Source organism: Sinohyriopsis cumingii, chromosome 15 (assembly GCF_028554795.1).
Source record: "Sinohyriopsis cumingii isolate HCF-2022 chromosome 15, ASM2855479v2, whole genome shotgun sequence".
Taxonomy (NCBI): domain Eukaryota; kingdom Metazoa; phylum Mollusca; class Bivalvia; order Unionida; family Unionidae; genus Sinohyriopsis; species Sinohyriopsis cumingii.
Window position 1 is genome coordinate 119,576,851 of NC_142975.1, and position 72,089 is coordinate 119,648,939.

General features: G+C 37.5%; 1 protein-coding gene across 3 annotated transcripts; it reads right to left on the reverse strand.

Moving 5' to 3' along the window:
- Positions 1-8,593: 8,593 nt before the first annotated feature.
- On the reverse strand, positions 8,594-52,348 carry LOC149782592 (uncharacterized). Of its 3 annotated transcripts, none has more exons than XM_089934062.1 (12): positions 52,238-52,348; positions 42,945-44,357; positions 40,278-41,711; positions 39,451-39,633; positions 36,551-36,763; positions 33,598-33,816; positions 31,104-31,331; positions 27,233-27,549; positions 14,527-14,745; positions 13,225-13,384; positions 12,361-12,617; positions 8,594-9,247 (listed from the first exon to the last, which is right to left on the reverse strand). In XM_089934062.1, exons 2-12 carry the CDS (start codon positions 44,353-44,355, stop codon positions 8,882-8,884), a joined length of 5,007 nt encoding a protein of 1,668 aa, XP_089790188.1. In that variant the 5' UTR covers positions 44,356-44,357; positions 52,238-52,348; the 3' UTR covers positions 8,594-8,881. The 3 variants fall into 3 exon arrangements, with proteins under 3 accessions (XP_089790188.1, XP_089790187.1, XP_089790189.1); XM_089934061.1 differs by having other exon boundaries at positions 33,598-33,819; XM_089934063.1 differs by lacking the exon at positions 33,598-33,816.
- Between the last annotated feature and the right edge of the window lie 19,741 nt (positions 52,349-72,089).

Below are 72,089 nucleotides of genomic sequence, written 5' to 3' on the forward strand. Positions count from 1 at the left end.
TGAAAAAAGAGCAGCCCGTTTCAAGTCGGGTTCTCCGCCATTGGAAACATGGTGTAATTTTGCTGCCTTTGGTATCCGAGGGTCACAGGCGTGAGTAGTAGTTAAGTGGTTTTCAACATTTTGTCTCTCATACTTCTGTCAAGTTTATATGAGGCTACTGCGACCATATTCATCCAACTATGTAAACTTTTGTATTTTATATAGTTTTATTTTATTTGTACATTACGTTAATTCTGACTTTTTCCACCCGTAATTCACTTTTTGATCTATTTTTAAAACGTGAATTTCTTATGTTTGTAATTTTTATTACAAAGGGACTTAATTAAGGTGTAAAGGATTTAATTCATTCACCATTTTTCATTGATACTTCTATTAAACATTAGGATAGACATATCGGAACATCGCTCGACCATTACCGTTAGGTACTTTAAAAACTTTGGAAGTAGTGTAGGAATACAAATCAGTTTGATGTATTTGGTGATTCGCCTCTGGCGGAGTGCAACATATATGTTGCGAAAACAAAGACCAATAATAGTCTGATTTGTCTCCTGTTGATGCCATAACGTCCCATGTTAACTAACGGAGTTCAGAATATAGTTCGCAATGGAGACGAATTATATCCGAGGCTTCTTTTCCCACATGATGGTTGTTGTTGTAGTTGTGGGGTTTAACGCCATTTTTCAGCACACGATAGGCTATGCATGGCGGCCAGTATTAATGGTGGAGAAAGAACCCGGGAAAACCCCGGGAAGAACCACTGACCCACGAGAAGCTACTGGCAAGCTTTCTCACATACCCACATTCGCCGAATCCTAGACTCGAACCCACTCAGACAGAGGTGAGATGGCAGTGATCCGTAACGGAGAGCACTTTAGACCACTCGGCCACTCGGGGCCCCTCCCACATGATGGAAAAGACCGATACTGTTCCGATTGATGATAGACACTACGTTCAGGCATCTATGTCACAACAGTCCTCTTGGGGTATGGAACTTTGAGTACCAAAAACTTCGCCATTCAACCATACAATCACCCTCTTTTTTGGATTCTTATCTACGTATGATTGATGCTAAAAAGACAAATACAAACAATGTAAAATGACAGTAACCGTAATCGTAAGCGCTCCATTAATGTCCACTGTGCCTAATGTCTACTTTTCTGGGTGTTCATTAATAATGTCCACTGTACCATAATGTCTTCTTTTCAGGGTGTTCATTAATAATGTCCACTGTACCATAATGTCCACTTTTCTGGGTGTTCATTAATAATGTCCACTCTACCATAATGTCCACTTTTCTGGGTGTTCATTAATAATGTCCACTCTACCATAATGCCTACTTTCTAGTGTGTTCTCCAATACTGTCCACCGTACTATAATGTCCACTTTCTATTGTGTTCTCCAATACTGTCCACTGTACCATAATGCCTACTTTCTAGTGTGTTCTCCAATACTGTCCACCGTACCATATTGTCCACTTTCTACTGTGTTCTCCACTATTGTCCACTATACCATAATGCCTACTTTCCAGTGTGTTCTCCAATACTGTCCACCGTACCATAATGTCTACTTTCTACTGTGTTCTCCAATAATGTCCACTGTACCATAATGTCTACTTTCCAGTGTGTTCTCCAATACTGTCCACCGTACCATAATGTCTACTTTCTATTGTGTTCTCCAATAATGTCCACTGTACCATAATGTATACTTTCTACTATGTTCTCCAATAATGTCCACTGTACCATAATGTCTACTTTTTAGTGTGTTCTCCAATACTGTCCACTGTAACATAATGCCTACTTTCTACTGTGTTCTCCAATAATGTCCACTGTACCATAATGTATACTTTCTACTGTGTTCTCCAATAATGTCCACTGTACCATAATGCCTACTTTCTACTGTGTTCTCCAATAATGTCCACTGTACCATAATGTATACTTTCTACTGTGTTCTCCAATAATGTCCACTGTACCATAATGTCTACTTTCTAGTGTATTCTCCAATACTGTCCACCGTACCATAATGTCTACTTTCTACTGTGTTCTCCAATAATGTTCACTGTACCATAATGTACACTTTCTACTGTGTTCTCCAATAATGTCCACTGTACCATAATGCCTACTTTCTACTGTGTTCTCCAATAATGTCCACTGTACCATAATGTATACTTTCTACTGTGTTCTCCAATAATGTCCACTGTACCATAATGTCTACTTTCTAGTGTATTCTCCAATACTGTCCACCGTACCATAATGTCTACTTTCTACTGTGTTCTCCAATAATGTCCACTGTACCATAATGTCTACTTTCTACTGTGTTCTCCAATAATGTCCACTGTACCATAATGTCTACTTTCTACTGTGTTCTCCAATAATGTCCACTGTACCATAATGTCTACTTTCCAGTGTGTTCTCCAATACTGTCCACTGTACCATAATGCCTACTTTCCAGTGTTTTCTCCAATACTGTCCACCATACCATAATGTCTACTTTCTACTGTGTTCTCCAATACTGTTCACTACACCTTAAGTCTACTTTCTATTGTGTTCTCTAATACTGTCCACTGTACCATAATGTCTACTTTCTAGTGTGTTCTCTAATAATGTCCACTGTACCATAATGTATACTTTCTAGTGTGTTTTCCAATACTGTTCAGTGTACCATAATGTCCACTTTCATGGGTGTTCTCTAATAAAGTCCACTGTACCATAATGTCTACTTTCTAGTGTGTTCTCTAATACTGTCCACTGTACCATAATGTCTACTTTCTAGTGTGTTTTCTAATACTGTCCACTGTACCATAATGTCCACTTTTTCTGGGTGTTCATTAATAATGTCCACTGTACCATAATGCCTACTTTCTAGTGTGTTCTCAAATGATGTCCACTGTACCATAATGTCTACTTTCTAGTGTGTTCTCTAATACTGTCCACTGTACTATGATGTCTACTTTCCAGTGTGTTCTTCATTACTGACCACTGTACCATAAAGTCCACTTTCCTGGGTGTTCATTAATACTGTCCACCGTCCCATAATGTATACTTTCTAGTGTGTTCTCCAATAATGTCCACCGTACCATAATGTCTACTTTCTAGTATGTTCTCTAATACTGTCCACCGTACCATAATCTACTATAATGTCTACTTTCTAATGTGTTCTCCAATACTGTCCACTGCACCATAATGTCTACTTTCTAGTGTGTTCTCCAATACTGTCCACCGTAACACGTCTACTTTCTAGTGTGTTATCTAATACTGTCCACTGCACCATATGTCTACTTTCTAGTGTGTTCTCTAATACTGTCCACTGCACCATATGTCTACTTTCTAGTGTGTTCTCTAATACTGTCCACTGTACCATAATGTCTACTTTCTATAGTTGTTTCTAATGGATATATGGATATCCATATATCCAGTGTGTGTGTGTGTTTGTGCGTGCGTGCGTGCGTGAGTGTGTGTGTGTGTGTTCGATATGTTGTCTTAGGATTTTGATTTTTTTAAAGTTTCGTTCATATCGCTACGGTTTAAGCAGGGTGGCAGTTGATAGTGATGTCTAGCATTATGGCATCATGCCGCAGACATGTAGCATGATGTCCAACCTATTCACATTATCCTGATACCAGTCCAACCAGTCCTAACACTAACCTCCTAATGCTGAGTGTCCACCAAGGCAACTTAATACCAGTTTTTTTAAGTCTTGGGCATGGCTCGGCCTGGGTTTGAAGCTGCGACCTCTCGCATCTGAGGCGGACACTCTAACCACTAGACCACCGGAGTGGTGATTTAAGGGGGAAAATAAAAACTTGGTCATAAGTTAGCTTTCTTTCTCTCAATAATTGAAAATGGATGTGAGGGAGATGGCTAAACTTGATACGTTATTTTCCGTCGATTCATATTATGTAATTAGCACAGTCATTATTTGTTATCGATACTCATGTTTGGACAGAAAGCTGACACTTCTCAATTCCAAGATGTCGTTCATCTCAAGCTAGAAGGAATACGCGTTCGATTAAGGTATCCTCATCTCAAAGTAGAAGTCATGTACGTTAGAATGAGGTATGCTCATCTCCAAGTAGATACGCGTTCGAATGAGGTATATTTAGGACCGATGGGGGGAGGGCGGCCCATAAAATATCCCGGGCCGAACGACACTTTTTAATTTTATAAAAGAAACATTTTCTTTGAACAAGAACAAGGAGATGCCCGGGTATTTCTTACCCCAGGCCCCTTGATCGCTCTCTGCGGCCCTGGGTATGTTACTCAAAATGTTAATGGCTCTATTTTCAGTCTTTTTCATCTGATGAATCAGTTTTCGTAATTCTTGAAACCGTTTGCTGTGTATATAAAACAGTGAAAAATGTAATTATGAGAAATAAATAAAAAATATCACTATGATCTATGGTGACGTTGTAATTTCAGGGATCAACTTTATCTTAAGCAATGGACAAAGTCCACATCAATCCATTAACCAATTAGATGCAAAACCTATCAAATCTCTTCGAAAGAAAACAAAAATAATTATTTCTGTACTATTTCTAACATTCATTTTTGAACGAAACAAAAACGTTAAGAAACGGGACAGCATTAATCTTTATGTGCTAAGCATCATGAAAATCTGTCCTATAACACACGATATTAAATGACTGTTCAAAATAAAGCTAGCACAGGTAATGTTGAAAACTAGCATGTTTGGAAAACATCTCACCAAAATTTTGAATAATACACTTTGAAAATGGCACTTTGCATAAACCATTTACTTATTTTATATTTTATATTTCAAATTTCCCACGTATGTAATAGGCAATAGTAAAAATAGATTATCCTGTAGTTCTAGTGACTTTTCTCAACAATTTTTAGTAGTAGTTATAGACATCCAGTACAATGTGGTATAAGGTGAAAAATTGAAATGTAATTTTTTAAATGCAAAACTTAAGTAAAATCAAGATTTAAATTTTCAAATCATTTGAAAGGCTTTATTGGTGAGGATGTATATTGTTGTACTGAAGTTAGATAGAAAAGCTGCTTATCTTTATTCTGGTTTGTTATGTATAAAAAAAAACTTGAGAAAATAAATAACGCATATTAATTATACTTTAAACAAAGCTCAATAAAGTTTCGATTATTGGTCTGAGTATTGATGATGATTTAGTAAATTAATTTAGAAATGGTTGATTATCAGTTTGATAAACCTTAACAAGTGTAAAGCAGTGAAATCGAAATGATATCATGGAAAATGAAAACTTATTGACTGGTGCGAACTACCATTAGCAGATATTGGGTAAAGATTTTAAATATTATGATATAAAAGCTCTGAAAATCTATCGCATGTACAATTTATTACTGAGTGATATCATTATGTAAAATAAATTGTATTTCTTCACGTATGTCTAGGCTGCATAGAATATCCTTGACTCAATTTAGAGATGGTTTCTAACAACTGAAACCAATGACTAGACGATATCGAGGTCAATCAGTAAGTAAAAGGATTTGTCCATATTTTTTTAATATCTCGTTCACGACGAATTCAATGCATTATTTCTTTATTCACTATTTTCTAATAAATTAATAATTCTCAAAGATTTCTAAAACAGGTAACACACTGTTGAACTATTGTCAAAATGTATTATAGTAGTTTTTTCATCCCGTTTATAATCAATAATTGTGCCGAACCTTGCGTGTGTGTGTGTGTGTGTGTGTGTGAGAGAGAGAGAGAGAGAGAGAGAGAGAGAGAGAGAGATGTGCTGTGTGTATTGTTGCAGGAATTTGATATATCACAATTTAAAACACCAATAATTTAAATATAAAAGAAAAGATTACTCCAGGAGCTCAATTATATGGCTTCTATAAGCATTTAATGTAATAAATATTGGGTATGCGTCATTTGTTCGTTAGATTAGAGTGATTAGTTCTTTGATTATAGAAAGCTGGCGTGTTGGGGAAATATTTCTCAGCCCGAGTAATTAGCCAATCTCTATAAATATACGTTATAGTGTACAACAGTGGTCTTAAACTCAAATCACCCTGACAGCCTTTTATCGGCATTTTCGATGGCCCAATAGCCGCACTACCTTTCCTAACACTTTGTGACGCCAATCATTTTGAGGGCCACAGGATACGGCTTTGCGTGTCGCATGCGGCCCTTGGGTCGCGTGCTTGAGACCTCTGGTGTACAGTATCATGAAATTTGTATGATGACATTCAATAGTTTCGTAGTTTGAGACCGGCTCAGAGCTGCATAAATGGGCATGGGCCAAGTAGTCCCTATCTTCATTTATATGTGTCTATTGATTGATTGAATATGTGAAATATTCTTGACAGGGATAAATATTTCGTGCCATTAAATAATGGATGTAGTTATTGTTTTATTTAATGATGCCTTTTATTGGTGCTGTGATGACAGTTTGTTGGAGATTCACATGTGCAAAGTTATTGAAAATTCCAGCTGACAACGACTGTTGTCTCTAAGTCTTTGACAATTGGGAAAAAGGGTCCTCGAACCAAACTCATGCGAGTGTTTGATACACTTGGTAGAGAAGCTGCATTGAGTGTAATAATACTTTACTGTAAATAAGAAAAATAATATTCTTAACTTGGAGCTGATAGTGTTAACATGATGGACCCGATTATCATTATATAAAATTACTGGAACGTAAAAGCTGTTAAACAATGACTGGGTTGTTTTATTCAACATTTCTTCGTTGCCCATTGCACTGCATGTACTACAGATGCATTTAGTAAGGCATGTATCTAACGAATGTGATTCATTTCATATTGCGTATTCATGAGAGTTTTTTTATATAGGTATCACATCATATTAGGGATTTTAAATTCTTGTCTAACAGAACCATTCAAATCATCATAGCAGAGATCTAGTCGTGGCTCTCTTATTTTAGAATCCAATACACTTGGTCTGTTTAGGGTCATTGTGAAATAAGCTATACTTAAAAAGTGTAGCTGTTTTGCTGCAGGATTCCATGGATCTTTTTACTGATCATAACCAGTCATGCAGTATCAAAAGTTCATTCAGTGAATAGGGTTTTGGAATCTGTTTCCAACATACATTTAAATGTGCGTTCTTGGAAAGAGAAAATGCGATGCTGTGTGTGAATATTTTTGAACGTAAAACAATATTATACTATAGATAATAATTTTAGTTTCTTTTAAAACACTCTTCTGAAGGGAAGAAACCATTTTGTTTATTTTTAAATTATTTTAGACTTTGAATTACGACTCCATGGTCTTAAACTAAGTAACATGAAAAAACAAAACTAACAGTTTAGTAAAAATTAAGCAAATAATTTATTTCCCTAAATTACAAAGTGAAAATTTTAAAAAGATCTTACAGTACTTGAAAAAATAATCGTGAATGCTCTGTCACATTTCTCAAAGAAAAGAGTATTCCGAATGACTGTCGGTATTGAATGTGCTAAAGTGCCAATATTCTTGGATGTACTAATATGCAAACATTTGTGATGTATCACAGTGATTTAATCCAGAATGTCCTTAGATGAATTACAATCATTCAAAACTAGTGATTTAGTCTAAAAGTGAATAAGTACTTTTTAATTCCAATGCGTACTGTAAATGAAAGATTCCTCATACATTAACTATGAAAAAACTTAAACTTAAGGACAGGAATGAAAAATCTAATCTCAGACCTAATATATATCACTACTTGACCTATGTTGCAATAACTTTTCTTGAAGAGTGTGTGTGTGTGTGTGATTTGGATTTTTAACGTAGCTTTTAACAATTTTTCGGTCATATCGCTACGATGTCTGCAGTGTGGCAGTTTATAGTGATGTCTAGCACTGGGGCATCATGCCGCAGACATGTGGCATGATGTCCCATACAGTCACATTATCCTAACACCGGGCCGACCAGTCCTAACACTAACCTCTTAATACTGGGCGCCAAGTGAGGCAGCTGTTAGTACCATTTTTGTAAGTCTTTGGTATGACCCGACCGGGGATCGAACCCACGGCCTCCCGCATCCGAGGCGGACGCTCTAACCATTAGGCCACCGGAGCGGTTTTCATGAAGATATTAAGTTACCCTAATGGAAGAGTGCCGCAAACTGTGAAAAAGATCAAGCCTGTTTGCTTAAATTTTAACAACCAATCAGACAAACATCAGAGACACAAGTTTTGTTTCCCAGTGGAAATACCAATTTCCTGAAGTCAAATCCAAATAAATATGTTGCTTTCAAGTGATCATTTTCCTAAATGATAATCTACAATCATGGACAAAATTTAGCTATGTAATATGTTATTTACAAGTGATCATTACAATCTAAAATCTACAATCATTGACAAAAGATTAATACACATTATATATATATATATATATATATATATATATATATATATATATATATATATATATATATATATATATATATATATATATATATATATATATATATATTTATATATATATATATATATGTATGTATTTGAACCCGATTTAATACCACTGTGCTTTATATATATATATATATATATATATATATATATATATATATATATATATATATATATATATATATATATATATATATATATATGTCAATTGTCAACTATATATAACAATTGAATGCCCATTTCTCTGCGAAACGCAGCCATTAAAAACGCACTGGAATCACCTACTTATAACTTCACACAAAAGTGCAAACTTTAAAAACTTTGGATTTCCAACTGTTTTAACATCACTTTCCATAAGGTCAATATGACGCTAAATTTGTCATGAAAGAATTCACAAGAATATACTTGTGAAACAGATAAAGAATATGACGAATGTTTAAAAGAATGCGAGATACGACACATGCAATATCAAACATTGTCTATTTCTGACCTGTTCTGAATGAACTTCCGTTGTGACAGAATCTAAGTTTTCCAACCAAATAAAACCGCACCATACAAAACTGATAAACCAGCATCCAATGGTATAATCACCCTCAGCCCCATCTTGTCTTGGAACTTACATCGGATGACTTCTTGCACAAATACGGACTCAGAGAAACCGCCAACCATAAGTATCATGGAAACACCAGGGGTTCTTTCAAGTGCCTCCTCTATATGGTCGACGATCTTTTCTGTTACCTGCCGAAACATGTCCCGAACCAGTTCCGCATCCAGACGCATTCTGTCACTGACAAACTTAATTCTGTTCTTGTAATCAGATTTTTCTACACATTCGTTGAATGTATAACCTGTCATCTCTTTGCATAGGTCCAGTAGGTGGACTGGTAACTGGAAGACAAAAAGATTTCAAAAATACAAGAACACTTCACCTGTAAGTAGCACTACAAAGCTAGTACTTACAGCAAGCAATATGACGCTGTGGTTTTAGATTTATGTTTTCTAGCGTTTTATACATTGATGTGAGATAGCTAAATAAGACCAACTTATTCTAACACGGATAAAAATTCAAGAATGCTCTTTTATATCATTTTTACGTACATATGAAGTGAGGATTATGCTCAAGAGAATTTGGGTGCTTGAGAAATACTTTAAAATTGAACCCGATTTAATACCACTGTGCTTTGTGGATACAAGTTCCATAAAGTACACACACGGATAAAAATGCTATATATTTTAAATTCAGAGAGATCATATAGTCTGGATATACAGGCAAGTTTAGTTAATGACTTCTGTATACAAGGCACAATTTCTATATACTACGTGTGTATCTTTTATTAAAAGTAATTCGTCTCTGTACTAATCTGCATACCAATATAAAAGTATCAATACTGCAGAAACAGTATTCTCAATGGTAACATTTAAAACATTGGTGGAATTTTATTTTTTAATGTGAATTACCTATTTTAAAAGAATGATAAGAAATTTAGTTGAATATAATTTTCTTTAGTACCAGTCTTTTTTACAACACTTAGAACATGCATGGTCTACAGCAGTAGAAAATCACGTTTTGGGGATTTTCTTTAGTTTTGTGTAATTATGTATGTCTCAAATTTATTTTTACAGTTAATGTCTTATATATTAAGTAGGAAGAACAGCTAATTACATACATAATGCATGCCCATTTTCTACCAATAATCGTGACTTTAGACATAGAAACCTGCCAATGGCATGACAAGGTGTGGAGCTCAAACATCCATTATGACTGCTACTGCAGTCATCTTGAACATTTTGTTATCGCCACTGCTACTGCATTCATCTTGAACATTTTGTTATCGCCACTGCTACTGTAGTGATATTGAACATTTTGTTATCGCCACTGCTACTGAATAGAAAGTGATTTTCACAAGAATTTAGTTTGTTTTCCAAAGTAGATCTATGTTGCCTAATTGTTCCTAAAATAATGGTGCCGATCTGAAAATCTTGCTAACGCAACATCTGAACAGGGGGTAGCGGGTGACCGAATGGTTTAAGGCGGTTCTTACTTGTATGAAAGGAAGAGGGATGCACTGCCAAGGAGTTATGAATGACCTTCTCTCCCTTTAGGACGGCAGACTTGTTCAACTCGCCATGCCTCTCCAGTTTCAATGTCTCAAGTACGATTCTGGAAAATACTTATAATACGGTGGTGCATGGCTGCATAAGCTTCTTGGGCTGCCCATGGGTCTATCATGGGTTGACGCCTTTGCTATGGTATAGCAAAACATTTATAGGTGTCCAACGCGGCATCTCTGCGGAAGTGGCGTAGCTCCTCCGACAACGCCACGATCATACATAACGCGTGTCTGCATATCTTAGCCATGGCCTCCAACAATCATTAAAGGGCAAGAGCAGATAACGAATCTTCCTTGAGAAGAATATATCACCATAAGACTGGAGAAAATCGTTGAGAACGGACCTGACTGTTCTCGATGCCCTGTACCCGGTGTTTGAAGATTGGTGCCCAGTGATCTGACCAGTGTCCGGTGTTGATGAACACTATCTTACACTCTGCCTTGTGGCATGTGCTCAGTACCCGGTGCCCAGTGACGAGTATAGGTGCCACGTGACTGGTCGACAAACTGTCTGCTAATGTCAATGGCGATCTAAATCAATGGGAAGGACTAGACAGTCGCATTACCCTCTTGGCTTTGTGTTATCCATACACTGAACTCGGTTACCTGGAGTGTGTTGACTACACATGTGGAGAGGGGAGCAGTTATACTCCATACATATTATTGTAGTGGTTCTCAAATAAAACTAAGAACATTTCCAATTTTCATGTTAATAAATTTAAAATTCATTAATTTTCAATTTGTTTCCTGCTTTTTAACAGCAATGGCTATCAGGATCAATGACAGGTGACCCGGATTATCAGCAGCTTTTATTGATTAAAGCTTACACAGGCACGACAAAGGGTTATTTGAGCTGATTTGTTAAGAGTTTCATTTTAAGCAGCATTATCTTTTGGACAAATTGTTATCTGTCATTACATACCTAATCATTATCGAACTTCTTGAAATGTACATTTTCTAGTTCTAATTACATATAAGTATGAAATGTTGACTGGCAATTACAAAGCTTATATGAGTTTTCACATCCAGTAAATAAAATATGACTTTCTAATAGTAAAGGCTATTGTTTTTGTTTGACGGAGTATCTCAGTCTTAAACTCATAAGCGTCATTATTTTCTGAACTACTCTTCCATTAAAATATTTTTTTGAATCTTGAAATGGCATGATGTGATCCGGGAACGCACGCTTAAATCTTTCGTGGGACTATTCGAGTCGTGGGACTATTTGAGTCGAGAGACTATTCGAGTCATACTATTTACTGTAGATTCTCACTTTACCGATATATTTTATTTAATTAGAGTGGTTGATCTGAGTCAATATTTTAGAGTATGTCTATTATCTACGCTAGATTCTGTAGTTTGTATGATATACGCTAGATTATGTGGTTTGTATGATATACGCTAGATTCTGTAGTTTGTATGATATACGCTAGATTCTGTAGTTTGTATGATATACGCTAGATTATGTGGTTTGTATGATATGCGCTTGATTCTGTGGTTTGTGTGATATACGCTAGATTATGTGGTTTGTATGATATGCGCTTGATTCTGTGGTTTGTGTGATATACGCTAGATTATGTGGTTTGTATGATATGCGCTTGATTCTGTGGTTTGTGTGATATACGCTAGATTCTGTTGTTTGTGCGAGATATCAATGAACTTTATTTTTATGAAAATAATGTTTCACACATCTATTGTGATAAGTTACTAATTCCCATGCAGACACTTTGAACGTGTTTACTATTGATAAAATATAATTTCAATTTAGAAGTATTATCTCAGCATTATTTTTGAAACTTTTATATAACTGACCTAACATGAAACCTATATAGTAGATAAAGGGTATAATGCAGAAAACATATAATTAGAAATCCTAAGTAAAGTATTTACCTTGATGCTGAGCATGTCAGTGGTGCTTGCAGTCAGGTTTCTTTTAGCAATTTCAAAATTCTTGACGAAATCCAGGTAGTCATAATTATAGTCATTCTGAAAGGCCGTCATCACAGGTTTGCTGACCAAGTTCACTATAAGTTTTAAGAAAGCATCATCAACGTCAGTCCCTCCCCACTGACAGTAGCTTGCCTTAGCGATCTCCTTCACTTTACCATCCGCAAGCTTTTCATGCACAGAAAAATCCGTGGTGCTACCTGCGATATCAAATATTATATCAATAGTCAAGTTAGCATACCTTACATTAAATGGATTCTTCTTTGTTTAAAGTTGATGTTTCCATACCCGAAGTTCAAGAACATTTGCATTAAAGAATAAGCAGCTTCAATAGTCACTATCCGTTACATTCAGTGAATACTGCGTCTCGTGATGCACATGGTTGTCATTGCTGATCAAGACGCTTCCTTAAAAAGTCGTAGATTATCACATATTACATTCGACTACGTTGCACGTTTTGTTCCAAATTTTGCGATACTAGACTCTTTCAATAATGCTTGAACAAAAGTATCTTAGTAAACTCTATAGCATTCATTTTTCAAGAAGAATGATGGTATTTGAATACAAAAGGCTAAACAAATGTCATCTCTTTTACTTTTCTCTAAATCTCAAAATATAACTTATTATCTGAAAAATCATTTTGGAAATTATAACGGAAGATTTATTATTGAAACTGACCCTGCAAAATGTAACATTTGCGATGAATTCTCTGCGCAACGAAAGAAAATTCTTATTATTGTCTACTGGAAATTATTAAATAAACGTAGACTTGAAAACAGATATGAACATAATAAACCACTCCTCTACCTCCAAGGTCCAAAATCATGTACTTTGTGCCGGTTGGTGAAGCGCCAAAATGCACTTGTTCCGTTGGAGTGAAACATTTGTTTGGCGGGAGATTTTGAAAATAGAGAGAAACTGCCTCCGACTCCATGGCGATGTCAAGTTTGCCAGCCGTAATGCCTGCCTGATTAAGAACACAGTTTTAGTATTTCATTCTCGAATCTATAACATAACCTATCGTTGGTTAAGTTAACCTAGTGTGAGGATAAAGTGGTTGTTTTGAAATAAGGTTTGATTATGATGTAATGCCCTGAGATACAGAACGGAAAAAGTCACTTTTTTACAAGACTTATCCGAATTAGGAATTCCAGTTCAAGATCATCCATTGTAAATAATAACAAGTTATATGTTGTTTCATTCAATTTGGTTGCAGTAATTATGTCAAACGTACCAAGATATACAGTATAGTTCATGCTACCACTTCTGCGCTCACAACAAGCAGACTTTTCTCATCTTAGAAATGAAGAGTCAAACCATATTAAAAGAGTAAAGATATTTAAACATCATTCAGATCTAATAACCATCATTAACATTCTATCCATCCATCCATCCATCCATCCATCCATCCATACATACATACATACATACATACATTCATCCATTCATCCATCCATCCATCCATCCATCCATACATACATCCATACATCCATCCATATATACATACATACATACAGACAGACAGACAGACAGACAGACAGATAGATAGACAGACAGACAGACAGACATTTACGGGATTGATGTAATTAATTTTATCACTGAAGCTTCCCGTAAATTATGACGACAAAAATAGCTTCGAGTAGAAATCAACAGTGTGTGCTTTCTTTATGTATATCCTAAGGCTTCATAAATAATTTTAGATGAGATTCAAATTGTGAAATTGTTGCGAGTGTACCAATGATTTTTAATGGACAACGTGGATGATGAAAGTGATGGATTCATCTATCACCACAATTATCCATGTTGTTCCTTATAATATGATAAAGGTCACTACATAAGGAAATCGTGACAATGTCGTACTAGTTGGTGGATAGTATTTGACTTGTGCCTACCATTCTAAACAACTTTGGTAAATGTGATCTGATGCAATCAATTTTAAATTTTGCTTTAAACTATTTTTAAATGTTTTCAGTAATAGGTTCGGGATGTGACGAACCTTTCACACCAAAATATACCCAAACTGTTTTATATACACAGTCACAGACCTTTACGCTAGTGATTCCAACATATACAAATATAGTTTAAAAGTCAAAACTCGTGACTAAACACCTGTTCTGCTGCCTTTCTGATGAACTGTTTGGAGGAGTCATTCCAGATGGCGGAAACGGTAAGGATCCAGTGGATATCATCATTTCTGTGCAGCATTTCCTGTTTCTCAGTCCGTTTGGTCAGGTCTTTCATTAAACACTGTATATATAAAGAGAAAACCTGCAGGGCCAGCATCTTCTTCCCGGTCTCGTCTGCAAGCTGTGAGTCTATCTTCAAACACTGGGCAGAGAATTATAAACAATATAATACAATGGTCATGATGAACATTTTCATAATTTTTGGAGTTATGCCTTTACACTTTGTAAATGGTAAATTCGGTGTATATTCCCTTTCTGTTTACAGAAAGTTTGGCTTTTAAAAAAGGAAGCTCTTAGTTTGTGTGCGATGACCTTCTTCCTCAACGTTTTAATAATGCAATTATACAAGTTAACGCGTAACATTTCATATATATCTGCATTTCTTTGTATGGAACTTACACTTCAAGAAAAAGAAATTCTTGCCTTTCCTTGAAAATGATGTTATGAGAAACATGTAATATTACATCACGGTGGGATATATGATGTTTTGGAACTTAATTTTTGCATAACATCAGGGCTTTTGTGCTAGAACCTGGATTATTTTGAGCATAACATCAGGGCCTTTGTGCTAGAACCTGGACATTTTGTTTTCTGCTGCCTAATTTGCTAAGATATTCATTAACAGCCTGTGCTTTTTAATTGTTTCTTTCATGAAACCTTGCATGTGGACTTTTAACACCATCAGTAGTTAAGTGGGATACTATAGGGACAATGGGACTTAGCATTAAAAAGACCCCTGGGATACTTTAGGGACAATGGAAATTTAACATGGAGAAAAATCGTGGGTCACTTTAGGGACAATGGGAATTTAACATAGAGTTTGGGTCTGTCTAGGGACAAGGGAAATTAACATGGGAATAGAGTTTGGGTTTGTCTAGAGACAAGGGGAATTGAATATGGGATTTTTTTTTTTTTTTTTTTTTTTTTTTTTTTTTAAAGTTTTTTTTTAAATTTAAATTTAAATTTAAATTTAGAAAAGGGGTAGGCAATGGAAAGGCTATCTCTTTTCGAGAAATATGGCTGGCCCTGAAAAGGGCCTTTGGGTTTTCTTCTGCTTCTAGTTTCTTCTTTTTCTCCACCAAGTTCTTATTTTATCTCCAACACTCTTTCTCTTCTTTTCTTTCTTTTTTTTTCTCCTGCTCTTCTTTCTTCTCTTCCACCTCTTCTTTCTTCCTCTTCTCATTTTCTTCTTCTTTTTCAATCTTTTCGTTCCATTTGCTTATTCTTATTCTTTCCTCTTCATCCTCCTTCTCCTCCTTTATCTCTTTCATGACACCACTAATCTTGTCCTTTACCTTTTTTAAGTTATTAATTTCCATCTTTACACGATGGGGACTATAGGAATAATGGTCTTCAACCAGTCTTATCAACATCTGCTCCATCATTCCTAAGTTGTCTAAAACGTCTTGTAATGTTTGTATTTTGTCCATTTGGTTAGAAGCCATCTTCTTTTTTTATTCTTTGCAGAATGGTTTGAACGACGAATACTGTGGGTTCTTATACTTAAAGCGCGTACGTGAAGGAAAACATCCCCCTAAAACGTAAAATTAATCTTACCTAGATCATGACCAAACAACGCGCGGACGTGAAGGAAAACATCCCCTACTTTTTCATTTCATATAATAAAACCCAAACTATACTCTCCACATACGCTAAGAAACAATAAACAAAATCCATAATCTACTATCCACACAATCGTACGTGAGCGGGTACAAACACAAACACACAAACACAAACACACAAACACAAATACACAAACACATACGCTAAGAAACAATAAACAAATCCATAATCTACTATCCACACATTCGTACGTGAGCGGGTACAAACACAAACACACAAACACAAACACACAAACACATACGCTAAGAAACGATAAACAAATCCATAATCTACTATCCACACAATCGTACGTGAGCGGGTACAAACACAAACACACAAACACAAACACACAAACACATACCCTCACACTATCTTAAAAAAGAGTTAGTGTTTATATTCACACTACTCTACCTACACATTGGCAAATTGATGGTTATTTCTTTTCTAGAGTATTGGGTAGCCCTGAAAAGGGCTGTTTTTTTTTTTAGAACTTCATGGACACCTGGTTAATGGTGGCACCTTCCAGGCCTGGCGCCACATACACATCTTATCCCCCAGTTACTTTTTACTTTTTTGGGGGAGAGAGCAGAGGCAGGATATGTCGCTTCAGAATCCCAATTTTCGCTCTCTGGGATTCTGAAATTTATTCTTCTTCTCTTCTTTTCCTTCTCCTCCTCCTCTTCTTTGTTTCTTCTCTCCTCCTCTTTGTATCTTCTTTCCTCTTCTTCTTCTTCTTTATATCTTCTCTCCTCCTCTTCTTTTTTCTTCTTTCCTCCTCCTCTCTTATCCTTCCCTCCTCCACAATGGCTTCCGCGGCCAGTTCATTCAACAGGCGCCTGGCATATTCCAGATGCACATGAAGTTCCAACAGTTTAGACAGTCTCGTGTTCATTTTTGGTGTTGATCAATCAACAACGGTAGCTAGACTGCCCAGCGAGTTTCAATTTATAGTGAAAGCGCGGACGTGAAGGAAAACATCCCCCCTAAAAAAAAACATAAAATTGATGTTACCTACATCATGACCAAAAACAACAACGCGCAGACCTAAAAGAAACACTCACTCACTTTTTTATGCTACCCATCACTATTTTAAAATTTTTTATAAATCACTTCAATAGACTATCCACATACGCAAAGCAATCCAATCTAACTCCAAATATACACCTCAAACACCAAAAAAAACATGATTTTAATCTACTATTCATACCAACTTACTTAAGCACTTACTAACACACAAACACATACCCTCACATTTTTTAAAAAAGAGTTAGTGTTTATTTTCACACTACTCTACCTACACACATTGGCAAATCGATCGTTATTTCTTTTCTAGAGTATTGGGGTAGCCCTGAAAAGGGCTGTTTTTTTTGTTTGCTATGGCATTCTTTTTTAGTTTCTAAGAATGCGATGTCCTCTGAGGATAGACTTTCTGGCGATAGGTCTGCTTCTTCGGAAAGAAAAGAAGAACTCTTTGGTGTCGATACGGCAATCGACAAAGCCTCTGTCAGGTTCAGGTTGCTGCTGCTGCTGCTGTTGTTGCTGCTGTTGCTGCTGTCTCTGAAGTCTATACTTCTCTGTCCATTCTTCTTTCTCCCTGTTCATTTCTTCTCTGAAGAGCTCTTCTATCAGGTCTTCAGTGATTTTTAACATTCTCACATTCTCTATTTCTTCTGGCTTCGGTATCAGACTGTGTCTGACCCTATGCAAATTCACGTAGGCTTCGTTGAGTTTAGCTAGTTTGGAGCACATCTTCTTAGGAGGATGAGTCGACAATGGATGGTTAGACTGGAAACAACCCGGTTCTTAAAGTCAAAGCGCGGACGTGAAGGAAAACATCCCCCACACGGTTTTTCAGTCGCAACGTTTAGTGAGTGTCATGAGAGGGATAGTAAGAAATGAAAGAGCATCAATCCAACATTCTTATAGCTAAACAAAAGACAAAGGCATTTTTTTTCAAAACACAACATTTTTTATTCAAAAATCACTTAACACTAAACAACAACTCTAACATTTTTAACAATAATCCAACAATATAACATCAAACAATTTTTTCAAAACACAACATTTTTTATTCAAAAATCACTTAACACTAAACAACAACTCTAACATTTTTTAACAACAATGCAACACTAAACGTTTCTCCACTAGGTAAAGAGGGATAACAGTCTTCCATGGTTTCTAGTAATCTAGGATGACTTCTCTCAAACTGTTGATTTCTATGGTATTATCGAATTCTGCATACAGGATGACGTTCACCGTTTCATCAGGGACTCGGTCTTTAAACTGAATTTCCACACGAATCTGGCCGGATTTTATAGGGTGGAAATGTCCCTCGTCGCTGCCTTGGTCTGGAGTGAAATCAAAAGCCCACAAAGCGTAGCCTCCTGCATAATCCTCGTACGTAATACCGTGACTGGTATTGGTTCCTAACTGTCCGGTGGCTTCGTACAGGGACAAGTACGATCTCAAGTAATTCTTCTTGGTAAAGTCAGGTTCGAAAGGTCGGGTACACAAGGTCTTGCCATCGCGACTGACTTCGATTTTGGACACGCCAAAGTGTTGAAAGTAGAAAGGATTTTTTTCGGCAGCTCCGTTGAAGGCTGTATTCTCGACGATACCAACGATCAAACGTTTGGGTAACTGTCCTTGGAACAGATGATCTTCGATCATGGATCGCTGTCCCTTGGGAATGGTGAAGGTTTTCACTTCCACGCGTCGTATGGGATACTTGGCGGTCGTTCTGCTCAACGTCTGACTGATGTCGTTTCCCACTTTAGGTAACACTTCCACACGGCGTACGTAGAGTCTGGCTTCTAGGATTTTGGTTTTGTAACCGTCACTATCAGCCATCAAATGGAAAGCGGCACTGCTACGATTCAGTCTCAGGCGGACATCCACCCCGTTCAGCAAATACTTTTCTTGCAACCACATGTCCAAATGCAAACGATCCATCAGTTCTAAACTTGTGTCGGCTCCCGTGATTCTCTTTCTTCGTTCTACAAATCCATCATTGTTGTCTTTCTTTTCATCAGTTTCCAATATTTCAAACTTGGTAGGTTCGTCAGCTTCCCATACCACACAGGCATTGAGATGAGTGTTCTTGGCATCTATTCCGTACGTCAAGAGATTTTCCAGGTAGGCACGATAAGGGTAAGTATCCATGCTGCTACTGACCAGTTTGTTATTCAAGTACAAGTCCACTCCACTGAACAAGGAATGCATGAAATTGTTGACGGGAGCTACTGCTTCATCGTCTATAGCACCTCCAGTCTTATCTAGAATTTCGACTTTCAGGTACAAGTAACTGCTATTCAGATCGATGTAATCTTCGGGCTGTCCTTTGATTTCAAACTCGATGGGAGCGGAATCGGTCAGTGAGGAGACGGGGTGAAATTCCACCCACTGGGATTCTTGCATCGTCATCATGGTAGGGGGCATGGCAAACAGATCCAGTTCCGTCTTGGAACAAGCGTAAGATTCTCGGTGCATCATTTTTTTGTCTCTTTTCTCAATAATCGAAAACGTCTAAGTCTCGAACGGTTCTTCTTTTCTTGGCCTTTCTCGCTTGAAGCCTGGTGAAAGGGTGTTTTCTTCGTCGTCTCTTTCTGCCTTGTCCTTGCTGAATGCCTGACTCGGTAGCGTGCAGGGCATTTATAGGTGTTTCTCGTTGGCCTAAAATGTCTTTGCCCGTTTGCAGCAAGACATTTTTGCCTGCCCTCATGAAGGCTTCTTTAGGGTTTTGTTTGTCGATGATGACATTTTGGAGAAATTCTTTGCCTTGCGTCAGTGCCGCATCTTTCAAGGCGTGCAATCCGCGTGTCACCATCGGTTTCAACACTGGGGCCACCGAACGAAAGGCCGATTTTAACATGTCTCCTAAGCCGTGTCCTCGCTGTCGAGCAACCCCTCGGTACACTGGATACATGACTTAAGAGTCGTGAGAGAACCGTTTTCGAAAATGGAGTTTCACCGTGACTTTTCCTTTGGTGAATGGAATATTTTGTCCCAAATCTCCTTTTATAGCAATGTTGACCGTGTCCAAATACGACTTGCTGACCGGCAAATAGTGAGGATGGACAAATTCGCGGTGGACGTGGTAAGTGTTTCCACCTTCCTCGTCAGCGTTCGTGGCAGAATCCACTTTGAAAGGAATGACACGCAGTAACGGCACAGAGGTGTGTCCCACCACGTTGTACTCCACCACATCGGAATACACGAACATCAAATTCAGTCCTTGGTTCAGTTCTACCGGGGCACGAAATAACTTGCTAAAAGACTCGTTGTCGTAAACGATGGGTAATTCGTTTTTCTTGATCATGGTCTTTCTCATGTCCATGTCTCCGCCCAACATGTCAAACAATTCAGGACAAAATAAAATGGACAGGATTTTACTTCGTTCAAATTTCATCAAGAAGCGACGAGCTGCTTTGTGGTACTCCATGGTGACATTTTTGTTGACATGCTCCAAAGCTTTCAGAAACACGACATTAAACCTGGAGGTTATGGTGCTGACCAAATGTTGACCACTAAAATAATAGCCTGGGGGAATGAACAAGTGATAGGTGGTGTACTTTTGTGTACGGGTTTTCTTGTCATATTTGACATTGCTATCCATCCACTGTTGCAATTCTTCGTCATGAACTTCCACATCAAAAAAATTTTGATTGGGAAGGACATTGAGGACTTGGGTCGGGTGAATCATTTCTACTAAAGCCACTTCCCAATGGGCTTCGTGATCTAACTGGATTGAGTAATTTGGCCGTGTAACAGCACAACGTGTTCTTGGGAAACACCTCCATGGAACTGTCACTGGGTAAAGTTAAGCAAAATTGGTTTTGGTGACTCATAATTCCAGAGTTCTGGAACGCCACACGCCTATTTACTCGTCGATTTGAAACCTACGACTCCCGAGGATTTGCGATTTCGTACCCACTTGTTTCACCACTGGTGCCAAGACGGAGGGCCTGTCCTGTACACGTCTCCGTCCTCGACTTCATTTCACTCAAATCCTCTCGAACGACGTCCACGTGTTTCATGTATTTGGTTTTGTCGTGAATCATCTGGAAGTAGCGGGAAGGTTCTGTCAAATATTCCGTCTTGGGTAAACACGGTCGTTGTGCCATTTTACCCCACAAGCAATTTAACATCACTTTGGCAAACGATCGCCTACCTTCGTTTTTTTCGATGTGGTCTAAGGAGATGCCTTCTTGTGCGTAGTATTTCTCTTTGAATTGTATTTGGTCTTCGGGAGTGTGACACCAGGAAGGATAGCCGCTGGCTTCTTGTTTCAGTTTCAAAAAGGCATCCACGTAGTCAGCGAAAATGCCTTTCGGAGTAGGGTCACCCTTGTGGTACTGTTGTGTCTTGGGAAAGTGGCAAATTTCGTACACTTCTAACAGTTGGTATCCCATGTCCAGAGCTTTGAACAATTCCACGCTGACCCAGGTTCCCGTCAAGGCACGTTCTTCCTGGCTGTGATGGCAAGGTTGGTCCTGGTTGCACGTTTCAGCACAAGTACGGCACAAGGGAAACATCAGTTTGCCTTGACAATGGTGAGGTAAGACGGGATGGTATAGGTTCGTGGGAGGCAAAACTTTACACTTGATCAAGCCTTCGTATTGTCGAATGTTTTTCAGGTCGATGTGTTCCGTGAACAATTGCGGGTGCCCTACAGGAAAGCGACAATATTTGCACACGTAGGGATACAGCGAACACACGTCCAAGTATTTGATTTCTTCTCCTTTCTCTTCGTCGGCTTGGTACAGCAAACAGGTGGCATTGGTCCTTCCTCCGTACAAACTATCCCTCGGGTTCGGCGGGTCCATGAACTGGTAACTTTCCACGAGGCGTTTAAACTCGGGATCGGTTTTCAAACGGTGATCGTACTCGTGTTCCCACATTTCCACCACTTGGTATCCTTGCTGTTCTAACTTTAGGTGTCGCTGACAAGTGTCCTGGTACAAGTCTTCCATGGTTCGTTGCAAAAACTGATTTTTAGTGCCACGGTCAGGGTAACAGACGGGACATCCGTGAAATAAGCAACCGTTAAACTCGTACACGATCTTGGGGTTTTCTAAGTCCCAGCCATCTACTGAATACGTTCCGATGGTCTTTTCGCCTCCTCCGTTGAGGGCATGCTGAATCCACTTGTCTTCCTTGTCGCACAAGTAATGTAACCAACGTAGGGCTTTGACCGAGTATTGACGCTTGACATAGTGGGTCGTTTGAGGACTGATGACAGCCACGGTGTTTTCAGGCATGAATCGTTGGCGGTACACTAAGGAACACGCTTTGGCAATGATGCAAGCTTCTTTCAAAGGATCGACCCCTCCGTGTTCCATGAACAGTTCTCGAAATTTTCCACAGCAACGTCGTAAAATGTCCACGTCGGAACGACAATACTTTAACATTTCTTCCTGAAAGTCGAAAGGGTCCGAGGCGTGAGCCTGGTACCAAGCGTAGAAAGCTTCTCGTTGTTCGGTACGTATGTTGTCGGGGTCGTAATAGTGAGCCTCAGGCAAATGGGGTAGAACAGCATGTTGATTGGCTTCCGTATTGAAAAAGTGTGGAAAGTACCCTTTAGCCATTTCTGTCATTCCAAACGTTTTAGGCATTCGGCTCAAAGGCATGGCCAAGTAACTCATCGAATCTTTAAACTGTACTTGTCCCACTTGCATGAAAATGATTTTGGCTCCGTTCAAAATCACTTTAGGACGTTCGGTGCCATGTTCCGTATAGTACCTCAAAAGAAACTGTCCATCGTATCCGGAGAAATTGTGAGCCATCACCGTGGCATGACGATGACAATCTCCGTAACGTTCGATGTCCTCTTGGCTCCACGTCTTGTCGATGGGGTCTAAGACCCATTGGGCAAAATCGGCTAACGTGTTTGGTCCCCGAAAGATTTTTTCACGCCCTCCAGGAATCTTGCTGCAGTGAGGGCAATGACTGAAGATAGGTTCTTGAATGCACTTCTCGCACGCTCGATGAGCCACGCAGAAATTAGGGATGTGAATGCCAGTCTCTTGCATGCATTCGAAATCGAAAAAGATGAAATTGCCTTTCTTCTTGTGACCGTCCTCTTTCTCTGGTGGGGGTTGGTATTTTTGCACGTAGCATTCGTGTTCCAAGTCCACGATGTGGTGACAAATGTGACATTTTTTCTTTCCTCGACATACGTGTGCCTTGGCATTGTTGGTAAGTATGCCTTGTCCACAGGTAGGGCACAATCTCAAGAGTTGACAAGCACATTTCTGCTGTGAACCTTGCGTCTTCAGATGTTGCTGGTAACAGGCAGGGCTGACAAACGTACGCAGACAAGTTGAACAAGGCACTGGTTCTTCGCTCAGACAGGGTGGAGAGGCCAAACATCCTGGACATTTCAATCCACAATGCTTGTGTTGCTCTCGATTGTTATAACCATAATCACATTTCTCACAATAATAACCGTATCCCAGGAATCCAGTGATACTGGTAATGGTATCGAAATGGTCATCGTGATGATAGACATGAATGTATTTTCCGTCCTTAAAGTCTTGGCCTCGAAACAACAGAGACCCGCGCATTTCTTGAGGGTGCACTTTCAAGGTGTAGCGTGGAGCTAGGGCATCTTGCAATTTTTGCATCTCAGGAATGCCACAGGGTGTGTCTTTGGACAGGCCAGCTTGTTGCAACAGGAGTTCTGCTTCGTTTCGTTGTTTGGTTCGGTTCGATTTTCGAATGTTCTCCCAGGTTCTTTTCCATTCTACCGTGTCGTTCTTGTTGGCATAGGTTCGTCCCACCACGATGGCACGGGCTAAGCACATCTGGTCTTGAGGGTTGTTAATTCGGACAAGACTACGCTTAATGTTGCGAAGGTCGTCCACCAATAACATCTTTTTGCGTCCTGTCCCTTGAGGAAGAGAGACGTGAGCCATTTTCAGTGTGGTTTTACCATCGGTGATGTCAAACTGGTCATTAGATTGTTGTACGTGTTGAATCTTGTCCATGACTTTGGAAGGGGTTAGTTCTGCAGGTCTGCTAAACTCGATCCAAACAGGGGATTTCAAACCGTCGTGATCTATGGATAGTGTCAAGCGATCGTCTTCTTTGGGTTGACATTGTCGCTTGAGTGAGGTGAGCAAAGAATCCTACATCTCGGTGATAAACCCTTCTGCTTTCTCCAAGGGTACGTCGGCCTTGAAATCTTTAAACTTCACCGTGTAGGTGTAAGCCGTGGTTCTAAATTTTCTAGAGGAGCGCTTTTCAGTCTCTCGAATGGAATAGTAGTTTTCAGGGTTGACTAAGGGTGGTGAACTTGGTTTAGAGGGTTCGGATTCTGGTTCACTCATGTCCTCTTCAAAATCACTGGCATGGATTTGTGCCAAGATTTCAGCCCTGGTACGAGGCGATAGATCACGTTTCTGCCTCTTACTTTCTTCTTCTTCTTTCTTCTCGAATGAATGGGATCGTTTCATCTTGAGTGCAAAACGTCAAATGACTCAAGTTTAAACACCACAGACTAATTTATAGTCTTGGCAAACCAGCGTGTATAAAAAGGGTGTGTGTCTTGTCCTTTCACTATTCATTTCACTCTCAAGCTGAGCACAACGATGGAAGAGACTACCCAGATGGAACGTTTCGTCAGAGCTTTGCGAGGGGTCATTAGAAAATTCTCTTCAGACCAGCCGACGGACTACTCTGCTTCCTTTCGAGATAAAAGTCAAGATACTTGCTATATCTGTCAGAAGAAAGGGCATTGGTCTTCAGAGTGTCCAGACCGTCAAAAAAGAACAAAAACAGGGACTAAAAGAGACAAAAGTCAAGATACCTGTTATTATTGTAAAGAAAAAGGACATTGGTCTCCAGATTGCCCAAAAAAGAAACAAGAGGAGTCAGAAGAAAAGAAGGATTCTTCAAAAGAAGAGAGAGATACTTCGGAAGAAGAGAGGGATTCTTCAGAGGAAGAAGAGGAAGAAAGAAGACAATTCTATTTAAAAGAAGCAAAGAAACAGGAGAAGAAAAGAAGAAGGGAAGAAAATGAGGTAAAAACGGTGAAGAAATTCAAAAAACAGAGAGACTAAACAAGGAGAAAGAAGAAGTCAATGAACTTTTAATTAAAGTGTTCTGTAGTGAATTGTGAATTGGATTGTAAAAAAATGGATAAAAGAATACATGAATGATATAAGGTAAGTGTCTTTGAGTTTTGATTTTAAAATAAGAAGCTACACTCACGCACTCATACACAGACACGTACTATAAGGGTAAAATGGGTGGGGTTTATTTTTGAGTTATTGGCAAATTGAAATTGTATTTCTTTTCGAGAAATGTGGGTGGCCCTGAAAAGGGCCTTTTTATTTTGGTGTAGGGGTGAGTTTAACCAATCAACTTTAACTGCCTTAAGCCTTTGCCACGGCCAAGGCCTACTTCTGATGATTGGGTTGAAATCACTAAGGGTGGTAGGACAGGCTTAGTCACAGGGTTGGCGTGTTTAGCTCGGGAAGGTCGTATTCTCTTCGGTCGTGATAAAGAAGTCTGATACATTTGTTTCAGACTTCTTAACTCCGCTAAAATGTCCAACAGTACCGTAGCCGTTTGATTTTCACCCTCTTGTTTCTTTGCTGCTACTTCTTCTTGCTGTTGTTGCTGTTGTTTTTTTCTTACCTCTTCTTGTTGCTGTTGCTGTTGCTGTAGGAGAAAAGCTTGTTCCGCTTCCTTTTGTCGTTGCATAAATTTCTCCAATTCTTCTTTCTGTCTCTGTCTAAAATTCTCCACTTGCGGTAATGAAGAAGGTAACGAAGGTTCCGGAACAAATTCTTGCGAGGTAAGAAAATCCACAAAATCCCAGTGTACCTCTTCTGAAAGTAAGTCCGGGTTCCCTTGGGCAGTCTCCCCTGCTGGTGCACCCCAATGGATCGTTTTCTGAGTTTCCGTCATGTTGAATCACTGTCGCATAGATTGACTGTACACAAGCGCTAACGAATCTATATAGACCACGTGACGTCACAGACTGCTCTCTTCGGATTGGATGCGAGCTGACTGAATTTTGTAACGCGTGTTCGGATTGGTGAATGAATTCAATCCGTTTCAATCCTTCCTGTACCTATAAATAAGCACAGTTCACTGCATTGATTCACCTATTCTCGTCGCTTCAAGATGTGGACCACAGTTGAGTCATCCACCCTTGTGTCTTCCATGATGTTTAGGACGGACATGCTCATGTATGTCAGGTCAAAGTGGACTGTTGTTGATAGGACAGATACTAGTCAATGGATGAGGAGAGTTTACATAGAAAGACAAGGATGTCTCAAGAGGGTACTTGTGTATGGACCGGTAGTTAGAAGGAGTTTAAGAAGAAGAAGAAGAAGATGTGACAGATGCCATCTATGTTAATATTAATATTAACATAAACCCAAAGGCCCTTTTCAGGGCCAGCCATATTTCTCGAAAAGAGATAGCCTTTCCTTTGCCTACCCCTTTTCTAAATTTAAATTTAAATTTAAATTTAAAAAAAAAAACATTTTAAAAAAAAAAAAAAAAAAAATCCCATATTCAATTCCCCTTGTCCCTAGACAAACCCAAACTCTATTCCCATGTTAATTTCCCTTGTCCCTAGACAGACCCAAACTCTATGTTACATTCCCATTGTCCCTAAAGTGACCCACGATTTTTCTCCATGTTAAATTTCCATTGTCCCTAAAGTGTCCCAGGGGTCTTTTTAATGCTAAGTCCCATTGTCCCTATAGTATCCCACTTAACTACTACCATCCAATTAATTTCCTTTCCCTCCCCGCCTTTCGCTCTTCACAAATCATATCTTCCTCCCAGAAGCGTCTGATAGCACACATTTCCTAACATTTGAAAACCTGCTCTATCTTGACTTATTCTCTTTCATAATATTTGCATTTCAGCACCGAGAGTCAATAACATCATAAACCCGATATTTGGTTCTTTTCACTAGCTCAGTTGAAGTTAATGCAGTTTTTTTTTCTCACGAAAACCCTCTTTTAAACTTTATATAAATGCTGCATATTATACTGATCACATACCTTACCGTCTTCTAATTTCATATCGAACCTCCTGAAGAAGTACCATTCTCTATTGGCCTTTATTGCGCAGAGCTTCGCATATTTGTCCACCGCCTCAAATCCAAAGCTGTGGATTTTCTGATCCTTGTCCAGGAGGAGACACGTCGGAATTTTGCAGGAAATAAGTGTTCGTTGCCCGTCATTCCATATCTGCGGCACGGAAATTTTAGTAGGATTTTTTTCGAAGTTGTGGTTGAACTGGAAGGCATACGTAGAAAATGTCCTTCCGATGGCTATGGCCACAACCAGAATGTATCTCTTTCTCTCAAAAGACATTACTAAAGAACAAGAATGAAATTAAGATTCTTACTGTTATTTCCGGTGCGAGTGAACTCAGTTATATAATGTTTACAATGATTCAATATAAATAAATCCAAGCTTTATGTAAACACACATTTACGATAACTACGACATAACTCCTGCGCAAAACTAATAGTTGCACACTCGTCCACTGATGATACGAAGACGATGAAAACCAGGATGGTGATGAAAATACCAGTAATACTAATGCTACTGCTACTACTACTAATAAACGTATGTAAATTATAGCATGAACAAACTCTTCCAACTTTGATTCATTTGAAGCAGGCAACCATTTTGGAATTAGAAATCTCATATTAAGATATTCATACAATGATACATTTTGTTTATTTAAGGTTGTTCTATAGCGATATATATATATATATATATATATATATATATATATATATATATATATATATATATATATATATATATATATATATAAAGATATTCATACAATGATAAATTCTGTTTATTTAAGGTTGTTCTATAGCGATATATATATATATATATATATATATATATATATATATATATATATATATATATATATATATATATATATATATATATAATGTACATATTACGAATATGTCATTGAAGAAATCTTTGAAGGATGTTTCCATACGGACTGAGACGTAGGAGCAACCTGCTCAGGACAGGTACGTATGGCGCTCCTCGATCGAAAAAGGCGCTGAATCTTGCGAGGCCAACAGTACAATATAATATACAATATCATGTACATATGACAAACATGTTCAAACTTTTTATAAAGAAATATTTTTTTGCTTAAGTTCTACTTAGCATGAATGTAACTGAATGCCTTTTTCGCTGTAGTTATTGTCCTTTTTCACAGGGTTTGCTTCAATGCAATGTTGTTGTTTTTTACAGTTATAAAGCCGTTTCCCTTTTCTTATGCTGTATAGTCGCTTTTCGTCTGTCTGCAAAATCGTTTTTGATGCGACTCCGGTTCTGTGAGAATTTAATTAATCTATTAAGTTAACGTGTTTGCTTCTGACTTGGTATACATATGAATCCCCATTAGAAGATGTGTCGTTTACTGTATTTGGCAGTCGTCGTATGAAGGCTTGTCACGTAACTGTTGTTCTCGTCTTCTGTTTTCTGTCACACGTTCCATACTGCTCTACAACTTTATTGCTGTTTGAGATTTTTGGATACAAGTTTGCATCATGACTGAGTTCGACCGACGAGACGACGAATACCACTTAGTCATACAATGTTTTAAGTGATCGATAGGTCAGACGCCGATAGGCGCCTAAAATATGTTGTGGCAGTGTGGACACTGCTTAGTGCTCTTGCAGGTAACAAATAAACATTTTTATAAAAATTAAAGTCTCTAAATATATTGACTACATGTGGACAGGATAATGCTTTTGTTTCCAAATATACCAAATGTTAGACTAGGAATAACAGAAAGACAATGGCATATTAACAAATTACAATATGGTTGACCTAATGACTACAAGAACGGACATGATCACCCTGTTGGAACAAAACCTTTTACCAGATTGGTACTTTGAAAAGGAAAATACCTTTGTCAAAAATAATTGTACAACTGTAAAACTAGTGTGTGGGGGACTAAGATAAATAAATGCAGAATGTTTGGTTCGGAGAAAGAATAAATACACTTCAACTAAAACAAAGCACAAAATAAAATTAAAAGCAAAATTATGTGAGAACAAAAGGTTCGTAACCACGATTACTTAACAGACATTCATATAGGTCGCACTTGTTCGGATCACACTTATTGGACAATGACGACAGTTAGATGTAAAAGGAACAGGCTGAATTGGTGTACTTTTAAATGAAATGGTGATAGACACCCAAGAACGCAAAATCACCCAAAAATTTAATATTATTCACTAACATAATTTCTCCAGTGGAATCACCAAGAGAACCGTGCTGATCGAAAACTACAAAACGCGCGTGTTTGGTTGTTGATGCTATTTGTTGTCTTGACGCGGCAACAACTGTTGGTCTCGGAGTAGCAGGACTCACGATAACAACAACCTTCGTAGGTGCACCAAGTGGAATGTTTGCGGGGCTATATCGATAGTAACCAGTTTTTCTGGTGCTGCAAGCAAATTCATTTTGAAGCGATTACGTTCACAAGTAAGTGTCTATTCAGAAATGGATTCTGTGACACAAATCAGTCTCAACATCAGCAGTCAACTGTAGTTGGTGGCTATCCAGGAAAAAATAATTTGCGCTGAACACCAATCAATTGATTTCCTTATAGAGGTCGTGTATCTACCGCGCTTGTTTACGATTATCTCCTTGCTGCAAGATATATGGTCCAAATCATCAATCTTTTAAGTATGTTGCCGTTTTATCCACACATAGAAAAATATGGTGAGAGATAAAGATGCTTATCAAGAAAGACAAATCCTACGTGAATGCATTCACTGAGCTCCGTAATATTCAATAAACCGCAATTGAGAGGTATTGTTCTAATTTGGTTTAAATAAAAAAGTAGACATCCTTGGGACAAATAGAACATAACTACTAGATGAAACCTACATAAAAAATATTACCTTTCTCATTCCGTTTTAATCACTGTCGGCGATATGACATACTTACACGTTGTTTGGCTAATATGAAATGTAGATGCGGCAATACCTTTGCAACTCAACCATCTTTGTTTTTCATGTAGAAGCCAATGTTAAAACAATCAATTCAGAGATATTTACGTCAAATGTTAATTTAGTCAATTTTGAATTCTTAGCTGTTTTGTTTTATACTTTCATCTGTAAACAAATACGTACTATTGGCCATATCAGCATTGCTTTCCACCTGTAACAATCACGTACTATTGGCCATATCAGCATTACTTTCCACCTGTAACAACTACGTACTATTGGCCGTATCAGCATTACTTTCCACCTGTAACAACTACGTACTATTGGCCATATCAGCATTACTTTCCACTTGTAACAACTACGTAATATAGGCCATATCAGCATTACTTTCCACCTGTAACAACTACGTAATATAGGCCATATCAGCATTACTTTCCACCTGTAACAACTACGTACTATTGGCCATATCAGCATTACTTTTCACCTGTAAGCAAAAGTTATAGCAATACGGTTAAGATACGAACTCTTGCCAGATTTATGTAACTCTTGCATGGCGTTCTATATAATGGTGTTCTGCATTTATTGTTAGTTTTACACCAGATGAAAAAAGCCTTTATATTCTTTTTAGTTTGCATGTTGCTATTTAAATATGCTAAACAAAATGGAATCTGTGCTGAGAATTCATTTTCTTCTTAACTATTGGTTCCATATTAATAGTTCTCGTCCCATTAGAGGAGCTCGGGTGAGTTCACAGAGAAATAAATAGTTTTGAATCTACCATTTGGGTTCATTTAATTCGCATTTCACTTACAACATACAAGTACGGCTGATGCAGTAAATCTAGCAATTACAATACATTATGGGAAAGCATGGAGGAGTGCACTATCTAATGCGTTGATGACATTATATGTAGATGATCTGCGTATTACCAACGGTTGATGTAGTTCCAGTATCACTATTACGGGTTGTTATTTTCGTCCCTACTTTTGTCGCATTCGATATTTCTGATCCTGCTGGTTCTGTTGTTGCTTTTGAGGAGGTGGATATTGTCATATTTATTGTTCCTGTTGTTGTCGTCATTGTACCTGTTTTCATCGGCAATACGCTCGATGGTGGAGTCGATTGATGAGGAGCGGAAATCGTTGTGACTGCTCTAGCTAATAGAAAAGAGTATATAAATATATAACTATGATTATGCAAACCCAGTGTTGTAAAATTGCAGGCACAGAACATGGTAACTTGGACATTTCTTATCAAAAGATAATAAAGAAAGATATCCATTAACCCTAACTAACCCTAACCCTAACCTTAAGCCCTAACCCTAACATTGTACATGGATTAATGTTGTAGTTCAATGACGTTATACTGGAAACGTCTTTGGCGATCTAAGTTGTCTAAATAGTCAATAACCAATCTTAATTTCCATGCATTGATACTCTATTTCAATGAAATTATCCAGAGTTAATTGGTGTACGTCTTGGGGACAAAACAACCCGTCAATGTAAAACTTTCGATCTTAATATCCCGCTGAAAACCAATCAATTAATTGCTTTACTGAGGCCGTATTTGCCGCTCTTATGTACGATTCAATCAATGCAGCAATATATATGCTTGCTTCAAATCGTCAATCTTTCAAATATGTTGCCGTTTTGTACCACACAGAGACTAACAAGATGAGAGATAAACATGCATATCAAGAGAGACTAATCCTACGTACACGCATTCATTGTGCTCAGTAACAGTCAACAAAGTAAAGGAAAAATATATTCAATAAACCGTAAATAACAGCCAAGTTCTGATTAGAAACGTCGGCATTTTGGTGACAAATAGAATTAAACTACTAGATGCAACTACATCAAAAATATTACCTTTCTCGTTCTTTTTTAATCACTGTCGGCGATACAACATAATTTCGCGTTGTTTGCTTAATACGATATGTAAATGCAACATCATCGGCCACATCAACATTAATTTCCAACTGTTAGCAAATGTTATGGCAACAAGATGGAGATAGGAACTCTTCCATGATTTAAGTAGCTCTTATTTGACGTTCTTTATCATACTTTGCCATAGGGTGTAGTTTTAGACTACATCAAAAAAGAACCTTAATAATTTATATTTTCCATGTTACTATTTAAGTAAGCTAATCACAATGGTGTCTGTCCTGATAATTCTTTTTAATGTACTTTGGTTCAATAAAAACAATTCCCATCATGCTGATGGAGATTGGGTGAGTTCAAATATAAATAAATTGTTGATTCTGCCATTAGGGCTGATTTTAATTCCGTTTCAGTTACAACATACAGTACAGCTATCGTAGCAAATCTAGCAATTACAATGCAATACGGAAAAACATGAAAGAGGGAAAATATATACATTAGTGATGACATTTAATCTAGGTGTTTTGCGTATTACTAGCGGTTGACGTAGTTCCAGTATCATTATGGAGGGAAGTTGTTATCGTTCCTACGTTTGTCGCTTTAGATATTTCTGATTATTTATTATTTTCTGTTTCTATTGGTGCTTTTTCGAACGCTGATATTGTTAAAATTAATGTTGCTTTTGTTGTCACTACTGTACCTGTTTTCCTCTTTAATATACAAGATGATGAATTTGATTGTATTGGCGCTAGAATCGTTGTTGCTGCTCTACCCAATATTTAAAAATGTATCTGAATATATAAATATAATGTTGCAAACAATATATCTAACCCAATTCAGTAAAACTGAAATCACAGAAAAAATCCTCTATATAACTATGATTTCAGTTGAAGGGTTTTTATATTTATACAACCATTTCTAGCTTCTATTAATGAAACATTGTTTCTTCTTTTTGCTTTTGTTGAAACTGGGAATTCCACCAAATCCAGTAATGAATGACGGTACGAAAACTAATGAGAAAAACCATGACATTTATTTTATAATTTCCCTTGTAAACAACTATGTAAACTTGGCCATATCAGCACTACTTTCTAACTGTAGGCAAATGCTATGGCAATAAGGTGGATATAAGAACACTTCCATGCGTTGAGAAATTGTGCATTGCGTTTCGTACTAGAATTTGCAAGAGTGTGTCCATTTATGGATAATTTTACACCAGATGGAAAGAGCCTTCATATTGTATATTTCCATGTTAATATTTAAATATCCAAAAGACAATGGAATATATGTTGAGAAGCCATCGTCTTATTAAGCATTGTTTCGATAGCATCAGTTCTCGTTCCACTGTAGGAATCCGGATGAGTTCACAAAGAAATTTAACAACATAATCTGCCATTGGGGGTCATTTTATTTCCGTTGCTCATACAACATACTAGTACAGATGACGAAGCAAATCTAGTAATTGCTATTCATTATCGAAAAATATGGAAGAGTAAATATCTAAAGCAGCGACAACATTATATTTATTTTCTTTGAGTATTACCAGCGGTTGATGTTGTTCCTCTATCACTATCAACGTATGTTGTTATCGTTCCTACTTTTGTTGCTTTACATATTTCTGATCCTGCTGTTTCTGTTCGTGCTTTGGCGGAGGCAGATATTGTCTCATTTGATGTTCCTGTTGTTGTAGCCTTTGTGTCTATTTTCGTCGTTAATATGCTCGATGCTGGATTTAACTGATGAGGAGCTGGAATCGTTGTTGCTGCTTTAGCCAATAGAAAAGAGTTTACAAATATATAACTATGGTGGTGTACACTATCGATCAAACAGTTTAGTTAAACTGCTAGCACAGAAGCAAACTTCTATACACGTATTCTTTTCAATTGTAAGCTTTAACATTTATGCAACTATTTCTAGCTTCTACTATTGAAAATTTGTTTCTTCTTTCTTTTGGACTGCTCCGGTGAACTGATGATTAGAGAGGCTGCCTCGCATGTAGCAGCTCACGGGTTCGAACCCTGGCTGGGTCATACCAAAAACGTATATAAATGGTACTAACAGCTGCATCGCTATGCGCTCAGTATTACGAGATTAGTGAAAAGGCTGGTCCGACTGGTGCCAGGAGAACATGACAGTGAGAGACATCATGTTACATGTCTGCGGCATGATGCCCAAATGCTAAACATCACTATAAGCTGCCACATCACAGAGATCGTAGCGATATGACTGAAAATTGTTTAAAGTTACATTAAAAATCCAAATCACACAGATACTCTTCTTTATTTTTCCTAAATTCTTTGAATTCTTTTAGTTGCATTATTAACGGTCGACTTCGATTAACAGTTCATGTCCTTTATTGTGTTACGCTCTTAACTCCACACTCAATAACAACTTTCCCATGGACAAGATTTGATTGAGATACGGATTTGCCCCTTAAGTGGAGCACACTACAATCACATGTAGCCTAAAACAATGTCTAACTTAAGTGCTTGATTACAGCCATGGCAAGAACTGCACGCAGAAGTTGAACAAATCATAAACTTTCCGCTATTTTGCATGTTAAACAATATTAAAACTGACATGGTGAAATGCTAAATAATCAGACTTACAGATGACTTGAGAGAAATGAACATTTGTTATCAAACGATACAAAAGAAAGATATCAACTGATGTATTTGCCTTCTACATGGGTTAATAATGTATTTCAAAAACGCTATGTATGGAACCTGACTGGTGCTTAAATGTGAATAGTCAAAAGATAATCTTCATTTCCATGCATTTTTTACATTATTTTAATGAACTTATCCAGGAAGCTTCATTCATCATTCAACGTCAATAAAGTTATAACACTATCTTATTTTCCCTAGATAATCAGCAAATCCTTCCTACTTTAAAGAAAAACGCTTTCCGCGTACCCATACCATTCATCTTTTCATCGAAGGCGTTTCAAAAAGTATAAATATAGTGTACAGTGTTCTTTATTGCAAAGGCATTTATGCTCTCCATAAAATGCAACAACCTTACAAAAAGAATAAAAATATGCTACAAATTTTGAAAAGATGAATGATTGTGGTACCACTAAAAGTCTGATGCTACAGTCTGACAGTGCATAGGATGCGCATCTTAGTCTAGAGAAGGGTCATGCTAGTTTAAATCTTGCTTAGATCAGGACTGGTTGGCAATAGTGATTTATTTCTTTGGGGAAACCAACTTGTCAATATAGAACTTTTGTGATGTTGATTTGCCACTGAACACCCATCAATCAATTGCTTTATAAAAGCCGTATCTACCGTGGTTGTCTAACGTTGAATCGACGCAATATCATACATTGTTTGAATCACCAATCTTTGATGTCTGTTGCCCTTTAGTCAACGTGGAGGCAAGCAAGGAGTGAAATAAATATGCAAGTCAAGAGAGGCTAATCGTGCGTGGACAAGATTACGCCATCATTGTGCTCAGCAATGGTCAAATATGTTATATAATTATGTGCCGCCACATCTGCGCAATTCACCCATCTTAGGTTTTCGTGTAGGTGCCTTTGATACAAGATCAGTTTACAAATGTTTTATATCAGATTTTACTAATATCGATGATATCGTCAATGTCTGAGATAATAGCATATTTCCTTTCCGAAATTAAAATACTGGGGGTTTTGCTGATAAAGGAAAGAGCTTGAAGTTCCCAGTACAGACTTTTGCAAGCTTTCTTGGCCATTTTAAATAAAAGTGGAAGGATATGTACATTTACAAAAGTTATTCCCACTTTGCACCGCCATCATTAGCATTTTACAAAGAAAAACTACACCAACAAAGCACCAGAGTTATTTATCATAATAATTCGAAATGTTGAATCCTCTGCTTTGAATTGTCAAAGGATTTCTACAACACCCTCGATTTTCTCTTGCAACAATATGCACCTATTCAAATAAGTAAAGAAAGAAGAGATATCACTTAAGAAAAGTTAATACTTAAGAATGGTTAATTCGTAAAAGAATAACAACATCTTAATCAGACCACCATATACTGCAAAATAAATAAATGAAATTACTCCAAATCCAGTAGTAAATGATGATGGTACGGAATATGATTTTTTTATTAAAAAAAAACTTAATATTTGTTGACGTCCAAGTACAAAGGTTCATATCCACATTACAGTGAAGCTGCAAGCAGATGTTATGCAATGAAGATATGGTTGAAAACACTTACAAGTCATAAATAACTTCTGCATTGTGTTTTGTAATAGGTTGTACATCCAACTTTTGTTTTAAACCGGATGGAGGACATAGATACAGGTCGACAATTCATCCTATTGCTGATTAGTTCTGTTTGATCAGTTTCTTGTCTCCAAAGGAAAACAGTTCAGTTCACAAAGAAATACCAACAGCATACCATTACAGCTGAAGTAACAATACAAGCAGTGCATTATTGGATAAACATGAAGCAGTGTAACATAACTAATTCAGTGATGACATTTAATGTAGATGCTCTTAATATTACCAGTGGTTGATATAGCTCCTATATCACTCTGACGGGGTGTTACGATCATTTCAACTTTCGTCGAGTTAGATATTTCTGATCCAGCTGTTTCCATTGGTAATTTTGCATAGGCTGCTATTGTCACGTCTGACTTTGCGGCTGTTGTCGCCATTGCATCTGTTTTGGTTGTCAAAACGCTCGATACTGTATCCAACTGAATCGGCGCTGACATCGCTGTTGATGATTTAGGTAACAGAGAAAAGCAATATGTTATCAGTATATAAATGGGCCATAAAGTATAACAGCTTTAACAAAAGAATAAAAATGTGTTGGATATTTTGAAACTGTTGATCAAGTGCTACCACTAATCATATGACGCTGCGGTATAAAGTATGCAGATCTGATGTCAAGAACTATCCGTGTTAAAACATTCTTAGATCCAACTGGTCGGTCGAAGAGGTGTATGTCTCTGGAAGAATGAAATCCCACAATATATACAGTGTAATATCAACTTCCCGCTTAACATTAATCAATCACTCAATCAAATGCTTCTTTGAGATCGTATCTGCCTTACTTAAACAGCAATGTAAACGCGATAGGATAATACCTATCAACAATGTCTGAAATATCTTGCCATTTTATCCACGTAGCGGCAAACAAAGAGACAGATAATATGCATATATGAAGAGACTAATCTTACGTTAAGGAAAATTACGTGATCTTTGTGCTCAGTAATTATCAACAAAGCTAAGAAGGAATATAAACGATGATTATAAGGCCGTGTTGTACCTAACAACGTGGACATCATCTTGGTGACTAATATTTCAGCAATAACAGGTAAAAGATAGAAACATATTCCTTAATTTTTAATATTCTGCCTGTTAACGGCAAAAAAGGAAAAATCTTGATGGTGATGAACTATGTCTGTCATGGAAAGATAAATAAAATTGACAAATGGTTTGTCATGATAGACTACTTGGTATTTTAATAGATAATAACCATCATGGACTGAACATATCAAACATATCACTAAAAAAGTCAATTCACGTTTATGGCTTCTTAGTAGTATAAGACAGTTTCTCCCTGAAAGGCACAGAAAACTATGTTGTAGCAGATACATACAATCCTATTTAGATTACTGTAATACAGTATGTGGTAATTCAAATGATAAAAACATAGCGAAGATGGCATATCTTCAAAATAGAGCATTTGAGCTGCTATCAGTCCAGAAAGAAAGCAATGAAAATTTAGCTGGTAAGTTAAAAATATTACATATTAAAGACCGAATCCGTTTGGAAAAAGCCAATTAATGTACAGGATCTCCAATAATAGTGCTCCTGAATATTTATAATCACTATTCCAGTATAGGTTACCTGCCAATACTCCCCATCTGTGATCCATGTCTATCAAACAGTATAAAATTTCCACACCAAAAAGGAATTATTTTAAAAGGTTTTCAATACTCTGGAACTTTGCTCTGGAATAGTATTCCAGCTTAGATTATAAATGTCCACTCTATTTCCTTCTTCCAAACCAAATCTTTCCAGTGGCTTCAGAAATGCAGCTAAAATAAATAAATTCTTTTGTATGAGGACCTCAATGTAGATTAGTTCTTAGCTAATTGTGTTACCCTCTTTAAATAAAGTCATTATTATTATTATTATTATTATTATTATTATTAATTGACAAGATATTATTTCCGCCTTGTTATTGGTCTACTTTTCTAATAATATGCACGTACTCATCATTACTTAATAATGGTCACTCCTCAACAAGATAACGAACACGCAAAATAACTTATCAATGTCCCCAGAACAAAACATTCCACACTTAAAGTAGAACAAACTAGTTACAAATAAAGATGATATATAAACATTCATCTGCTGAATTAGAACTGACCGCAAGGAATTGAAAAATGTCATAATGATCAGAAAAGAATATACGTTTACCTATGGAATACCTCCACATCCAGCCAAAATGATTATTATACGAAATATGATGCAAAATACCATGTTTTATACATCCCTCTGGAAGAAGCACGCAGCAAATATTATATCTGCATTTGTTTGCAGCAATAAGCAAATATGATGGCAGTATGCTGGATTTAAATAACTTCTGCATTATGTTTTGTTGCAGGAGTGTGTGCATTTATGCTGTCTTATACCAGATGGAAAGAGCATTAAAAATGTATATTTTTCATGTTGCTACTGAAATATTGTATTCCACACTTAAAACCCTCTATACTAACTATACGGTGTATAATTTTAAATAAGGTTTCAAACAATAATTCATCTGGCAAAATAGATAAATTTTATAAGACTTAGAGAGTAAATAATAAAACTTTCTATTCATTGAATGCAATAACTAGTATGGCACGGAATGTCATGGGAAAAAAACACATTAACTTTTGCATTTTTTCCTCGAAAGGTACATTAATTACATTTGCAGTAGTATGACACTGTAAGCAAAGACCATGACAGTAAGATGGACATCAGAACACGTGCCATTAATCTCTTCTGAACTGCATTCAGGCTGTTCATGAGTGGATGTATTTAAGTTTTGTTTTCCACCAGATGGTGTCTTAATATTGTATATGTTGCAATGTACTAATTACATATGCTAAAGATAGTAAAAAAAAAGCTGAATGCTATTGCATCTTGATTCAGTATTATCAGTTTTCTTCCTACTCATATTTGTCTGATGAGTTCATCAAAATGTGAATTTTTTCAATCAGATACAGGGTTCCGTGTCATTTACGTTTTACTTACGCAGCATACTTGTGCAACAAATGGAACTAATCTATCAAAAACACCAGTGTACTATGAGAAGAAACGGAATTGTATAATATCTCATACAATGTATTTATTAAATGACTGATATAGCTCCAACCACGCGTCCTGTATCACAGTAAGGTGACATACTTATCTTTCCTTCTCTTTTCAATTTTGAATGTTCTGGTCCCGCTGTGTCCAGTTGTGTCTTTGTGGTGAATGACATTGTCACATTTGAGGAGGATATTATTGTCGTCGCTGTTGCTCCTTTGGTAGTGGTCAAAGTCTTGGGAGAAGATTCTGATTTTAGTGGCTTTGGTACCGGTGTTGATTCTCAAGGTAAGAAAAAGGATATATTTAATGCCAATGTATGCCTGATTCAGACTCACTCAGAATCTACAACGTTTATTCGAATGCACTGAGGAAGTGTATATGCAACTGAAAATGTAAACGAATTGGCACCAATGACCTCTGTATTACCCAGATGCAAAGTGGATAGAGTCAATAATGTATGACTCAAATGGTTTTAAATACTGCTGAGAACAAGACTGTTGCTTGCTTGTGGACAATAAATAACATTTCGTGTTTTATATGTTTATTTGCGTCAATCAACTAATCAACTGCCTTTTAAAGGCTGTATCCTGTGCTAGTAAAGCAGTTTGGAAACTAGAAGTTATTCAGTCTAAAATAATTATATATTTTCGGGATATATTGCAGTTTCGTTCACGTAGGGGAGTGATGAATGGGTATATAAAGAGAAAGCGAATAAAAAGAAACAAAACATTGAATTTCGAAACAACATGCAAAAGAGACGGGTGAATGAAAGAGCAAATTATTATCTTCCCTCTCAACTCTGCAGGCGATGGGTAAAAATAAACATGTTAAAGCCAGACCAGAGTAAAATTTCCATCTCAACTATCTGCTTCTGATGTTTCAGATATTCTGTAGAGAGAGAGTATAACTTACATCTATCTTACCTTTGACAACAAAGAATCCTTTCCCGGCCTTCAACGTCCTCCCCAGTACTTCGATGTGGAACCCGTGTTTTCCTGCCTTTTCTGGATGAATGTGTGCATCCAGAACAGTGCAACTTTCCTTCCTTGCTACCAGATTCACCTGTAACGCTTTCCCGTCTGGATCCATTATTTTCGCTTGCACCATTCCGTCTTGGAAAGGTGTATTTGATACATTTCCTTTGAAGGTGACTAAGCGAATAGAAAGTACACGAGTATCTTCACCGATATACACCTCGGAATAAAGTTCGACTTCAGTCTTCCATGGACAAACATCGGATATCCACAGGAGTCCTAGATTTGGAAATGTCTGACTGATAGCTTCCTCTATATTCTCTTTCAAAAAACGAAATGATGCGATTCGACAAGGATGGTTATCGTGTGGCTGGTCAATAAGGTTTTTGATGCATTGCGACAATACTTTTTCCACACTGATGAAACTAACATTCCCACAAAAACTGAGTTTCTCGGTGGTCAAATTTCTTGCGTTTTCTATATATTGTTCATAGGTGCGCAGCCGTTCAAGTTGAGTGTCCAAGTTCTCTATTGAATCTTTAGTGAATATTAATGCCTGATTGTTGAGACATTCACGTCGCGATTTAAGGGCCTTTTCACACCGATAAAATATCTCGTTGATGTCGTTTAGAACCTTCTCTAGATCGCTCTGAGCTTCCATTTTTTCCCGTTCAACAGACTTAATTACACACTCTATATCATCTTTCTTTGTCTGCAATCGTTCTATTACAGTGCGTACTGCTGCCTTTTTATCATTATAAACCTTCACAAGATCGATTTCTATGTTGTGATTTTCCGACTTGTGTTGCTTTGAGAGTGCACAGGTGGTGCATACAAGCATGTCACAACTTTCACAAAATGCGATCAGCTCGTTTTTCTCATGGCCGCGAACTGTGCACATAGCAATCCTGCTTATGTCTATTAATGTCTCACTATCACGAATCTCTTTCAGCAACTTAATCCTGTGATCACGAAACATCACATTCTGTCGATGATTTGTGGAACAGGCCTCACATAAAAAGACGATGCATTCCATACAACGGAAGTGAGATTGTCTTTCACAACCGGAGCTGCATGGTATTGAACCCTCACGGATAGTTAGATATTCCTTAAGTACATCCTTGCTCGGATCTATTGGTATCACGTCAATATTCGGCATATGATGAACAATCTTGCATATTGGGCATTGGAGCTTGAAATTTTGCCGAAGTTTGATGGCACACTTCTTCCCTAGGGAATGCAGACATGGCAATAAAACTGGATGGTCACCGTCGGCTTTGATGTCAAATTCTTCATGACATAAAGGACACTGTATATATATTTTCCTAGCTTCTTCTAATGACAAAAAGTCAATGTTTGCTTTCGTGCCATGTGGAGGTACTGCTGCAACACAATGAAAGTTTGTTAACAAAACCGAAAAAAATGTAGCTTTTTTATAATCTAGTATTTAATTCTTACACAAATTAAAACTAACGAAATCAAAATCCGAATGGATACACGTACGATATTCAGTATTGCATATAATTGTCTATTTGTTGAATATATTTCAATTTATGCCACTTTAATGAAGCACGACTGGTGAATGGTTGTCAACAAAATTCACAAATATAACTATCTGCTAGCACATAGATTCAATTATTAGAACTGCAAAAAAAGGGGAAGACTTTAGCATGGCGCCATTTTGCATAAGCAATTAAAACCTTTAACTTGCATTATGACGAATGATATTTCATGCAGTTTCAGATGGATTAGGCAGTACTCATTTGCCGCATAGTATGTACACTTTACAAGTTGTATGTGCAATTCCAATATTTTTTAAATGACAGCATGTTTACATATCACTTTAAATGAGAATCATTGGTTCAATTACTGATCTGCTGAGAACTTGGGAAGTTTCCTGACCCTGCCTTATGGAATAATTTATATATACAATTACAATCAACATTTTGGCGAATAATCGATTGCTCAAATTGTATTGGAAGAAACGTTAGATATGTCTGAGTATGGCAAATTTACCCTAAGGAAACTCGAAATATTTCACTGAACCAAAACGAGAGAAGCAACAGCAAATAAAAATAAAGGTATTTTGTAAAAAGTCTTAGCATAGTTTGAAATTTTAAATTAAATTCTACTGAGTTTCGGTAAGATTTTATGTATGTTCTAAATTATTTTTTCACAAAAGTATTTGGCGCAAATATGACATGGATGACATATAAATCACGCAATAACTCCATGGCAGTAAAACGTCAGTTCTACTCGCTGATATCACATTGTTATCATTATCTTTGCTAACTTTCTCACACACATATTAAGCGAATTAAATTTGAATGTGAAATTACGAAATTAGTGTGTACTTTAGAATCTGCAGTCGATAAATATGTATAACTTTTACATGTACCAAACCAAAAGATTTACAGCCTCATCTTACGATATAACTTGAATCATGCTCTCAAAATGTTTTGAAATATTTGGTTGATACATTCCGCAATTTAGACTTTCGAATATTGGTATATGTTATGACGAATTCGACCTTTATTAGTAAGTCTCAACCATCTTTATCATACTACCGTATTAAATACTACCCCCTCAACAAGATCGACTACATATTAGTCTTACCTGTCTCATTTTCAATTCGAAGTTGAAATTTTCCAATCCAAACCTCGGTCTCAAGAACGCATATTCTGGCTGTGTACCACCCTTGTTTCATAACATCACATGTAACAGTTACCTGACCATTTTCCTCATAATTCACTTCTGGCTGTACATTCATATCGTCAAGGTCTTTTATGTCGATCTGAAGAGGAACGCCAACTGCAGCTTGTGGATTGCCTTGGTAATCATACAGCTGTAATTTTAACACTTTCTGTCGACCTGTGTCGACTAAATTAAATATCTTTACTTCTGTTTTTGGTGGAAAGACTGATGTGCTACTGATTTTCCCGAGGTTGAGCACATGGTTCTGAAACTCCACCAGACTGTTATCCTTTAAAGCTATGTTGACATCTTCATGGGGTAAATTATCCAAAGGTTCTTTGAGAAGCTTATCAAATCTGTCCGTGATGATCTTTCGGATTTGAAGAAAATTAGCCGGATTTTTGTGTTGCTGTGTCCGGGTTGCGAAATGGATGGAATCAAGTATGTTCTGCTGATGATGTTTCGCATTTAACAGCTGCTGCTCTAGAACTTTCTCTTTCTTGGAACAAATGATACTTAATTCATTTTTAACTTCCGCCTCTCGTGATTTCAACATCTCAATGTAATTTTTGAATGTTGTCTCAATACTTGTACTCAAATCTTTATGCACTTTAGCTAAGGAATCCAATGTTTTCTCCACATTTTCAATAACATCATTTGTTATCATTCTTAGTTCTTCTGCCTCCTGTAGCTTCAATCTGACATTCTTCATCTCTTCATTGCTGGCTTCATCAATGTTTCTAATTACGTGTCCATCAGCAGCTTTGTGTGTGGTAGCTGTACAATCGATACAAACTACGGTCTCACACTTTTCACAATATAATGACAACGTATTATGTTCGTGGCCAATCACCGAACAAAACAATATGTGTGTAAAGTTGTCTAGGCCAGATTCTTGTAATTGTTCCAGATTTACAACTTTGTGATCTTTGGTAAATTTACCTCCCCTGTGGCTTTTCATACAATTATTACAGAGATATTGAGCACATTCGAGACATCGAGTTACTGCTTTTTTTCCATCCTTGTTTTCTTCACACATATTGCAAATGAGATCAGGAGCTTTGCTGAGAAAGATGACGAAGTCAAGGTGCTCTCTACGATTAATGTCCTTCCTAAAAGTATTTACATCATTATCCGGCACCTGGTGACGTTCTCTACACTGAGGACACGACACTGAATTATCTTTAATCATCTCCTGAAGGCACAAGGTGCAGTATGTGTGCAAACATGGTAGTAATCGAGGTTCCCGTGTATCATTGTCGTATAGATATTCACAGACGCCGCACATCAGGAACTGCTCCTTTACATCTAATGTTGCGTCAGTCAAAGCCATGTCTGTCAATACAGAAGGTATAAAGAAACGATTGACTGAAAACTACTGAGCAAGCCAAGAAACATATGTATGATAATAATAATGCATAAGAACCTCAAAAGGTGTGGAAAATCGATATATGCATATTGAGGCATTGGAGCCTACCAATGCAGTGAAAACAATATGCAGCAGTCAATATTTTTACAAGGACCCGGACTTTATTTATTACATTTGTCGCTGAATCTCTTCTTTAGACGATCAAACAGTGAACAAAGCCAATGTTGAGAAAGGATACCCGCATTATTTAAACTTTTTTGAAAAATTTTCAATTAAATTTAATTTATTTTCTACATTTTCTGAAGAAGAAAAACACTTTAGGTCTTTATTATATGGCAAATCAACTTTCCATTGACTAGGCATTGAATATAGTGTTTTAATGCAAAGCTGTTAGTGTGATTAGCTCCATGTATCTGACAAATATTGGTATGAACGTAAATTCAATGAACTTTAACTTGTATCAGTAATTAAAAAAAATTATTCGATTATTTACATTCAAGACAGATGTAATCAAGATATTTCTTTGAAACAGATAACGACAATCAGTCATTCGTGATGGTTGTTGGAGTACGCGCTTTGAGTTCGACTGTAACATGTTTCGCGCCTTTTTATTAGTCATAGTGACGTTTAAAGACTTGGTATGGACCATAAATGGTCACAATGAACACGAACATTTCAGATTTTGTTATCAAGTTAAGATTTATATGTATCATTATTATCCTAAGTAGAATCAGGAAAGTTGTTTGTCCCACACCCATAAAGGGGGCACAAAATATATACTAAGTTCGGAAAAATACAGTGCACATGAAACTCAGTGCAAAATGGCAATGATGATAGAATCATTAAAGGTACGGTTAAAATTAGGATCATGAAATAAGACAGGATACCAACTTGTTTTTGCTTAACTACTCTTGCTTCCACTACTCACCGTTGTGAGGATGGAATAGTTGTGACTTTGAGCGTTGGGTGGAGGTGGCTCTTTTTCTTTCGATCCGAGTTGAAGAATTCTGTCAATTTGGTGAAATCGTTAAATGTTCATTTTGTCTTTAACGAGAGTAAACTTCGGTGATTTAAGCTTATTTAGTCTCAGTTTGTCTCCTATTATCTGCATAACTTACAGTTAAACGTGAATGGCTTCATACTAGTCAGAACGATATCTTTTTTAAAACCTTATTTCCGCAGAGACAATTTTCAATAAATAACTAAACAGGGCGTGGTCAATGGCAAACTGACATTTGCTTACAATGATGGGGAAAGACCTTGCCTAGACCAATGTATCTTTGAAAGCTGTTGGTTTAGGACGTTCTTTTGGAACATCAGTAGGATTAATCAGTTGCATTGTTTGTTGATGCCTGGTAATTTCCATACAAACCCAATACGAGTATGTACCCCTTTCACTAAAACACCAGTTGACACTATGTGACTCAAAATACTTGTTCTCTGGATTATGGAGGTCTGTATGTATTGGGATAGTGCACCATGGTCTAATTCATCTTGCATCATCCATCGTCATAAAAAGATCAAGCCATTCCTAGTAAAAACCAGAAGCAGGGCGATGATGCTCAATATCCTTCCAAATATAAAACAGAAGTAAAACCAAAACGTTCTCTATCACCTCGTACCCAAAGAGAAGTCTTGGTACATGTTCACCTTATCATTTTAAAAGAGGAACTGTGTGATATCCATACAGCATCATACGTCTCCCCTCTCCCAGAGAGAGAGAGAGAGAGAGAGAGAGAGAGAGAGAGAGAGTTAAGATGAGCCAGGAAAAAGTCATTATTTGGCCCCCAAAGACTATTTTTTACATTCGAGCAACTTACAAAGTGACCTCAACAAAATTGTAAATGATCGCTTACACTTTCATTGTCAAATTTAAGGCGTTCAAGTCTTGAACTGTCTTCGCTATGGACTTACTTGCGTTTATATTAGATGCGTTGAAACAACTCGATAGTTTAGATTACACTGTCTAGATGGAGTTTAGATAAAGAAATGAGACAGGAGTATTTCGAATGATAAAGTGTGTGGGTTCCTGCAATGTAGAAAATGTGCCACCAACTCATTATACGTTGAAAGTGCAAACTCAAGCCCTCCATTATCTCCTGTTTCGAGGACTGACTTCTCCGGACTTAAAATACATTCATATTTTCATCATCAACATCATCTCAATGTTATTATTAGTAGCAAACGATTTCTCGGATATAGATAATACTGTTCCAATGTGGCCAAGGATTTATCAATAGGGAGCAACATATTTAGTGTAGAGATAGTTGTTTTGGCTGTTTATAGTCCAGGCCTTATATTCCTGACGGAATAAACAGTCTGTGCGTACCTACAGATGAACATTTGTGAGTAAAGAATGTCATGAACGACATATCATGAGGCAATTCCAGCAACAGAATAATGCGAAATGCTGGCATCGTGTCCACTTTTTGTAGACAGCATATTCGTACGAATAACTAAACGTCACGTGTTTGACCAGGAAAGAAATAATGTCGTATTGCTACTCTAGTCCTCGAGAGAGGTCGTTATATTTATATTCAGAGATAGTACAACAAACAAGAGATATCGTCGAATTATCTGAACTATCGTGTTCATGGTTTCATTTGCTGTTTCTAATGTTCTCAAAAAACTTCCAGTTCACATTCTTAACTTTTTCTGTTTTCATCAGGAAATAATAGTATTCAGAAACCTTTATTATAGTCGGAATTGAAGTGTGATTCCTGATAGGCATGAAAACTATTTCATTTCTCTTATACTCGTTTTGATTTTCACGAGTCCCATCTGAAGACTACTGGAACGAAGAATATGTCTATCATTATTAGGTGAATTGTTATAGAAACTGTCATTAATGAACCCCATTTAATGCACATTAATTCTCAGTACACGTCAAACAGATTATATTGAAACATTTTTACAGAATAAGGAGCCGAATTTCTAAACGTCGTCTGAATGGATCACAATTCATTTACGTGAAAATGTTTGTAACAGGATTTGCCCTGAATGGATGCTTGGATTAAGTGACAACACAACAAAATGTGATGAAAGATGGAGTTTATGATAATGAATTAATAAATATATGGATATCCTCTACAAATATAGTGTGATTCTTTCAAGCTCTAAACACGCGACTCGTTCAATTACTTTGCACAAACATTCACAGATGTAAAAATAAAACATGTGATTCATATATTCTTGTGTAATTAAGTTAAGATTCATATAATCTCGTGTAATGAAAATAAGATTCATATCATTTCGCATGATTAAAAAAATATTCATATATTTTCATGTAATGAAAGTAATATTCATATAATTTCATGTAATGAAAGTAATATTCATATATTTTCATGTAATGAAAGTAAGATTCATATATTGTCATGTAATAAAATTAAGATTCAGATAATTTCATGTAATGGAAGTAAGATTCAGATAATCTCATGTAATGAAAGTAATATTCATATAATATCATGTAATGGAAGTAAGATTCATTTGATCTCATGTAATGAAGGTAAATTGGTTGTATTCAAATGAAACACCATATGTTCCATGTACTCAATTGAAACAACATAAATAATTACAACACACATAGCCAACTCTAATCAATATAAAAATTGTACCAAACATATGACTCGTGACTCATAGTCATTTGTACAGTACTTATGATTCATAACCACTTATGACTTGTATAAATACTTGTATTAACTTGCAAACGAAACAATTTGACCTGGTCCATCTGTTCATTATCAAACCACACAGTTCTCCTAAAATTCTTGGGCTGGACCACACTTGTATTGGCCACACACACACACCAATCATGGATACACCATGCGCACAAGTTTACAAATCAGCACTTCCGTCCTTGTTTGGCCTTGATGGTTGCACCTGCTTCCATCCCCATACAGACAGACATACAAACAGCCTGGCCGACAGCTTGATACACCTGCACACACAAACACACAGCTAAAATAAAACCAAAATGGTCATAATAACAGGTACAGAATTAAAATCTGTAAACACATGCTATTAAATTAAACTCTTTAATAGCAACTTGTTACAGTTCAAAAGTTCACGTTTCAAATCCGCGTAGTGGTAAAGGCAACATTTAACGCGATGACATTAAAACTGAATATACTTCACGTATCAAATAAAAAAATGTAACACTTACCCCTATGGCTGTGGAACAAAGTTGAGAACGTACACTCTTTGACAATATCCAACAGCCCAGTGTGTCAGTTAGAGAAGAAATTTGCCTTAAATCTACAGGAGAATGAGTATTAGTAAGGGTAAAATACCCGTGCATACCTCGTCTTTCGTGTCTCTCGCGGCAAGCGATCTACGACGAGATACATGCTAGTTCAGTCACTTAACTAAACAAAAAAACAATTATCCACCATAGTTAACGTTGTATGCATGTACAATGAAACATGATCAAATCGATTTAAGGCGAAACCAAGTTATTTCTTGCCTTATTCTGTGACAATGTGTAACGTGGAGCCAAAATATTATTTGGCTTTGCCTTTTAGTAGCATGGCTAAAACGTTTCAAATGAGAGAAATACATAAAGGCTTTTTTCCAAACTTTTAGTACCAAGCTAATCAATGGCTCATACATCCGCATTTACTTGAAGTCTGTTTCTACTAACGCTACGTTATGCAAACATAACAGCAATAATCTTTCTAAGCCTGGTACGAGGATCATTTTTGAGAACCTTTTGAGTTTTAAATGAAATGTTTTAATTAGTCGGACATGTAACGATATTGTGGTGGAAAACTGCAATAGCTATTTCTTGACAACATTGGAATCGATCAATTAATTGAAGTTTCTACAATTGATATAGAGGGTGGAAAACTCTACTAAAAGCAGTTCATACCCGAGGACAAATTAGCTATCACGCTACCTCAGTCTTAACAATCTGTTAGCTTTCGATCCTCAGCCAAAGCTTGCTTTGGGTACATTACTTGTGTGAAACTCAAGACAAGGGGATAGAACATTATAAAAACAGCGGATACAAGAAGATTAGATGGTATTCTGCGGATGAGTGTGATTAAGAAAATCCTCAGATTAGCATGTTTAGTTCGTGGATATCTCACATGTTATCCTCGCCAAGACCTGCAACATTCTTTCACAGGTTTTACCATTTAAGACAAACGACAATGGGCGTGCGTACTACATCTTTTTCGTCGACATTTGACGACGCCAGAGTCGGTAAAGTCAAGGATACCAACTAGTGCAAATGGGAGAAGACAAATACGATCGACTTTGGAAAATAGATACAGAATTGCTACGCATGGTCGAACACTAAGGTATGGTGAACATGAAACATTTTAAGCCACAGGACAGTTTATTTTGGAGGACGGACAAATGCGCTATGTTTGTTAGACGAAGTTGATGAATCTCAAGCCAACAAATCAAACATACCAATGTGTTGATTGCATCGATTAATGCTAAAATATGCTCCGTTTCCTGTCAGCCACCTGAAAAGTTGACAGAACACATCGACATATCCGACAATACGAAGGATTCATGTAAAACTATTAAGTTCTACAACCTACAAAAATTTACTATCAAGTATTGCCCATTTCCAAACTATGTAATCAACGTCAACCATATCTTGACGATGCCCAAGTACGGTCCTTGACAGCAAAATGGATGATGTCGAGTTGTTTTATGTTCTTGGTGGTGGTTACCGGGTGTTTAAGGCATACGAGATTTGGCACTTTCCTACCACAGAACGATACAAATGCATCTCTCAGTATCAAACTAAAGGATGCGATTTCTTAAAGCTCCTGGAAGGGGTACAAGTTTAAGTTGGAATCGGCTGTTACGTAAGCAGGATTGATGACATTGTCAAACTTACCAGATGCAACAACCATAATAACAGCTTTGTACCATGGTGAGAACTTTTATTCATTTTTGAATGGATCACTTTCTTCTGAAGTTTGACACAAAGAAAAGGTAGCGACTGCCTTTAGTTTCCGTTTCAGAAACGTGATTACATAGCCTTTAAAAAGTCCTTGGACTCTTCAAAAATATTTGTTATCAACTCATATCAACCCGAATTAATTTACGTATGTTAGTTTTCATTACTTCTTGTATATATGAGGTAAATAGGCAACGACGATATACTCTCTCTCTTTCTCTCTCTGCAAATAGAACCTGCTAAATAGACATGCACGATAGACTATTACTGCACCATTCCCAAACTTCGACATCCGGAAATAAGTATATAAGTAATTAAACAATTCAAATATTGTGAAATCTAATATTGAGTTCAATCATATACGTATTTGCGCTATTTAATACAATGGAGACGATTCATAAAATTATTAACTGACCAAAGCTTTGTTTGTGCCATGGTGTGTGTGAACTGGTTGCTGTTTTCTGATTGTATGCAAGTTATATAGTATAGTGTGTAGAATGAAAGCGGAGATGTTTCAAAGGAATTTAAAATGGCTATACTTTGAAATAAAAGTGATGTTCAACGTCAGCTGGTTAAATCGAACCAATCTATCTAGAACCGAAACAACAAAACGATAAGTCAAATAGTATACTAAGCAATAAGCAAGCCTTACAATCACAGAATAAACTCTCTCTCTCTCTCTCTCTTTCTCTCCATTGTATGCGGCAGCTTCATTTGTTATATGTCAAGTACATCCGCACTTGGCATTTTTAGACAACATAAACAATCTTTAATAAGAAATATTTCATTTAGAGTAATCTCAATCTCTCTCTCTCTCTCTCTCTCCCTCTCTCTGTCTCTCTCTCTCTCTCTCCAGTGGAGGCTAATCATATATGATTAAGATTTTATGACCAAGTGGTACTTTGTACCATTTGTGATTGCTACACCTATCTTTAGTGCGCGCTTCAGTTGTGGAATGGATACAACTGTCCTATTTACTACTGGTAGCAGTCCAACACGTTTATCATATTACACAGCTTTGTGTACATCTGCTCCTTGATGAACATGCCTCTCCGCTATCTAAGGTAATACAACTATGACAGTTACGTATCATAATCAGTATCCTAGCGGTCAGCAACTAACGCGTAGTAAACGACGCTGGGTTAGTGTGTCAGAAAGCGTTACATTGTTTTTCATCATTATGAACGTTAATATTAAAATGAACACGATGCATAACTAACAAAATCAAATTATCGTCAGTGAAGTATTGAACTGCAGTAACCATTGATTTAACTGGACTGGACAAAGTACGAAAATAGAGACGATAGTCAATATTTTAATGTCTGCTAGTCTTATGTAAATGCTTATATTTTTTAAATTGCATTTTTTTCAAAGCATGCGTGCACTTAACATCATTGTATGATGCTTTTCATCCATTTGCCTGATTTTCATCTATTTGCTTTTCATCTATTTGCTTTTCATCTGTTTGCCTGATTAAATATCGGAAATTACACAGACTAGCTTCTTTCAACAAGTTATGAAAGTGGGAAATGACACAGACTAGCTTCTTTCGATAAGTTATGACAGTAGGAAATGAAGCAATATACCAATATTAAATTGTTAAATATTCTCTTCATCAGCGAGCAACGCAATCATCAGCAGCATGATCATAATCAGCATCGTCGTCGTCGTCGACGTGATAATGACCATCTTAATCATCATGTATAGTGCAATCTTCACCGTGATAAAATGTACTCTACATAACTTTATGACATTCAATCGATCACACTATTTTCCACACAAGAAAGGCAAACGCACCACATAAAGTAAATGTAATCATTTGGAGCTGAAAATCAATGAATAAAATGGATTGAACTGTACCGACTAAAGACAGAGATTCAAGTGTCAAACTTATATTTGAAAAAAATAAAATAATTTATGTCAACTTACCAAAATCACTTCTCCGACAAATGAACAGCTGACCTGGGTTTATTGATACAGAGTTTGTCGAGCCACTCCACGTACCTGTTTAGTAATGTCATGTTACATTATGCAGACCAGGGTCACGGTGTATCAAAGTACTGTATTGTTATCTCATAATATATATCGATTCACCATGAATAGCTACTTGAAGTCCCTAGGAAGTTTAAATACATAAGCGAGTTACTAGTAAAATACAGAGATAAGAAAGATTTGTGTGACTTAAACAAAAACAAAACATATAAATGAGTTCGGTAAGACATTACAGCAAATACAAAGAGCAAGACAGAACAATGACATGTTGAAGTAAACTGTGATAGAACATGGGGACACTGCAGTAAAATAAACTCAGTAAAAGTACAGAGTATAATGTTTAAATACTTGCATAACTCCTGGTTAACAGGTGAAGTAGCAGTGAGAAGACGGATGATCAGCTTTATACCGAAATGTCCATTATGCAAAAATGCTGACTTCACTAAATACCATACCATGGTGCAATGCGACCAAAGGAAATAAGAGAGGATAAAGCTAATCATGGAGATATGCAATAAAGAGAGGTATCGGATGGAAAAACATCCTATACTTAGACGGGAATTTTGAAAAATAGTAGTCAAAATAACAGACTACATCACTAAAACAATGATGGCCTGCGGACAGATAATAGCAATTGGAAAATAGCCTGACTGGTGGGACATCATAACTAGGGGGAGGGCGATGGGAAAGGGGCTCCGGGTTACCATCTCCCAACTCATGGCAATAGAAAATAAATTGTATAGATCCTCCGATGCCTCAAAAAAGATCCTTCCTTCCTACTCCTAAGCCAGCTATAAACAACATAGATAAGAACTGTGGGCGAGGATTCGGTTAACCTCCCGCATAGGGGAGAGTACCGTCAGTGTACGGGCTGGATCCCCAAATCACATACCCCACCTCAGGAAAACAAACAATTTGAATGTTGTAATGACTAACACAGATAACCAACAAAGGTGCATTGGATACCCATTAAACTAATCGTAGATTAACAATGGAGCTTTCCTTTATTTTATTTTTTCTTCTTTTTTGCGCTCCCCTTCCAACAAATTATGAAACCTTAAAGGGACAGGGAACCTGCACGCTGGTAAAGTATGAGACACAGACGCTGCAGGGCTAAGTCATATGGCGCCACGCGAAGTGAAAAGGCCTGCAGCAGAGCCTCAGTAAAACCAGTATGCAGGAAATGGACACTCAATACGTATATATGGGGATAGGATAAAAACTAAAGCAACACATGTGATCCAAAATAACCATAGGGAACTAAACAATTTCTTATCTTTTCTTGTTTTAGGCCCTTTCTTACCAATTTCACATTACGTAAGAATCTACACTGGATAAGGCTGTATAAAAAATAAAATGCGGAAAAAAAGCTAACGATTCCCAAACTACTGCTGACATTACAGAAGAGATACGGAAAGAATTGACAGCGGGGCGCTTTGCATTGCTTTCCATGTAAAACCATTCTCCAATTTACACGCGTCTCCACTGGGTTTAGTCTAAAAGGAAATTCCTGGGTCTTTCAGACTAATTCATCAAATCCTACACACCAGGCACTTCGGTTAACGACCGAATTCCAACTCAACAATCAGCAGTTCATTACGAAGTTATTGTTAATGTCATTACATGTATAAAGCAGCTTGATATGGGGTGTTTCATGGCCAAAACAGACATATCCAATGCACTCAACATTCTGCTTCGTCGTCCCATGTATTATCATTGTTTTGGCTTCTTTCTTTTTTTTTCTTTTCTTTCTTTTTTTTTTTTTTTCTTAAACAGTTATTATTTCAACAAAGCCTTAGCAATGAGTTGTAGTTCCAATTGCCGGATATTTAAGATCGTTAGCAATTCTCTTCAATGGATAGCGAACACGAAGTTATCAATAGCACATATAACACATATTTGGACGATTTTTTTTACAAGATGCAACTCGTGACTAATGTTCCTACGGCTGCGGATAAAACATTTTCCCGATCCACAACCATGATTTACCTCGTTTACGAATTGGGTTTGGTGAAAATTAGATTCACCTTCCCACTGAGAAACTTGAACAGTGTAATACACTCATACAAGCATACCTGGCTCGAAGTTGAATCACCCTCAAAGAGTTGCAATCCATCATAGGTAGTCTCAACTTGCTTACTCTGTAGTTTTGCTTTCCTTAGGCGACTCATCAACTTGACAATTGGTATCTCAAAACTGCATGACCATATTAGAATAACAAAAGAAGTGAAGCAGATTTAAGGGCCTGGCGAAACTTTGTAACCTGTTTTCATAGTATATTGGTATCTTACCTGATATTGGGATGCCTTCTGACTCATTGGACTTGAACACAGTTGCCTCTACCTCTGTTGTATACCGTGTGGTCCTAGGTGCACATTATTTCCATGGACTTTGGAATGGATCACAGGCATATCAAAGTATAACTTTTCTAGAATTGTACCCCCATCGTTATGTCAGTTGAGGTCTGAGGAGAACACTTCTCCAATAAATAAATAAATCTCCAAACTGACAATCATGCCTTGGTTAAAATCAAAAACATACAATCCTCTAAGGACACAAAAATCATATATTTCGTTCGGAAATTGTTACCCTCTTGCCCTGAATTAAATATATTGTTCAAGGCAAAATATATGCTAGATTCACGTAACAAACTTTCTGATATCCTTTCTCGCCTACTGGTTTCATGGTACACTGTGCGGAATTACACCCTCATCGCATTCCACCTCTTCTAATCTTCTCCAGTTAAAATGTACGCTGAATCACTTCATGAAAAACATTCTACATCCAGCTACAAAAAGCACATATAAGCGGGCTTGGGCACTATATAAAGAGTTCGCATTTAGACACATCGACCGAATTCTCTCTCCCAGTTTCATTAACTAATCTGATCTTTTTTTATAGCAAACTTAATCAGCAAGAAATAAGCAGCATCTTGGATCTCCACTTTTGTTTCTGCAGTTGGCTGTGTGTACAAACCTAATGACATCGCAGACCCTTTTTTCTCTTACCTCATTCAAAAGCTCTTTCGGACCATTCACAAAAGCAAATCATACAAACTTCGTTTTTCAGTTTACAAAGATGTACTGGATAAGCTTACAGTTTCCATGATACATACCTTTGCAAACCATTCCAGGCGTGTCATGTTTTCGGCCGTGTTTACATTGGCTTTTCGTACTTTTCTTAGAATAGGAGAGATAACTGTACAAATAACTGCACATTAGAATGATAATATGATACAATTATCTCAAGTCATTTTTCTCAAAAGTGTGTTAATATCACTTTTCCACACTACAAACACAGCTCGGAACAACAATATCTTTCGCATATTGCTGCCCGACAATATCCTGATACATGTCAGATAGCTCCTTTGCATGCGTACCTAACCCTCAGGGGTAATAGTCGAGGTCCGCTTTATATCTACCAAAGTGGGCAACCAGTTTCCAGAGTATAAGTTAAGACAGAAATTAGAAAAGCGCTATGCTTTTGTGGTGTTAACTCTAGCAACTTTCAGTCTCATATCATCATAAATGGGCCCCCACTGATGAGCCCAAACAAGACTGCAGTGACAACCAAATAAGGAAATTAGGCCGCTGAAAATTAGATGCATTTTAAGACATTCATAAGGTTAAGCAGAAGGGTCTCAGTTTTGTAATACTTCATTCCTCTTTCATAAGGATCGCCATTCTGTCATGTGTGCTACTTTCTCTTTCAGGTCTCGTGGGTTTCATAGAGCGAGCATTGACATTGATTTGCTGGGATGACATATACTCGGACTAAGCTATGTCTACCCGCCCTTTCGACCACCACAAGAGTATGATGGTACTATACTAGCTCCGGGAGACCAACAGCGCATTCGGCACCTGCGCGCGGATCTGCTTCAAAGTTTCCTTCTTCACTATCATACATACTGGATAGAGCACAACTACCGAAGCGTATGAGTGTCCCGGCCGTAAAAGATTCCACGCTGAATCCATCTGGGTATCCACTATGTGTCATGCTGTCCATCTCGAGATAAGATGACCTTAGACTCTGCATCTTTGGGAAAAACTGATATTGACTCTTAGGTTGTAGGTCACTGCCCTGTTACCTGTACATATTGTTTTTCCAAGTGGACTATGTTTCAATTCATGTATTGGACATAAAAGAACCAGTTTTTGGAAACTCAAATGCAATGGGTTTAATATTAATCAACAGTAAACAAAAAAATTATTTGATGCATGCCATTTAAGATATTTGCCCCTTCCCCCTATTGTGGCTGCCATCAATACAGCCAGATCTATTGGCAATATTCTGTTTATCGCGGTTGCAGTCTCCTTGTTCAATTTCTTAGCACGTTTACTCAATAGACTTTGCCCGGTTAGTTATGTTATGCAGTAAATACATAGTAAATATTTGGTTCACTATATATCAGCCATGTTCAATACAAAGTCACGCTAATGGCCAGCATCAAACACAGCATTGGTCTTTGTTGTATTTATGTACCCGTATACTTTGACTTTATCGTTTTGCACGACTGATCCAGGGATTTCTGTCCTTACAATATCGATGTCGTAACGACACATTTGCATCCAACGTACTAATACTTCAGAACCCTGTGCTTACGTTCGTTTTCTTTTCTTCTGACATAACTTGTAACCCTTTAGTATTTGCGTAAGAACACATCACATAAATGCTAATATGTTATTTCTCGTTCAATTGTTGAATAATGGCCAGTTTGTAGTTGATTCTGCCTGAACGTAATATGACAATGTGCACTGTATTTGTTCATTGAATCATTATTGACAAATGTTAATTTGTGTCCATTAAAAATGTACAAGGAATTATATCTACAACAGCTATCACCTACATAGTATAGTTTCTTATCTTTGAATATTGTTGAGTGACTTTATTAAATGGAACGTTAAGGTGAGTTGCAGGACAACAAAGATAAAATACACTGATAGTTTAAGAGTTTCTCAAAATCTAACGTCAGTGAGGGATCGTAGGCAGTTATCTTCCCTTTAAATAGATAGGTGGCAGCATGGAACAAACTGGTCCAAGATAGTTTCCATTATACTTCCTGCCTCAAACGCAAGTAATATAAAGATAGCATCTTCATCTTGCCTTACAAAATGTCTAAATCGTATGGATCATGGACGTTTACGTCGATGAAAGAGGAGTTAAAAAGACATGGCTAAGTTACCTTTGCAAAAAAAAGGGACTTCATGGATAGGTAAACAAATATTAAGTATGATCGGGATATTGTATTCGCATTGGAAAATCTTATTTTCTTGTATCTGCATTTAAACAAAGTAATCATTTTGACACAACTAACTTTGTGGTTACTTTCTGAAATTATTTTTCAACAGATTCATATCCCTAAAATCATATAATTCATGGACGATTCAGCAATTTATTCTTAATAACTTTTTAGAAAGTTATTTGGTGGGGTAATTTAGTAAACATTTTGGACTTCTTTAGAAACGATTTTAGTTGTTATGTTTGGAAATATGCAAGATTCTCGTTCAATAGTTTTTACTTTAAATATATGTTTGATATATTATTATGGCAATATCATATCTGCATTATATGCAACTGTAAATATTCTTTTTATGCTCAGGTTGAACTTCTACGACAGTAAGTTTTTTTAAAGATGTCGTCAAGTATTTTTATAAGCCATATATGCTAATAAAGTTTGCTATGTATGTGCTGCTCTCCTCCTGAAAATATTTTCGGTTAAAACAGAGTATTCAGAGTATTATTATCATTATTTTAAGACGACATATTTAAAATGGGTTTGATTTGATATTAAGCCCATGCCAGGCACAGAGAGAGAGAGATGTACATATATGTGTTTTGTGTTTGCGTGTGCCTGCAGTGATATATGTCAGATTTGCTAGAAGCGAAATGTTTTATTTTTTATTTTATTCAGACAAACTATACCTAAAATAGTATTTGAAAGGGACACTAGGAGAGAATTATCATGGTCTAAATACAGTTGTACTGTTCTTGGTGTGTTCAATTCAGTTTTGCAGTGACAGTTTGCAATAAGATTCAGAAAAAACACACACACACACACATCTATTCAATTTGTCATAGTTATTTGTGCAAGTCATTACCCTTTTCACTGAAGTCTATTTACTTCTTTGTGAACATCTATTTCACTTTTGTTTAAATTGATATATGTATTATTGTAGTTGTGACATTTATGTACCACTCGATTGATCAATAATATATTGTTCTAGCGACGGATAAACTCCAAAAATAACCATATATCGGGACATAGATTTTCTGTAGCGTCACATGTCGGAGCGATAAATGGCTACGATCCCTAGTTGATCGTTGTCATCAATTTTCATATGTAAACCAAACAAAATAATGAATTGTTTAGCTCGTTCTTTCTCTCATTTCTCATTTTTCTCCCACTTTTCGGAAGATTTCTTTTATCATTGGGCCAGGTTAGGTGGATGAGGTATTAGGGGATCTATGTTCAATCGAGGTTGTGCTGGTCATCTATGACCAAAAGGGTAAACGCTCTTGTCAGACAACGCTGAGCTTAGCAAAATGATATCGTACACTGAAAACGTTAAAGTCTGTAAATATAAATATGTAAGAGAATTGCTCGCCAAATGGCTGATGACATCGGCGATGAGTGGTAAGTTAGCCGTAGCGGCCTGCAATTAATTGTCCATAATTATAATAATGGAGTACATTTTTAGAGTCCAAGACGATACTATGGGCGTAGAGCAGGAATTAGCAAACTCGCTGATGAAGCAGGTGTCTCGCGTGGTGCCGCCTCAGATTTGTTAGCCCGACATGCAATATGGCAAATTTATACATCGCCACCTTAACAAATTCAATACGGCCGGTTTGATGTTAGCTCTGCCAACGAAATTCATCGGGCAGATATTATATTTTTACACCATGACACTATCACTAGTAAAAGCAAACGTCAAAAACGCACATACAAATACGCGCTGACGCTTGTTGTCGTTGCTAGTAGGTACAAAGAAGCAGAGACGCTATCAACTAAAACGGCAACTTAAGTTGCTATCGCGTTTGAACGAATTTATCAACGTGGATCCGGGCCGACTGGCATCTTGCGATGCTCACAGTTGCTACATATTGATCATGGCAAGGAATTTCATAGTGCAGCAACATCGCTAATGCAACAACATATGGTTAAAATTAGACGAGGACACATCACCGTTTACGGAGATGAGGCAGTCGTTGAGCGAGTTAATCGAACAATTGCTGAGCGATTCTTTGGATATCACTATGTTCAGAAAATTTCCACAGACAAGAGATTTCGTGAATGGGTTGCAAGATTGCTGCTTTAAACGATGAAGTTACACGTGGAGTTTCTATGAAACCCATCAATACAATTTCGAAGAGAAAAAAACACCTACCATTGAGCGCTCGCGCGTCAGCGATTTAACTCTTCCTCACAACTATTACTCGGTAACGTGACGGTCAAGTATTTATATGAACCTGGCGAACTTAAAGGCGGTACAAAAGAGCAACTAAGCCAATTTGGAGTGTAACCACACCTAATATTTCCAAAGTGGTAAGATCTACAAGCAGGCCTACAATATGCAGACTAGATTCAACGGCTCCTCATCCTCGATTTGTCCGTGAACAATTACAAGTACTTCCAGAAAATACACAATTACCACCAGCATAGATTTGCTAGCACATGAAAGCACTAGAGACCATACGTCACTAAGTTCGCATAGCCGATATTACTATTATGAATTCGGTCCACGGTAAATTGTCGCGGATCATTAAAGGAATATGGCCAAGACATTATAGTGTTACAGCAAGTACAGTGATGTTTTGTCGTTGTTTCAGCATCATGATAAATTTAACGTCAATATCAACCTAGCGTTTATGCTTTCCGTCATTTCGCTGATAACTGGCTATTATTTCCTTACCATATCATCGCTGGTTCCTTTTAGGTTAATTGTCTTCCACGATATAAATCAAGAAACACTTTTAAAGTATCTTATGATACCGTACATATCTCATCCTAGAAGATGATCTCAGAAATATATTTCTAAGCCGATATTTATGGAGCCCACTCATCGCCGTGTTATCAAAAGAAACTATGATAAGTATGAGACTTAACCTGTCTCTCTTTCATCTCCTGGCAAGTCGGTGAGTTGCGGTTAGAACTTCCATGTCTAAATCCCTTAACACGAGTGTAATTTTACCAGAACCACCAAGATAAATCGTTTTATGTCCGTTATAGGATCAATAACTGATGATGCAAATGCCGGTTATGACAATTGTCCGTTTTTATAATTCCAAGAATGAGGTTTATAATCTGGAGGCTCAGAATAATCAAGACTCTGCTCATGTTTTACCCCATAGTGCATTGCCTACACCTGTCTGAAATTCATCTAGCAGTCTCATGTTTGACTCTCTTATATAAAATTAATCTGTGGTGACTCTGACAGCTTCTCTAGGAAATCGGTTGATCATTGATAGCGGGTTTATTGACGCATATGCAAGGTTCGAAGATCTTAAATGAGTAAACTGTGATGAATCACCATCAAAGTAACTGATAATAATACTAGCTTGGTTCCATCTGGTAGATTTACGAGTTCTCTACCCACAAATACACCTTTCTTTGTCGTATCGGCAATAATAAAGTCGAGTTCTGTCTTGTCTATGATCAGTCTTGTACAAAGTCTCTTATTACCAGATGAGGCTCCATGTATAAATTTACCAATGTCTCTGTTCGACCTATATCCTTGGCAAATGACATATCCCTGCCGTTGTTGCTTTCTGGTTTTTGCATGATTCAGTCTCAGCAAAACCTGTCAGGTAGAAATCCTGATGCCCAAATCTTTCAAAATAAGGCCTACATTCAACCATTGCAAGAAAACGTCCTGAACAACACGCAACCATATTGATTAAGATAACGTCCTTTTAATCACATTTAGTATTCCAGAGACCTCCGTGTCCATATTCAACACATGAACACTGAATATCCTCAAGAAATTCCATATGTGTTGGTCGTCGTAAAATTATTCTGTTGAGTGAAATTTGCAACGACAGATGAGGTAGTAAAACAATTAGTCAGTAATTGTTTTACTAGATCTGTGTCGGCTGTGTATTTTAGTGCAACCTTAGTCATTGCTCATTTAGATTCTGTACTATTAGGTTCACCAGACGATAATTAGAATCCGCTGCTGTCTTCATCGCTTCGAAACAAACATACCGGCACAATGTCGCGCTTGCTGATATCCCGAATACACTGAAAACTTACACCGCAGTCAAATCTAACATATTTTCTGGGTGGAGTTGTTTTTATAATCGTGGTCCGTGCGTGATCGTTGTGGTCAATTATTAATATCGATTTATACTTAGACGTGTTAAAGATATCACTGGTTATTGACCGTACTTATAACGGGAATTTTTATTTATTTTCCTACTCAAGGATATCTTTTACTCTGACTCAGTTTTCTCTTACACCTTTGGCGCATTTGGTTATATTTTGCATCGCAGATCTGTTAGACCATTTCCTCGAAACGCGTTTATGAAATGTTCTGTCGTTCTCTCAGCTATACAATTTAGAATAACACTACTTGTTGTCCGCATCAAAAGAATATCATCAATTTAATAACAGGTTCTTCATTCAGTGGATAAATCGCATAAACAACTTTCGTCACTGGATATGCTCGCTCAAATATGGTTTGTCAATACCCGTCAGTATCACTGGCCTGGAATTTTAGCGTGACAACACCCTGAAAGCGTTGTGATTCACTAACAGGGTCACGTTTGTCAAGTATAATCTATATTATGTCATCAACGTCACCATCAGTAACATCATTGACGTTGACACTGACGACAACGATAAATTTTATTCTAAAAATGTATCTTCGTCCGATCGCTAGCGGTCCATCAAGATAATCAATAATCGTCACTGTTCGTCAATCATTCTTTGTAGTATCAATAGAAATATCGTCTTGCTTAATTCTGAACGTTGACCAAACATGCGTTGCTGCATCGTCGCGAACTCCTTCTTGGCTTCACGGATAAGGTTGTGTACTGTGTTGTACTATGGGGCGCTTTTTGTTATCGGTTAATCTGTCAAAATCGAATGTAGAATGAGAACGCTTGATCGTAGCTAATCATTAAAACTCCTCCACTATATAACTAGGGCAAATATATCTTCTAATTAAAGATCAGTCTAGATTAATATTAACACAGATGAGGTTTTGAATGAAACCCCTCATATATATATATATATATATATATATATATATATATATATATATATATATATATATATATATATATGTTCTGTTACCCCATTTCAATGTTCGATTCAAGTTTTGTCTACAGCTTATTAATGTGTACGTGCAACGTGGTTTATTAATTTATTTGATGCGGAAGCTATCTGCTCTCATTTTAAGAATATACAATACACCACGCAAATATTCGAACCTTAGGGGTGTACGGGAGTGTATTGGAGGGGCAGCATCTCTGGTGGGGAAACTGTCGTGCCTCATTTGGGTCCCCACATGCACCCAGCTCTCACCTATGGCTCCAAGAAACTGTAACATGTTCAGCAGCCACACTCCGGTAAAACGCTTCGACTGGCACTCTAAACCAGGCGATGGTAGCCAAAACGTTTTAAACCTTCGATGAGTCAGGGTATGCCTAACCATAGCATCTGAAGATTGAATTCGGATAATTGCGTGGAAGAAACTAATAGCCAGTTCAAAGGGCAGATTCTCAGCGATATCCTGTGGAGCGCAAAGAGCAGTATCATGCATGTAGGTAGTCCTGGTCATCCACTGCATCCGATTCCATCTCAAGCCGTCTTGACTTTGTCTTGCCACTGGATCCAGATGGTCTTGGACGCGAGAGTGAGGTCGACAACGCTCAACGCTTTCTCACTTTAAACAAAGTCAACGCGCAAGTCACTTGGTCATCCTTCTCCCCAAAGTCCTGTGGCAACGGACGATCGACAAAGAGGCAGGTGTGGGTACACATACTGCCGTAGCCGCAAATCTGCACACAGGCTGCTCAGGCCATATGGTCGTTATTCACTAACACATAGCAGCAGTGGAGTTTGGCAGCCCCCTACGCCACTGAGCAGCCCTTTGTATGATTCGCACAGCTCACCTCCATGGCACGAGGAAAGGGCTAGAAAAGGTGCCCTAACAATTGCCTGATCTATCTCTCCCTAGCCAGCTAACCACGGCTAAAGGGGACCTATATCAGCGGTGGAAACACAACAAAGAAAAGGATGAAATTCGTTCATTGTACCCTCGTCAAATGGACCGTGCGCACACCCTTGTACAAAATTGGTGCTAACTGATCTCAAAGGAGAACTGCCCTGATTGGCACGGAGCTAGCCAGATATAACATTGATATTTCAGCCTTGAGTGAAACCCGCCTTGCAGTAGAGGGCGAACATTGTGAAAGGGGCGCTGGTTACACCTTCTTTTGGTGCGGAAGAGGAAGTGAGGAGCGATGTGAATCTGGAATGGGTTTTGCAGTGAAGACATGTGTATAATAGTAACATTCTTGATGCACCGCCTTCCTTATATATCTCTGCTGCGATTGAGTCTGAGCCAGGAGCCTTGCCACTAGAGAACAGACGTATTGCTTTCTGGGTCTCTAACAAGGTTGGTAGGTCATCCAGTGATTCACTGACTGGCACCTGGGCAGCCGATCAATGGTTTTATCATTGATTGATATTGGGCGGTTCATGACACATTTGAAGTGCTTAGTCCACCTTTCAAGAATCTTCTCTTTGTCTGTGATCAGTGTTCCCATCTGCATTGATGAGTGGGGATGATCCTGATAATGAAGTGCCATATACTTCATTCAGCGCATCATAAATCATCTTTATACCATGCTTAACAGCGTGGCTTTGGATCTCATCAGCTTTGTAACTCAGGCAAGAGTCCTGCATCTGCCCGAGTTGCTGTTAAACATTGCCGCGGATGTTATTTAAGGTATCTTTCTTTGAAGTCATCTAATAGCAATTCTGATCAATCAAGTTATTGTGCTTTATGGGGGGAGGCCCTAAGATCTCTGTGACGGTGTTGTAGACAAGCTTCAAAAGGGTCACCCAGGCTACCTCAACACTCTGGGTGTCCAGAGGGGTGGACTGAATATGGTTTTCTAGAGTGCTGACAAAGGTCGATTTGGAGTTAGAGTTCTTCGGCTTGGCGATGTTCAGCCGTTTTGGAATCTTCTTGCCTTGCCGGCGTCTTTTAGGTTGAATATGGATGTTTAGCTTGTAAACTTCAAGGCGGTGGTCAGTCCAACATTCTGCACCACACATGGACTTGATCACCCGTGCATCCTGCCTATCCCTCCTCCTGACTATCACGTAGTCAATGAGGTACCAGTGCTGAGATCTGAGATGAATCAGTGTCGTCCTGTTGCGGGCAGGGAGGCGGAAGACTGTGTTGGTGATGAGCATTGTATGCTCTGCGCAGGTCTGAAACAATAGAAGATCATTGCTTTAGCAGAGGCCGACAACATACTTTCCAATGACCCTTTACTAGGAGATGTTGTCAGAGCCGATGCTTACATTGAGGTCACCAAGGATAATGAGCTTGTCAGATTTGGGAACATATGATAGAGTGAAGTTCTTCATAAAATGTGTCCTTTGTTTCATCTGGATTGGCCATCGTTGGCGCATAGGTACAGATGATCGTGACATGCTCTTTTCCAGTCGACAGTGTGAGTTTCATGGTCATAAGCCTGTTATTCACACCTTTCGGAAGTTCATCTAGCTTGTTAACAAAACATGTATAAGCGCAAAGGAAATCTCCAGGCTTGTGACAACTACTGAGGTATCGCTTTGCTCTCCAACGCCGGCAAGACACTTGCAATGATTCACCTCAACCGTCTCGCATCACATCTTGACCATGGGCTCCTAACAGAAACTCAGTGTGGATTCCGAAAGGAGAGTGGAACTATCGACATGGTGTTCTCTGCTAGGCAGTTGCAAGAGAAAAGCCAAGAGCAGAATACTGACCATTTATCTACCTATGTCGACCTGACCAAGACCTTCGACAATGTTAGCAGAGATGACCTGTGGAAAATCATGACAAAGTAAGCATGCCCAAGGGAATTTATCACCATGGTGCAGCAATTCCACGAGGTATGGAAGCTAGAGTCCGGAACAATGGTGAGATGTCAGATCCCTTTCCTATCTCAAACGGAGTGAAGCAGGGCTGTATACTGGCGCCAACACTGTTCAGTCTCATGTTCTCAGCCATGTTCACGTATGCCTTCAGAGATGGTGACATGTGAATCAGCATCAGATACTGAAGTGATGGCAAACTGTTCAACATCAGAAGGCTCCAAGCAAAAACCAAGGTCACAACAATTTTCTATTTGCTGATGACTGAACCCTCAACGCTGGCTCTGAATCTAGCTGACATTTCCTCAGGAAAACTGTATGCTAAGCCGAAACTAACAGTAAACGGATACAAACTGAGCGCAGTGAACAGGTTCACCTATCTTGGCAACACTCTGTATCAGAATGTCGTAATAGATGACAAAGTAATGCCAGGATTGCACAGATCAGTACAGCATTCTGCAGACTACACGCCAAGGTCTGGAAGAGAAGAGACAGTAGTCTTCAGATAAAGTTGAAGGTGTACAGAGCGATAGTAGTCCCTGGTAATATATGCCTACGAAACCTGGACAGCGTCATGCAAAGAAGTTCAGCCACTTCCACCCCACTGCCTCAGAAGACTGCTTAACATCAAGTAGCAAGACAGGATCCCGCAAATTGAGGTCTTTGTCCAAGCAAGCATTCCCAGTAGCTACACCATCTTGATGCAATCACACTTGCGAGGACAGGCAATGCAGGTCGCATGCCAGACCACCGGCTTCCAAAAAAGCTCTTTTATGGCGGTATTTAACAACTAAAACGCAACAAAGGAGGCCAGAGAAAACGATACAAGAACACCCTGAAGACGTCGTTGAAGAACTTTGGCATTAGCTATATCAGTTGGAAGCAGACTTCCCAGGACAGGGTCGTGTGGCGCTCTTCAGTCACTAAAGGTGCTACAGCTTGTCAGGCCAGCAGAACAGTCGCGGCAGAACAACGGAGGTAGGCAAGGAAATCCCGAGACAGTAACTCCACGATAAGCGTTGCTACCATCTCATGTCCACAATGCCACAGAAAATTCAGGGCGTACACCGGCCTCATCGGCCACATATGCACCCACATACCATTTAAAACACTGGATGACTAAAGTGGTATTCATCGTTTGATGGACGAACTACATTCGAACCTTACAGCATTGCAGTTTTATTTTATTTTATTTTGTCGTGAGAAAAAAGCTAGTAAATACTGCTTAAGCTATCATTTTATTAGAATCAAGTTAATTCAATTATAGTCAAACAATACATCCGACAACAATTACAAAATGACTACTCTATTTTAAGGATAAAACCTATTTCATTAGACATTTTTATGATGAAACATTTCAAGATGAGACATATTTTATGAGACATGATTTCATGAGGAGGCATAATGTGTTGATGTTGATAATGATGAGAAGGATTCACAAAGTTTTTTAAAAAATTATACATGGTTTGAAAAACGAATTCATTTACTATTATGTTTCACAGTAATTTCCAGCAGTCAAAGTTTGGATTCAGTTCATTTCAGTGTTGATGTATCCATTAATAAGATTCTAAATATGCACAACTTATCAGTATAGAGAATGGAATTTCACATCCAGGGTCGTATCCCTCTTCCATTAAATCCTGTCAAATGCTTGGAACTAACAGAAGCTAAAGTGCATGCCCTTTAGAATGTTATAACAAAGAGCTCCAGCGAAAAGTATAATTGTGACACACTTTAAAGTGTAAATCTATAGAATTTTTAAAATACAGTTGCATCAATGCAAGGATACACTCAAAAGCAGTTTAACAGCAGCACTGATCAACCCAACAATCTATTAGAGAACAGTCAAGTATTGCACACGTACATAAATCATATAAAATGGCATATGATCTAAATAGTGATACAATCATTTTTGTAGACTTTAATACACCGTTAATAAGAGTTTTCTTAGAGATGTGTAAAGCCTCTCAATTCCTTCTGGTTCCATTGATGAGAAGAAGAAATGAGAAGTTTTCTAATTGTTATGTCAGGCAAAGCTGTGGGCCAAACGCTGTCTTTATTCAAATGTGAAATTACGCTGTTATTTGGATTAATCCATGTATGCATTTAATTTCGTAATTTCCCAACGATATTGGGAGAAAGTGTTCTTTGTCAAATAAGCAAAATGGTGTTGTAAAATTTCCCAATAATTACAGGTGCTTTACTTACTGATGTGCAAAATACGAGATATGCAATAAAATATTTTGCAAGGCGAAGTGACAGCAAGGGTAACCAGAAGGGAGATAATCGATGAAGCTCAACCTAGTTTTTCAACGGATTACTCTCCCGTAGATAACCTGTTGTCTTAAAATTAGAGAGCACTAATATGTAACTAGACCATGTTGTACATTGTATTGTCTTGTTACTGATTATCCAAGGGGTTTGATTCGATAGTACGCTTGAACCTTAATGAATGTTTAGTAACGAAACGTACTGGAGGAAGGAGTTTAAGTATGATAGTGTGCATGTTACCAAATTCATCAGCAGTATACAAACTATCACTTGTAAATCAATTACAGCAACTGTAAAAGTTTGTATTCTAGGTCCTCTTTACATAAAATATGAACATTCAGAGACAACCTGCATAGCGTCACGCAATGATATCAAACATGACAAAACTGGTCCAGGTAATTTTGTCCAAAAGTCAAAGACTTATTTTATAGATATGACTTCTGACACGAGGAGATCTCAACATATCATATAATAATTCCATCTCTTAACAGTTTTCTACTTACAGTACACTTGGCATTTTGGGATCTTCTTATTAACAAAGCAATTTGCCAGTTTTTCTTCACGACGCAGAACATCAGTTTTGCTTTACATATCCTGGTATACCTTTTATAACAGACCCAGTTTTAAGCAGCATTTTCACGTACACCCTATTGGGTTTGAAGCAAGCGAAACCCGGAAATAGTGGCTCAGCTAAATCTATCTTTTTAAAGGTGTACAAGATGCATTTGACTCCATATCAACTATCGTCCATCTCCATGTGCGTGTATCAAGGAGAAACGCGTACGCTACATGGATGTCGAGTCCTTTGTGATTTTTTTTCCAAGATGTAATGCACGCGAGAAGGTGTCCATCATGCTTGAACTTCTTGCATAGCTCTCCGTTTCTGGTGTTAACAGAAACATAAAATGAAACTGCATGCTTATTTCGGGAAACATAACGGGCCTGATCAATATCCTCTAAACGAGGCAATCCTATATCAAAGACCAGGTCTTTGGTATTTAGCTGTTTATGAACGGTAAATGAGACTGTGATTTCAAAGTAATATCTCCCTGCATCTGAAAGTCCCAGGTAGCCTTAGTTCACTTGTAAGACGCCGTACTGGTGAACTATGATCCATAGCACATTGTCTTCGGAGCAGTTTTCCTTCTTATGTAATTTGGATTGTTGTGTGTCGTGTGGCAGAATCGAATGAAATTTCCGGACCTGCCAGTGGTGAATACCACATGTGCCTTAAATGTATATGATAACATATTGAATAAGAGATACAAGACGCTTAATTTTCAGCTTTTGTATTATTTTTATTAAAATTGTACACAAAGGCAAATATATTTGATGCGTAACATCATTTAATCATATTATTATTATTATTATTATTATTATTGTTCTTGTTGTTTTATCGTAATCATTCTCCTTAAAGTAATAAAATAGTTATAAATGTAAGAGCAAAAATAGTTTGATGCAAGTTTGCGATGCAAGTCAAATGGCCAGCTACCGCTCTTAACAACACCACCATTACGATCGTTGTACCGGATACGCGGAAAACCAAGGGCCATGCAAAAGTATTGCTATTTGTATTAAGCACACATTAATTTGAATTAGTATACGTACGCCAAAAGATAAGAATATGTCACTGCTTACACTCTATTTCTCCGAATGATATGCTGGTTGGCTGATGCAGTCTGTTCATTAAACAATGGTCCCTGTCTATCTGTGGACCGGTCAGGTGTATTTGGTTGAGATGGAGTATTGTGAAATAAGGTAAAAATTACAACAAAAAAAAGTAAAGAAACAACGTCGCTGTATATTTGATATCAACTCCGTGACGATGTATCATTAAATGATGGAAACTTATTTTGATATATAATCATACATATAACAAATATTTGCCTAGTTTATGAAAATTATGAAAAGCAATAATTTAAAATTCTGCAAATGATTGCTGTACACCTTGAGTAGTACCTTAGTACCTAGTTTAATTTGTTGTGTTCTGATACTAACGCCTCTAGTTTGCCTACATGGTAGCGCCGGCCCTATATATATATATATATATATATATATATATATATATATATATATATATATATATATATATATATATATATATATATATATATATGGGCTTTAAGTGTCAATTAACAAATCAATGAATAAACTTCACTTCTTTTGTCTGAAATGGATTACTTACTTAAGACACTGACAATTAAATTGGTTATAAAACGCATTGAAAAACGTGAAAATCTACTACACATATAATTTCTGTCCAGCTATAAAGAAAATGCCAGAATGCATTACAAGTTTAATAACTTTGTTCTTCAATAATACATAATTTGACAATGTAAATGAAGTAACACCACGTTAGTTGTCATGCTGCAGTTGCTCTGTTGAAAGCTTGCATGACCTGCAACCACAGTTCTTCGGATTTAAATCATACAGAGACCAATATGTTTGTTTTAGAGCAAGACAACCCGAAAAAACAGACGTTTTTTCTCTTTATATACCGCTTGACATCTGTTGTTGTTATTGTTGTTGTAGGGTTTAACGCCATTTTCAGCAAAAGATAGGGTATTCATGGCGACCAGTATCACTGGTGGAAGAAGAACCCTGGAAAACCCCAGAAAGAACCATCGACCCACGAGAATTATACTGGCAAACTTTCTCGTGTACACGCGTTAACCGGGCCTGAGACTCGAACCCACGCAGACAGGCAGTGATCCGGAACGGCGAGCGCTTTAGACCACTATGCCACTCGTCCACCCCCACACCCCTTCATATCTGTCAGTCAATCAACTGCCTTTTAAAGACCGTATCTAGTCGCCTCTAACGTGTTAGAAGCAAACAGCTACCGGGTCCGTATCATCCAATTTAGAAATACGCTGCAGCTTCGTCCAAGCAAACAAGTGAGAGATAACCAGTCACATGAAGAGAACAGGCAGAAAGACATTATGCCACTGGTCATAAAATGTCACCACAAAGCCTGGTTGTAAGGCCGAGATCTTATTAAGAACAAAATGTGGACTTCATGGTGTCGATTACTTCAGCATTAAGAGATAAAAGTTCCATCAACATATATTTCCGCTGTGATTCATTTATAATAACTGCCGGTAATATAAATTAATTTCATGACGATTCAAGAGACATCCATTTCTGCCATAAGACGTCTAACCTTGAACATTTACTGTAGTAGTGCAGCGATAACGTTACTTGAACAAGTAGGTCAAATAGGTCTCGGTGACTTACTTCCTGCACCAACGCGTAGGGATTTTGAAGATAAGTTAACTTATAATTTCATTTTAGTGACAACGTAAAATGGCAATTGATAATGAAGACAAACAATTTCAAAATAATCTTAAATATGAAACACTATGCCAGCAAATTACTCTTCCTCGGACAAATTGTTATTACTGTAGGTGAAATATGGCCCAAGAATTAGAAGTTGTTACGAAACTGAAACAACAAACGATTCTTAAAGCGTAAAGAGTAGGTCACGGTCGTCTATTCTATTTATCAGATAGTTATTCTTTCAAAATGTGCATCCTTTGATGAGTATATACGACAAAATGAAGCTCTGAAGTAAATAAACCCTCAAAAGCAGTAAGTCACGGGTACCTTTTTGGAATGATATACATACTATTTCAGAGAGGAAATACATGTGAAATATTATTCAAACTATGGAGAATGTAATGAACACAACCTATAAATGCATAACGTCACTCAAGCGTGAAAATTAGATATTAGTGACTTATAGCTAATATGATTGAATTTCCTTAGATGCCTAGCAAGACAATTATCAATTAACGTAAAGCGAACTGGGTTCAACATACATAAGGTGCAGTAAAAAGTAAATAACCGAGCGCACAAAAGAAACGGATAAAAGAAAGGGAAAAATGCTATCTTCCTTTCCGACTCTGCAAGAGAAGGGTAAAATCAATATTTTCAACCCGTGCCGTAGTAAAATAACCATAAAGCCTGATAAGCGTACAATTTTCATTAGGCCAATCTGCATTTGATGCTTTTTATAAAGAGCGTATATCCAACATTTCACTCACATCTGACAACAAAAGATTCGTTTCCATCCTTAAAAGTCCTCCTTAGTACTTCGATGTGGAACCCGTGTTTTCCTGACTTTTCTGGATGAATGCTAATGACATTTAGCACTTTATGTTGTTGTTGTTGTTGTAGGGTTTAACGCCATTTTTCAGCACACGATAGGATATACGTAGCGGCTAGTATTAATGGTGGAGGAAGAACCCGGGAAAACCCCTGAAAGAACCACCGACCCACGAGAAGCTACTGGCAAGCTATCTCACATGCCCACATTAGCCGAATCCGAGACTCGAACCCACGCAGACAGAGGTGAGATGGCAGTGATCCGTAACGGAGAGCGTTTTAGACCTCTCGGCCACTCGGAGCCCCAGCACT

Coding starts and splice junctions, on each gene's coding strand:
- LOC149782592 (XM_089934061.1), bottom strand. CDS start 44,355: ATGGCTTTGACTGACGCAACATTAGATGTAAAGGAGCAGTTCCTGATG. Junction 31,332..33,597: donor AGGAACAACATCAACCGCTG/GTAATACTCAAA, acceptor CTTTTCTATTAG/CTAGAGCAGTCACAACGATT. Junction 9,248..12,360: donor CTGACATGCTCAGCATCAAG/GTAAATACTTTA, acceptor TTTGTCTTCCAG/TTACCAGTCCACCTACTGGA.